We start from the raw sequence: 68,734 nt of genomic DNA, 5'->3' as shown, positions 1-68,734 counted from the left end.
GGAAGACAAACCACTTGCTTAAATATTATAAAATAATTCTCTAATTATAAGAAGTTATTTCATTAAGTTTTTAGATTATTAAAAGTTATAAAATGATCATCCAAATTTGTCATTTTTCGTTAAAAGATTGACGAACGTTTGAGTTGAACGTCAATATGTAGACTGTGATAAGATAAAATTATATTTTGATAATGTCTATTGGTATTGACGTTGGTTTCAAGTACTGGTTGAACGATATAATGTTTCAAGCATTGACTCGACGATATACTATAGACAAAGAGTTGATCCACAAAAAACAATTCAAACGATTCTCAGATGATATTTTTTCATATCACAACCAACATGTTAACGTATAACTCAGACGACCGCTAATTTTTAATAGAAAAGGATGAGTTGGAACATATGAATAGTCGACCGATAATTTTATAACTTTTAATATTCGGGAGACTCAACAAAGTAACATCTTATAATTGAGTGATAATTTTATAAATTTTAATAATTAAGGGACTCAACTAAATAACACCCTATGATTGAGGAACCATTCTTACCTTAAGTTAAATAAATAAAAAAACATTATTAGACTTTATCTTACAAAAGAAATATATATCAACATTTTTTTTATATATAATGATGAATTAAATTCATAAAAATATATAACCAGCAAAAATTAATTTAAGTGATAAGTAATTTAACATCATTTATATCACATTTATTTTTGGTTCTACAAGGAAAGGGGAGGATTGAAAATCCTACACCCTTAGGTGACGTTTGGTTCGCTGGAATGTTTTTGAATGAATTAGAATCTATGAAGGAATTGAAATCTGAATCTGAAACCTGTTTGGTTCGCAGGAAATTGAATTGGAATCCAATTCCATATTATGTTTGGTTCGTAGACATGTCAGATGAATTTGATTTCAGTAATGTAAAATGACATAATTGCCCTTTTTTTGCTTAATTTTAGTTTGTTTTATAACTTACATGTAGCAATATATTATAAAAATTTTAAAAATATTATAGTTTCATTTTATTGATTGATTATTCATTTTAATAAATTATAAAAATCATACTAATAAACATCATAATTTAAAATCATCCCAATTAGGGATGGCTATGGGTCGAGTTGGGTTGGGTTTTTGGTCTACCCGAACCGATAACAAGGGAACCTCCACCCGACCCGACCAAAATAAAGTTTCACCCGACCCGACCCGAATATATGAATTAGAAACCCGACCCGAAATAATAAAATTTTTATTTTTTATTCAATAAAAACATTGACTTAATTGAAAAAATATATATACAGAGGGGTATTATTGTAATTATTCCTAAATATATAACGTAAAATTATATATTTTTTTCGGGTCGACTCGAGTATTTTTCACCCTAAACCCAAACTCGACCCAAATATCACACTTAAAAAAACTCAACCCGACTCGAATATCACACTTAAAAAAACCCGACCCGATTCGACCCGAATATCAAACTTAAAACACCTGACCGGACCCCAATTTTTTTAAAAAAAATCTGACCTGATCCCAATTTTTTTTTAAAAAAAATCCGACCCGAATACTAAAAGATTGATGAGGGTAGTATGGTCAAATTTCACATTCCCTCCTCCAAAGGATTTCATTTCCATCATGTTATCGATGAAATTTACTTTCTCTCGCTTGATGGAATTGGATTCCAATCTCCCTTTTGAAAACTTGAACCAAACATGAGAAAGTGGTGGAATTGAATTCCAATTCCCACTAATTCTAAGGGATTCCAATGAACCAAACGCCACATTAGGGTACTAAGTCCTCTCCTATCAGCCTCTAATAGTTGGTTAACCTCATCCGATGGAGCCTGAAGAATCGTTAGCGTTTCCGCTTGAGTGACAGCCAAGTTGACCAGACGATCGACGCACTTGTTCCCCTCCCGCCACATATGCCTAACTTCTCGAATCCAACCTCCCTTCAGGAGTTCCTTGCAGTCGCTTAGTAAGATTTCGTCTGACGTTTCCTCTGTAGAATCAGCATTCAACAATTCCACAACCCATTTGTCATCTAACTCCATGATTAGGGATGTAAAATTGGGTAATCATTCAGGTTTCAGTTGGATCCTGTCAGGTAGGGTAAAATCGGATACAGGTCAAGTAAGGTAAATTTGACACCAGATCCAGACCGGGTTCAGGTCAGGTCATTTTCAGTTCGGATCGATGTAAGTTCAAGTCAAAACAGTTCAGGTCCAAAGCAGATAAAGACTAGGTTAATTCAGGTTCGAGTAGACTTCAGTCGGATCTCGTTCAAATCGGGTCACGTCATTGACATTTAAAATTCAGGTCGGATGTTTACCAGATACGGATTGAGTTCATGTCGGGTCGTTTTTATTTTTGGATTAATTATTTTGTCATCTTTCGTGATTGTTGAATTACAAGTTGTAATTATATATGATTTCGAGTAAATTAAGAGAAAAATAAATATCCATAGATCAATTTTTACAAATAAAATTTTAAAATATAAATTAAACAACACACATATGTAAGGGACTAAATCGAAATAAATTTAAAATGTGAGGTTTAAATTAATATAAAAAAGGACTAAATTAAACACATTTAAAAAGTTATGGGCCAATTACAAAAATATAAATAACAACTAACAATGGGCCAAATGAAGATGCAAATATAAATTTAAGGACTAAATTGAATACATATAAAAGTGAAAGACTTAAAATTGAAATAAATTAAAAAATAAAAAAAAGATTAAATCGAAATAAATGCAAAATGTGAAGAAATAATGAAAAATATAGTAAATTACATTCATTTAAAAAATTGAAAAAATATAATATATATATATATAAACTATATTTATATTATAAACTATATAATTATTATAAGTTATATATATAAATTATGTTTATATAAATTATATATGTATAAACTATAAAAAGTATATATTTTATAAATTATAAATTATATTAATATAGTATATATATTATTCAAACCGAGTGGCGGAAGAAAACTATTTAAAATAAAGATTTTTTTGTGTGAAATTTATTGATTTTATTTAGGAATTTAGAGGGAAATTGAAAATTTTAGAGAGAATAGAAAAATTTGGAGAATAGAAAATTTTGGAGGGAAATTGAGAATTGAGATTTTATTTAGAAAAATATTTTTGGGTTAATTAGGCTCTTGCTCCTCCAACAATCATTGTTTTTCCACTTGTATTTGATTTTTGATTTCTTTCATTTTATTCATGGTTTAATTGTAAATATCTTTTTGAATTTTCAATTTGATGCAATTTAATCTTGTATACATTCTAATTACTTTTAATTTTCTATGTATATATATATGTATGTATGTATACTATATATGTATAAACTATATAAAATATATAGTTTATAAATTATAAATTATATTAATATAGTATATATATATGTATGTATAACTAATATAAGTAATCTATAAATTATAAATATATATTATAGAAACACTATGCATAAACTATATAAAGTAATAAAGTATATAGTTTATAAAAAACCTTAAACCCTAACCCATGAACCCTAAATCCTAACCCATAAACTATATATGTAACTTATAGTACATGCACGTATAAACCATGTATAGTATATATATATATATATATATATATAAACTATATAAAGTAAATTACTTATATAGTTTATAGAAATATTATGCATAAACTATATAAAAGTAATAAAGTATATAATTTTATAGAAACCCTAAACTTTAAATCATAAACTATAAACACTAAACCCTAAACCTTAAACCATAATATAAATATACTAGCACTAATGCATATATATTTGTAATAAAATAGTGGGCTTACGTATTGAGCCTATGTAAACTAATGTAAATGGACTAACACTAATGTAAATGGACTTATTTTTTGGTTTTATTATTACTGTTGAAACATTTTAAGATTTCGATATAACAAATTAAGTTAAATGAATTTTAAGATTTTCCAAATGATTTTCTAAGTATATTCGATATAACTATTCGAATATCAAAACATTACTCCAAATATTTCAAAAATCATTTTTGATCCTTACTTAAGTGTAAAATTAAGTTTTAATCATAAAACAATTTCAAAATATTTTACAAAGTATTTCGAACCAATTCAAAGCCAAAAATTCCAGAATACTCAGAGGGAACCGATTCCCCCCCATAGGAGGAACCGATTCCCCCCTGAATGGTTTGGCTCCGAGATTTCCAGAATGCTCGGAGGGAACCGATTCCCCCCAAGGGGGTACCGATTCCCCCTTGTTCAACGGTCGAAATATTTGAATTTTACACTTAGGGAACTGATTCCCTATGAGAGGGAACCGATTCCCCCCACTGTCCAAGCTGTTTTATTAAATGTTTTCACACTAAAACGGCTATAATATCTTCTCTAATTATCCCCAACGTTCAGAAGTGATCCAAGGTGTATTTAAGCAAGCTTAGAAGCCATTGATCAAACATAAGAAACATCAAGCAACTAGAATCAAGAGAGAATCAAAGAGAAAGCATCAAACCTCAAGTTTGAGCATTTCAAGCCCATTTTCATTCAATATTCATTTTTGCTTTCAAGAACACTTTTTGTGCTCAGTTGTATTCATCTTTGAGTGTTCTTTTCTTTGTTCTAGAATTGTGCAAACATCTTACCTTGTGAGGTTTTCTTGTAAGTTTGCAAATTTGTAATCTTCTCTTTGAGAAAAGAGTGTTCTCAAGAGTTGGGGTATACTCTTGAGGGAATTGTAAGGTTATCTCTTTGGCCTCAAAAGAAAGAACAAATTAGTGAATTTGTTGGAAAATCCTTAGTGTGGATAGCTAAGGTAGTGGACGTAGACTTTGTTTGAGAAAGTCGAACCACTGTAAATCGCTGTGCAATTACTTTCAATTTTCTGCAAAAGCTTCCACAAAATTTTTATTGCCAATTCACCCCCCTCTTGGCCAATTTCGTCATTCGATTAACTCAACAATTGGCATCAGAGCCTAACTCATTTGAAGGTTTAATCGCCTCTTGAGTCGATCCGGGAAGAGTTACATCGATTACAAAGTCATCAATGGCCTCCACTTCAAACTTCGACTCCGGTCTTGATTCGATGCCCGTCAACAAGCCTCCTTTCTTCAATGGAGCTAACTATGCCTATTGGAAGAATAGAATGATGTACTTCATTCAAGCAAGTGACATGGGAGCATGGAATGCTGTAGAAGAAGGATACATCAAACCTCTCACTCATCCAAGGTTGTGGAGTGAAGGAGAGACAAGAATGTTCCAGCTCAACTCCAAAGCCATCCATATTATTTTTTGTGCTCTTGGACCAGATGAATACGGAAGAGTTTCATCGTGTACAACCGCCAAAGAAATATGGGACAAACTTCAAGTCACACATGAAGGTACAGATGAGGTAAAGAAATCAAAAATTAGTATTCTAACGCATAGCTATGAAAATTTCAGGATGAAACCAAATGAAGACATCAAAGCTATGACGGATAGATTTTCAACGATTGTCAATGGTCTCAAATCATATGGAGAGATCATCTCAAATGAAAAGCTTGTGAGGAAGTTAGTCTACTCCCTCCCAAAATCATGGCAATCAAAGAAGACGGCAATCATCGAGTCTAAGGACCTATCGTCCTTAACTCTTGAAGAACTTATCGGTTCACTCCTCACTCATGAGATGATGCTTGAAGATGAGGTGGACCTTGATAAAGTTGAAGAGACACCAAAGGAGAAGGAGAAGAAGAAAAACATTGGAGTTGCTCTCAAATCCACAAAAGATGAGAGTGATTCTAATGATGATGATGACGAGGAAATGGCATTGTTTGCCAAACGGTTCAGAAAAATGATGAGACCTTACCAAGGAAGAAAATTCAAACGAAACGAAGGCCTCAAAAATGAACCAAAAGAGAAGGACCCAATCATTTGCTATGAATGCAAAAAGCCGGGGCATGTCAAATATGATTGCCCACAATTGAAGAAAAAGGGTCAATCAAAGAATAAGCACAAGGCTCATGTGGCTACATGGAGCGATGAAGAAGGTTCCGATGAAGAGGAACAAGAAGTAGCAAACTTGTGCTTGATGGCATTCGGGGAAGATTCTAAGGTAACCTCTAACTCATCTGATTTTGATGATTTATCTTATGATGAGCTATTAGAGGAATATAATGGGTTGGCTTCGGATTATGAGAAATTATTTTTAAAATATAAAAATGATGTTTCAAAATTGAAAAATGAAAATAAACTCATATCCAAAACCAACAATGATCTTGAAAGTAAAATTAAAGATTTGCAAATCAAACTAGAAGAGTTTGAAAAGAAAAATTTAGATTTGCAAAATTTACTTTCAAAGGTCAATGATGATCATCAAAAGAAAATTGATGATCTTAAAATCTCTTTTGAAAAAGTTGGAACAAAACGTTTTGAAAAAGGAGAAAATTCAAAATCCAACTTTGTTAGAAAAGATTTTAGAAACTACAATCATAGAAATCCTCAACGAACCTTAAATGGTAAAATATTTAGAAGTATATGGGTTCCTAAAGGACTCATTATTACTAAAGATAAAGATGTCCTACAAAAATGGATACCTAAGGGAACTAGGATTTTGGAAACTAATGAATATGGACCCAAAAGAATTTGGGTACCAAAAATCAAAAATTAATCTATGTTTGTAGGGAAAGGAGCATTGCTACAAGGCACGGGAAACAAATTCAAACTCATGGTACCTTGATAGTGGATGCTCAAGACATATGACCGGAGACAAAAGCCGGTTCATTGAGCTTAACGCCAAAAATGGAGGAGAAGTGACTTTTGGAGACAATTCAAAAGGTCACATTGAAGGTATTGGTACAATAGGTAATACCTCTTCCATACAAATTAAAAATGTTTTATATGTGAATGGATTAAAGCATAATCTATTGAGTATTAGTCAATTATGCGATAAAGGATTCAATGTCTTATTTGAAATTAATGGTTGTAAAGTCATTGACATTGCATCTAATCGGATTATGCTTATTGGTCATAGAATAGGAAACATTTACATGGTGCATTTAGATTCTATTGATATGACTAATTTATGCCTAGTTGCTAAGGATGAGCATGATAGTTGGTTATGGCATAGGAGACTAGGTCATGCTAGTATGAGTGTTCTGCAACGGCTAATTCAATGTGATTTAGTTCGAGGGTTGCCTAAGCTTAAATTTGATAATGATAAAATCTGTGATGCTTGTGCTAAAGGAAAACAAAAACGAGTTTCTTTTAAATCTATTAATGATGTATCAACTAGTAGAGTATTACAATTAATCCATTTAGATCTTTTTGGGCCAACTAGAACTACTAGCTTGGGAGGAAAACAATATGCATTTGTCTTGGTAGATGACTATTCTAGATACACTTGGGTTCTATTCTTAAGTACTAAAGATGAAGCATTAGAAAATTTCATCACATTTTCAAAAATAATCCAAAATGAAAAAGGATACTCTATCACTAGTGTTAGAAGTGATCATGGAACTGAATTTGAAAATCTTGGATTTATTGAGTTTTGTAATTCTAATGGTATTAGCCACAATTTTTCAGCACCTAGAACCCCTCAACAAAATGGAGTTGTTGAGAGGAAAAATCGAACTTTAGAAGAAATGGCTAGAACCATGCTTTGTGAAAATAATTTGCCAAAATATTTTTGGGCGGAAGCCACAAATACCGCTTGTTATGTTATAAATCGAGTAATGATTAGGCCAATTTTAAAGAAAACTCCATATGAAATTCTCAAAAATAAAAAGCCTAACATTAGCTATTTTCATCCTTTTGGATGTAAATGTTTTGTTTTAAACAACGGTAAAGAAAATCTTGGTAAATTTGATGCTAAAAGTGATGAAGGAATTTTTCTGGGTTATTCCTTAAACTCTAAAGCTTATCGTGTATTTAATAAAAGAACTTTAGTTGTAGAAGAGTCTATACATGTTGTTTTCGATGATAATCCCCTTCCGAGGAAGGATTCTTTTGTTAATGATGATGTAGGTATTGTACAAGCAAATGACGTTAGATATGACGTTGGAGAATCATCATCAAAGGAAGAAACAAAAGATGAGGAAACTCATGATCCCCTCGAGAATCCAACCATTGAAGAAAGGGAAGTATCTTTTCCAAGAGAGTACAACTATGTCAAAGATGGTGAAATTATAGGTGATCCATCAAAAGGGGTAACTACTCGATCTTCTCTTAGAAATATCTGTAATTATGTTGCATTTATTTCATGCATAGAGCCTAAGAACATCAAAGAAGCATTAAAAGATGAACATTGGATTATGGCTATGCAAGAAGAATTAAATCAATTTGAGAGAAGTAAAGTATGGACATTAGTTGAAAGGCCTAGTGATAAATCTACTGTAGGTACTAGATGGGTTTTTAGAAATAAACTTGATGAAAGTGGTAATATAGTGAGGAACAAGGCTAGACTTGTTGCTCAAGGCTATACTCAAGAAGAAGGCATAGACTATGATGAAACATACGCTCCCGTAGCTAGGATGGAAGCAATTAGAATGTTATTAGCATTTGCATGTTTCAATGAATTTAAATTATATCAAATGGATGTTAAAAGTGCATTTTTAAATGGTTTTATAAAAGAAGAAGTGTACGTGGAACAACCTCCAGGTTTTGAAGATTCAAATTTTCCGGATCATGTTTTAAAATTGACAAAAGCTCTTTATGGTTTAAAACAAGCTCCTAGAGCTTGGTATGAAAGATTGTCAAATTTTTTAATTGAAAAAGGTTTTTTAAAAGGAAAGGTTGACACTACATTGTTTTTAAAGAGAAAAGGTAAAGATTTATTAGTAGTTCAAATTTATGTTGATGATATAATATTTGGTTCTACTAATGATGTTCTTTGTCAAGAATTTTCTAAGCTAATGCAAAGTGAGTTTGAGATGAGCATGATGGGGGAGCTCTCATTTTTCTTGGGACTCCAAATCAAGCAAAGAAAAGATGGCATCTTCATTAATCAAGCTAAGTACGTCAAAGATATGCTCAAGAAGTTTGGACTGGAAAATGGGAAACCTCATAACACTCCAATGAGCTCTTCAACAAAGCTTGACTTGGATGAAGGAGGTAAATGTGTAGATGTTAAATTATATAGGTCAATGATTGGCTCTTTGCTTTATCTAACTGCAAGTAGACCGGACATTATGTTTAGTGTTTGCTTATGTGCTAGATTTCAATCATGTCCTAAGGAATCACATTTACTAGCTGTTAAGAGAATCTTTAGATACCTTAAGGACACTCCTAGTTTAGGACTTTGGTATCCTAGAGACTCTAGCTTTAGCTTGCATGCTTTTTCTGATGCGGATTATGGAGGATGCAAATTAGATAGGAAAAGCACCTCCGGTACTTGTCAATTCCTTGGAAATATGTTGATTTCTTGGTTTTCAAAGAAACAAAATTGTGTTGCATTATCTACCACTGAAGCAGAATACATTTCAGCCGGTAGTTGCTGTGCACAAGTTTTATGGATGAAACAACAACTTTTTGATTATGGAATTGAAGTAGGTACCATTCCTATCAAGTGTGACAATACTAGTGCTATTTGTCTCACTAAAAATCCCATCCAACACTCTAGAACTAAGCACATTGAAATAAGACATCACTTCATTAGAGACCATGTCACTAAGGAAGATGTAGTTCTAGAATTTGTTGATACTTTGCACCAATTAGCGGATATCTTTACAAAACCCTTAGACAAGGAAAGATTTTGGACACTTAGGAGAGAATTAGGTTTGACCAACCTATCTTCACTTAGTGTTTAAAATAATTGTAGCACTTTTAATAAATCTTGAAAAATGCTTATAATAATAATTTTTGATTGCATTCTTGCTATTAGTTAGGGGGAGTTTGTGATTCTTAATGAAAATTAATTTTATGTTCAAAAACAATTAAAGACTAATTTAATTATTTGAACATAATTAATGTTTGATATATGAGTTGCCAATACCACTAGAAAAGATTAATTTAGCATTTTGTGCTTAAAAAAAATCGGATTTTAGCATTTTGGTGCAGAGGGAATCGATCCCCCCATGAGGGAACCGATTCCCCCTTTGAAGGGGAACCGATTCCCCCCACAGGGGAATCGATACCCCCCTGGGGTTCTGCTAAAATCGGGCAGAATCACCCCCAAACTCTCAAAAACCCTCTTCCTCTCTCTCTCCGCCGTTCTCACCCTCTAAACCCCTCAAATCTCCATTTTTGCTTCAAATCAACGATATTAATCGGAATTTGCTTCATAAATCATCTTCCAAACCTGTTGGAATCATTAAAATCGTGCAAACAACATCTAAATCCCCTCAATCTTCATATTTCAAGGTAAATTTTTCTAAACTCTTTATTTCATTATTTTTGAACATAGGATTAGTTTCAATTAGTTCTAGGTTGAAATAGTGATCGGGCATTGATTATTTAGTGATTAGAAACTAGATGTTACAACTAATTTCATCAAAAACACAAGAATTTTTCAAATTTTTAAAAAAAAATTTCGAAATAAAAAAAAAAAATTGTTATTATTGTGTTTTGATCAAATTATATTGTTGTTATGAAAAACTATACATATATTGTTTCTCAAAACCATATTTTTCAAAAGCTTTTCAAAAACTTTGCCCATTAGGATTAATTTAGAGAATCTTGAAATATTGAGGACTCATTTGAGTTTTGGGATTAATTGAATTGCATACACTTGTTTTAAAATTGCAGGTTATTATATCTATTCCGATTTCCTTCACCATGTCAAATCCTAAACGTCCTAGGTCTTCATCTAGTCGTTCCAGTCGTCAACCAAATCCACCTCCAAATCCTCATTCTATTCCAATTTCTAATCCCAATCCCACTGATCCTAACTTGACTATCCAAAATTCGTGTTTCAATCATCCTGGGTCTAGAAATCACCGATATTGGTATTATCAGTATTTCGATTCTTACAAAATCCGGGAAGAACGTATTCCTTCTCGTCAAGCTATGTTAGCTATCAATTTTAAATATCTTCCCATTTTACAAGAATGGAAATTTGATAAACTATTTGATCTTGAACCCATCGTTTACCATCAACTTGTTCGTATATTCTACTCTAATGCCGTATGCGTTAAAAACCAAGCTGAAACCGAAACCATAGGAATTCGTTCCTACCTTCTAGGACAATTCTTATATATTGACCCGGCATATATAGCCAATACTTTTGGATTAGATAATGATGGTATTTCGAATGAAAAACAAATCTTAGGTTCTCGTTATAAAAGAAGAGATAGTGCGAGTGTCTTAGACCTACATGAGCGTTTTCTTCATCTAATGATTTCTTGGTGGTTTCGACCATCCGGAGGTCGTTATTCTACTCTTAGAGCTTTGGATCTTTGGTGGTTACATTGTTTCGAAAACCGTATTAAAATTAACCTACCTCAGATTATTTTTGCTGAAATTGTTGAAACCGTAAATCTTGTTCCTAACAAGAAACACTGTTCATCTCTAGTTTACGGTTGCTTTTTGAGTAATCTGTTTTCCAAAGCTGGGCTTAGACTCGGTCTAGATGCCGTTTTTCCTCTTAAGAAACAAATAAATCTTCTTTCCTTAACGAGAGCGGGATGGGTAAAGGACAAAGAAACCGGTGAATGGGTTCGTTCTTCTACTCCGGGAGCTAGTTCTTCACAAGCTCCACCCGAGGCTGACGAAGATCCCGAGTTTGAACAATTAATGAGAGATATTGATGAAGCTGAAGAAGAACCTGAACAACCCGAAGAGCAGCCCGAGGAGCAAGCTCAACAAACGCATCAAATGCCTCCATATTTTCAATCCTTTATGGAGACATTCGATTTCCGATACGCTACCATGGACTCGCGCTTTTCCTCTATAGAGTCTCATTTATCCACAATGGGAGCTCAACAATTAGAGATTCTTCGGGAGATGCGTGCAAACAATGAATCAACCAACGCTCGTATCAATGAACTCACACACGAGATGGCCGCTATGCGAGCCCGTTTTCCTCCTACCGATCCGGATGCTTGATTTTATGTTTAGCTTTAAAACTTTGAACAAAATGAATATTGTTTCAACATTTTGATTTGTTTGATTTTGTGGATTTTGGATATATGAATGGTGTGAACTTATATGTTTGGTGTGTTTTATACATTTATGCATTATTTACATTATCATTAGCAATATGACCAATTTTGCCATATCACATTATTTATGAATATTGATTTATGAAACTAATGGCTAACCTCTCTTTTGATTGTGATCTTAGCAGCTTAAGCTTATAATTAATAAATCAATTGGCTAAATGATTTTCAAAACCTTGTTTTACAATGTCTTTTTGATTTAACAAAAAGGGGGAGAAGAATAAGTGTTTAATGTTTTACATGGTAAATTGAAGAAGTGTTAAAGTAAGGGGGAGTAATTTCAAAACTTGATTTCAAAAATCTTAAAATGTTTTGTTATATCAAAAAGGGGGAGATTGTTGAAACATTTTAAGATTTCGATATAACAAATTAAGTTAAATGAATTTTAAGATTTTCCAAATGATTTTCTAAGTATATTCGATATAACTATTCGAATATCAAAACATTACTCCAAATATTTCAAAAATCATTTTTGATCCTTACTTAAGTGTAAAATTAAGTTTTAATCATAAAACAATTTCAAAATATTTTACAAAGTATTTCGAACCAATTCAAAGCCAAAAATTCCAGAATACTCAGAGGGAACCGATTCCCCCCCATAGGAGGAACCGATTCCCCCCTGAATGGTTTGGCTCCGAGATTTCCAGAATGCTCGGAGGGAACCGATTCCCCCCAAGGGGGTACCGATTCCCCCTTGTTCAACGGTCGAAATATTTGAATTTTACACTTAGGGAACCGATTCCCTATGAGAGGGAACCGATTCCCCCCACTGTCCAAGCTGTTTTATTAAATGTTTTCACACTAAAACGGCTATAATATCTTCTCTAATTATCCCCAACGTTCAGAAGTGATCCAAGGTGTATTTAAGCAAGCTTAGAAGCCATTGATCAAACATAAGAAACATCAAGCAACTAGAATCAAGAGAGAATCAAAGAGAAAGCATCAAACCTCAAGTTTGAGCATTTCAAGCCCATTTTCATTCAATATTCATTTTTGCTTTCAAGAACACTTTTTGTGCTCAGTTGTATTCATCTTTGAGTGTTCTTTTCTTTGTTCTAGAATTGTGCAAACATCTTACCTTGTGAGGTTTTCTTGTAAGTTTGCAAATTTGTAATCTTCTCTTTGAGAAAAGAGTGTTCTCAAGAGTTGGGGTATACTCTTGAGGGAATTGTAAGGTTATCTCTTTGGCCTCAAAAGAAAGAACAAATTAGTGAATTTGTTGGAAAATCCTTAGTGTGGATAGCTAAGGTAGTGGACGTAGACTTTGTTTGAGAAAGTCGAACCACTGTAAATCGCTGTGCAATTACTTTCAATTTTCTGCAAAAGCTTCCACAAAATTTTTATTGCCAATTCACCCCCCTCTTGGCCAATTTCGTCATTCGATTAACTCAACAATTACTTATTCATAACAACAAAATAAATGGGCTATTAATGTGAATTAACCTAACATGAAACTAAAATACTAATTATGCAAATGAAATTAATATGACATGTACTACTATTTATGAACCATATAATATGTAATGTGACATACTAATTATTTAACACCTAATTAATCATGTTTTATATAATTTACATTTAAATAATTTTATTAAATAATTGTATATAATATGTATGTATAAACCTAGTATATATAAACTACATATATATATAGTTTATATAAAAAAATTACTTATATAGTTTATAGAAATACTATGCATAAACTATATAAAGTAATAAAGTATATAGTTTTATAGAAACCCTAAACCTTAAAATCATAAACCTTAAACCCTAAACTTTAAACCATAAACACTAAACACTAAATATTAAACCCTAATATAAATGGACTAGCACTAATGCATATATATTTATAATAAAAGAGTGAGCTTTTGTATTGGGTCTATGTAAACTAATGTAAATGGACTAGCACTATTGCAAATTGACTTATTTTTTAGTTTTATTATTACTTATTCATAACAACAAAATAAATGGGTTATTAATGTGAATTAACCTAACATGCAACTAAAATGCTAATTATGCAAATGAAATTAATATGACATGTACTACTATTTATAACCATATAATATGCAATGTGGCATACTAATTATTTAACACCTAATTAATCATGATTTATATAATTTACATTTTAATAATTTTATTAAATAATTTTATATAATATGTATGTATAAACCATGTATAGTATAGTATATATATATATAAACTATATAAAGTAAATTACTTATATAGTTTATAGAAACAGTATGCATAAACTATATAAAGTAATAAAGTATATAGTTTATAGAAACCCTAAACCCTAAACTTTAAACCATAAACATTAAACAATAAACCATAAATCCTATTGTAAATGGACTAGCACTAATGCATATATATTTGTAATAAAAGAGTGAATTTATGTATCGGGCCTATGTAAACTAATGTATTGCCAAAATTATTTATATTAATAATGTAAAACATTAATATATATTACATAATAAATAATTTCATTATTAATATTATTTTTTCTTTATATAAATTAAACTATATAATTTATATAAATTAAACTATATTAATTTTCCTTTTCATTATTAATCATGTTTTATCTAATTTACATTTAAATTATTTTATTATTTTATTAAATAATTTTATAATATAGGTCTATTTATTAATTTAATTATCATAATAAATATTTTATTATAACATTTAAAAAAGTAATCATATTAATTTTTTAATTACATCAAAAACTAAAAAAATCATAATTTTATTAAAATCTTATAATTTCGTCCATGGTAATATATAAGTCAGGTAAATATCATATCATGTTATTAACAAGTTGGATCATTTACATGTCAGATTAAAAACATGTCATGTTGAAAACAAGTCGGGTAATACCAGTTATTTACCATGTCAATCTCGGGTTCGGGTATCATATTTTCGGTTCAATTCAGGTCCAGGCCGTTCTCAGGTCGGATGCAGGTCGGGTTCAGATCCACAATTTTCAGGTCCAACTCGGGTTCAGGTCAACACCAGTTCCGACTCAAGTCGATTTCAGATCGTCACAGCGCAGGTCAAAAACAGTTTTAACTCAAGTCGATTTCAGTCTGTTTTACGAGCCATATCAATTTTTTACACCCCTATCCATGATAAGGTTTGTTATATTCATCGATTTGGCCAGCAGGAGACCTTATCTCACACCCCATAGTTCCGCAGCGCTACTATTTGTCCTTCCCGCTTTTAACATGAAACCTCCTAATTTATTTAATTTCTAGTAATCTGCTTTTATAATACATTTTCCTTTGCTTTTATGGTAAATTTTTTGGTCATTTGACCATTTTTTCATTTAACTTTTCTAAAGTTGAATTTGACGTTATTTCAACATATCAAAATATTATTTTTTTTTGTTATCATATTGATCTTCTCCGCTTTAAACCATTTGATTGGACTTGTATACGTAACTTGCGTTCATAGATAATATTCTCACAACACTTAATTCTGATTTATTATTGTCAGTGATTTTTAATAGTTTAATATTTTATTATGGTTTGTTCACCGAAACAATCAGATTTATTAATATGTATCTTTTATTTGAGTTTTTTTGTGTGGATATGTTTTAATCTTTTTCTTGTATGATATTTTGTATAATATCAAATGAATATTTTATTATATCAATGGTTATAAAATAATATTTTTAATTATGTGTTTAATTTACAAATTTTATTATAGTTTTAAATATTTTCTCTTTTTAATAAAATTGTAGCTATTTTTGCATAAAAGAATTAAAATAATAAACAAGCCCAATTTTTAGCCTCTATAGTCCACTCCCCGTTAAGATTTTAAATGATTTTACACCACTAGATGAAATGTCATCACAAAATCACAATCTGTTAAACAAAATATATATCAATCACAAAAACAATGCTATGTAGCCTATAATTTTGGAGAAATTGCCTCTACACCTGTCTTATAATATAGGCATCTATGCATGAACAAGAGCTTCACAAAAGGGATGCCATGCTGTTTTTCCAGCCGTAGATTCTTCGCCTTGTGCGGGGAGGAGTAAAGCTGAGCCCGAACATTTCCTTCAGGGCCTTTCCTTGCTCTACGAACCTAATCAGTTTCGCAACAATGGTGGCACTGTCTTTTACATGGCTCATATCCTTGTTATTGCTCCACAACTGATTCACCAGCTGGAGCCTTCTCTGCTTCGAGTTCAACTCGATGCCCCATTTCTGATACAGTTTCTCTCTTTCGTCTTCCGTAAATCTTTTTCGCAACAGCTTGCTCAAGGTTTGTCTCTCGCGGCGAAGACTTCTCACACTGTGTAGACATATGAATAGATTGGCAAAAGTTTATTTTAAGTATAAAATTGATGCAATGGATAACATATAACTTGCAAGGAAAGTAACACAACAAATAAAAAATTTCTAGATTTTCATTAGTGGTTTATGGATATGCAACACACAGTATCCAACATCCGATATTGAAAACGAAGACTACTCTATGTCAGAGTTTCGAAACTGAGATATATTATTATATATGTTATGTATAATACTGTAGTAATAATGTGATATAAGTTCCGGTTTTGACTTTTGACTAGGAAAAGTTGCAAGAGAGAAAGAACCTTGAAGCCAGTGTGAGAATGCGACCATCTTCAATGGCTTGATTTCCTCCAGAAAATGTTTCCTTGAGAAAGGTAAGTCTCCTAAGCTCTACCTCCATGTAAATGGAATCAGTTGGATCACCTTTAAAGAGCAGGAAGAAGTATGTTCTGTGAACCAACGAAACATTGCAAGCTTGCCAAAGTTCAAGTATTGCTCTCTGCGGCCTCTCAAATTCCAGAGGCCAATGCAGAGGAGTGCTTGATGCTGAATGCATAGGATCCAATCCGACATCTTTCATACTCCTTCCGGACTCATCCGCTTCTAGTCCCGTGCTCTGAACCTATGACGAATGTACCAAACATTTTCAAAGAAAACAAATGACACGTTGCTCAAGTGCAAATTTTAAAGTTTTTCCAGACAAGGGAGGGAAAATGGTAGGCAACTCTCACCTGACCATTAGCAAGTTGCTTCTTCAATCCTGCAACAAAAGTATGAATGCTAGTAATATCTTCATCTGCAGAAGTCTTGATGGAAGCACACCCAAGAGAAGATTGGGAATTATTCCGAGAGAGCACTTCATTATTGGCACCAAAATCTAGAAAATGGAACTTCTTTTGGTAACCTTGTGGTCTTCCAGGATAGTTTTTCTCCAACCCAGTTAGTGGGGTGCTTTCGAAATGTTCTCTGTTGGCATAAGGAGAAGATGTACCACCCATGACATCTGCTCTACAGCTCCAGCTCCTACTCAATTTCAGGCTTCTAGAACTTGACAAATCTGCGAGTTGAGCATCTGGGGATGATTTATCAGAGCTGACAAAAGAATCAATTGTCTTCTGTACATGATGGAGTCTCTGCTCCATTGTATCAGATGTAAAACCATTTTGGTTATGATTTGCTTCTCTATCTCCATTCATTGGAGTAGGCATTGTTTCATGGTCGGTCCCATCTCCATCTCCATGAAGTGTCAATGCCGATATTCCTTCACTTTCGACATTTGGTAAGGCTCGAGATTGAGAATTATAATCCCTCCCTGATTCTTCAGGCTCAATACACTGAACCTCTTTACAATATTCCTCGGGATCATCAGCAGTTTCACGAGGAGTCTCGTCAAGACTTTGACTAGTATCAGACATGGAATGATCTTGATGATTGTTCAGAGGCTGATGATAGGGCTCCTCAATATTACTCCCACTCTCTGTGTCATAACCATTGTTTGAATTAAAATTTTGAACATGCACATCCGACCGATTAGAATCAGCCAAACATGATAACTCTGATGCTGAATGGTCATCTTCCCATGCATCCCCTGCTTGTTGATTGGGATGGTAATCAAGCCTTGCCTGATCAGCAAAATGAAAGAAGGGTTAGAGGACGAAGATGGAACTATTAACAAGAGATTAAGCAATTAAAAGAAATACTATAGCAATTAGAACCATATTGAGTGAATAGCATAACATGTAATGATACAGAATAAAGGCAATAACACATACCCATTGTCCTGAATTTTGATAATTTCCAATCTCCCTTAGCAAATCATCCACCCGAGATTGAGCAAGATCACGTTGCTTAATCAATTCTCTAATATCCTTCTCCATCTGGCATAGTGCAAAGTCGACAATCGATGTCAGGAAGTGACGAAACTAAGGAGACAACAGTGCAGGAAGCATTTCAGCAATAAATATGTGATATGTAACAGTAACTCATTTTGATTCAGGTACACATGGTAGCAAGTCCAAGTATATCTGCAAATGAGTTTCAAAAGCAAAGCATAACCTTTTGAATCTGAAGGTCTTTCTTTCTCAGTAAAGCTGCATAGTCATTGTTTGATGGAGTAGAAGCAGGACTCTTGAGTTCACTTTCTAACCTGGCCAACTCTCTTTGCAAATGCTTAACTAAGGCCTTATCAGACATGACCACATTGACCTGTGCTTTTGTATTAACTTCTTTTGCACAACAAGCAAACAGAAGTGTGTTTCTGGTTTGTTCAACATGGCTTCGAGCAGGACTCAAGGTACATATGATGGCAGCCCTGGCATTACCACCCAAAGAAGGCTGCAGTATACGTGTCAGCTTAGAATCTCTGTAATTGATATGTCCTTGCCTGCCTTTACTGCATCCACCATACAACCACAATCATGTAGGTGAGAAAATTTTACAAGAAATTGCCTTCTGCAAAAATTATCAAAATTATGTATTTCAGAACAATTGTTGTAACTATTACAGAAAATAAAATGAGATAACCAACTGAATTGAAAGAACTAACATTAAAAAATATAGTAATATCGTAAAAAATGATTTAAATATTAGTGCCATTGAGAAAGACTCATCTCTGATCCTCAATAAACCATCATGAAACTATGATCAAATTCTCTGTTTCAATTTAAAATTGAAAAAGTAACAGCCAAAAGGAAAAATGAATACAATAAAGCTCAAAGTAAAAAAAATAACCACTTCAACAATAACCAGCTACACCCAACAACGAATTTACATATAGAAAATAGTCTGTTGCAGATGGTTGAATTTTAAAAACTAAGAGCACTAAAAAATTATGATGATCCGGCCAACCTTAGCTTGCGAACAACAGTTGACAGAGTCAGTAAACTACGATTTATATGGCAACCCTCTTTCAGTCTTTCCCCAGTGGATAATGACTGAGATGCTCGCTCACTTCCAGCCAGATCAACAAAACTCTGCATTCAGAAAACATCTTTGCATGACTTAACAATTTCAGGAGAGATACTTATTCAGTGAATTGCAAAAGTGAAAGTAAATTCCATGAGCCATACCACACTAGCTGCAAGGGTTGTTGAATTTTCTTTTCCTAGGAACTCACGGGCAGAGCTTTCAACTGTCTACAAAAGTTAGAACTTATATTACAGTATGCTAAAAAGGGAAGGGAAAAAACTCAACATCACTACACAAGATATTTTCAATTAAATGTTCAAGCAAAGAAAGAAAACATACCAATCTTATAATTTGATGAGATCTGGAGCTTCTCTCATTCAATGAGGTCTCTCCTATCTTTCTTTGAGCTGAAACAATGCAATACATTAAAAAAATTAACGATAATACATGAAGGTGCATGGGTGCAACATCATCCTGCAAACATGGGACTATTTCAAATGCTTTACCTTCACAAATGGCTAGGAGTTCTTTCAAATGGTTCCAGTCCCTCAGCACTTCCTCCGTGACCTTTTCCACAGTGGTTCCTCTCTGATGAAAATAACTTGTTAAATCGGACATAACTCAATAAACTGATAGTAATATAGAAGTTGGTATTCACCTCAGGATCATCACGCAACCTAAGTTGAGTGTTTTCTGAATTTAGGAGATCCCTAATTGCTTCATTGTATATCTCAATTGCTGAGAACTTCAAAACAAATACTCTCTCCTCATGCTACAAGGACGATATCCATATTATGCAAGTAAAAACTTTAAAATAAAGGTATGGGAAAAGTGCAGTAAACATGGTGGAACTAAGATGAGTTAAACTTTCATTACTCTGTTTATATAATCAAATATATCTGCAACACTATACTCGGTTATTCCAGTCATGGTGTATGTCTTCCCACTGCTAGTTTGCCCATATGCAAAAATACTAGCTATGGAACAAAAGGAAGAAAATGTGTTAGAAAAAAAAAACCCCTTTCCCCCCCCTCAACAAGTAGTTTATAAAAGAGAGAAACACCAAGATGCCAAATTGCCAATAACCCTACTTACAATTAATACCACTAACAACTGAAAGAGAAACCTCCTTGGCTCCTTCCTCATATACTTGCTTTGTCAATGCGTCACCCCGAAATACTCGATCTGTCCCCAACATAAGAAGGTAGAAAAAAGGGACAGCAACATAAGTCTCATGTCAGAAACTTTATTGATCAAAACTGCTTCTAAATCACCAGCACATGACAGAATGTATCCATACAAAAAGAAATCAAGATCTCGATCATTTAGATGGCCTCGCCAATTAGCCAGGCATTTTAAAGGATAAATTTGGTTTTTATTTAACCATATCACAACAAAAAAAGGGTCCCAACTTCAGAAAATATGAGTTAGAAACTGGGAGTTGGTTATAGTTTGAGGCAACCATAGATCGTTTGATCAAAACCAACATGAGAACAGCAAGAATTTGCTTACCAAATGTATAGGCAGACGGAAACGTGGACCCTTCACGGAGGGTGTTCCGATATAGGATAGTACAGTCATTGATACACTCCCAATCAGCAACTTCATTTGCTATAATTTCCTTGTCATTCAAAGGCCTCAGCCTCACCACAACTAGAATCCTCTCTTCACGAGCACCTGCCATTTGTGCCTTCTGCTCTTTCTCCAACTTCTTTAACTCTTCCCCACCAATTGCTCCCATTTTTTGTACTCCACTTTTCTAGTTACTCACCCTACTAAACGTTAAATCGAAAAAAGACACATGAATTTGCAGATTCAAAAAAAAAAAGAGGAAAAAAATCAAACTCAAGAGATCAAATACACATCTCGCTCTTGCTTTCCTAAAAAATGCAAGACAGTTTTCAAGTTAACAGCAAGTTGTTGGGGTTGCCAAATGTAATATTAAGCTCAGGCTCATCTGTTCACAACCATAGACTATCTGCTAAAAGAAACTAATCGTGGTTGTAAATCCAACTAAATATAGAAAACGATCTACGAGTGCAAAGGCTAATTACTGATTATATCAGCAAGAATGAGCTAATCATAAGCTTTATCCAACCTACATGAAAATGATTTGATTTTAGATATGATATTTTATTTTTAAGGTTAAACATCAATTACATCAAACTTCTTTTAAAAAATGAAAAACAAAAACAAATGTCAATGAAGCTGGTAGTTAAGATGAAAAGCTCCATTGCTTACACCAAAAAAAAAATTTATTTTTAACTCTTGACGGAGCAGAAACCTTTCCCCAGTGGGCACCAACTATGCTTAAATGCCAAGCAAAGAAAATCTTCAACTTTATACTCAAACAAATAAAAAAATCTTTTCATTCACTTTCTCATTTCTACTCCTTTTCCTCTTTTACCTCAAAACGAAAATGGCGGTTCAGTTAAAAGAACTAATGAGTATCAAGTTTAGTACCAAAACAACGTCGCTTTCCCTCCATTATGCTATGATCTGAATCTTTAATTGTACTTCCACCTCAAAACTCGAGCTCTGCAAAATCCAAACCGAATAAAATCTAATAATAGTTCAAAAACAACAATTTGATTCCCAAAAAAACGATAAAATATGTGCATTTAACGTAAGAATCCAAAATCTATGGATTTTTAAACGTTGGCAGTAATCAGTATCAAGCAGTAACAAATTTTCCAAGGGTTAATTTCTGAATTCAGATATCAAAATGACAATAAAAATAAAAACAAAATCTCACATAAAAAAAATCCACTTGTCAATACTTAATGAACTAAATTTAAACTATTTGAACTTAAATTAAAATTTAAAGAAATAAATTATTTTTTTAAAATAAATCATCGGAGAGGAAGGGCACAGACTTGACTTGGAAGAGCGAAAAACTGAAGCGTAATACAATTTGCTATGATTTTACGCGTTGAATAAAGTTGAAAATGAAGGATAAAAAAAGAGAATGTAAATTTAATTCGAGGGTTAAAATGGGAAAAAGAAGGATCCAACCGGGGATCTGTGCTACTTGATGGAACAGTCAAAACCGGAGATTATACGTGAAGAATCACCGTGGAAAGCCGAACCGGGAAAGGGAGCGTCGCGCGTTGTGGAAAATAGCAATTACAGTATTGTCCTTTCTTTTTATATGGGTTGGTCTCGCGCCACGTGGTCTTTATGTTGTTTGTCAGTTAATGTTAACCTCCTCCATCGCATCGCGCCGTTCAATCCGTATTTTACCACCGCCACATTGTTAAAATATGGTCTATATATGGTTTCAGTCCCTCAAATATACTGATTTTAGAATGTAACTCTCTATTTTAATTTGGTGTAATTTGATCTTCTATTTTTGTAATATTATTATCATGTCTAAATTGATAACACCATTAGTCATTAATACTAAAGCGATGACATGAAAGTAGCTTAAGCATTTAGTTGATATATAAATTATATAAACACAATTAAATTTTTATATAGTATTAATTGTATGATCTATTAATGTTTAATGAAAAACGGTGATTGTAACATTTTTATATAGTTCATTTTCTTTAAAAAGTCGTTGGCTGACGATAATAATATGAAACAAAATTTGGACAAAACTTCTCATAAAAAAATAACTGAAAGAAACTTAAGAAAAAGAGGGGAAGAGACATCATCAGAAAGAAGAAATGAAACCTTCTAATATACGTTATGCTCTTAAATCACGTGGTGACTTTAAATTGGGGAGGATGAAGTCTATCGGTAGATGTTATTAAGGTCATCATGGACCCATTCTATTTGGTCATAAGTTATTTGGATGTGGGGTGACTGAATTGATCGTACTATCTTATTTATCGATTGTTGAGTTAATGAATAATGATCAAGAGCATAACTTTTCGTACTAGGTGTTCAATAATAATATTTTTCAAGAGATGGAGTATTGAGGGTATACCATAATTGATTAAATATAAACAAATTTCTTGTTATCATTTTTTTAATAAAAATACTTTATGTATCATTAATTTGAATCGACTCATGACATTACAAAAATAAAGATATTGAATTATTTAAATTTAAATCAAGGAATAAAATCCTAATGTTAAAACATTGTAGGAAGAAGAAAAGCATGATTAGGTCGCGGTTTATCAATTTTTTTTTTGTTTTATTGTTTTCATTAAAATAGCCAAAATCTTACCAACAAGTTTAAGAATAGTTAGAAAGATGGAAACATACAAGTATTTGTGAAACCTAGAAATGCAAAGACAAACCATGCTTCAATAAAAGTAATAGGGTCCACAAACTATGTTACAATGAAGTAAATGCAAATGAATAGAAATTCCTGTAATTAGATTTTCAGTTTTAATTACAAAGAAAGCTAGTAACTCCCACAGACAAAAATGACTTAAGTGATAGATTGGACCCTCAACTAATATAATCTATCATTAAGGAGGAGAATTAGGGATTAATGTTGTAAAACAAGTGATTAAAAGAAAATTATTAAGTTTCTTAACTTCCGAAAGAGAAAAGATAATAGGAGTGGCTGGAAGGTTTGTCATTGTTAGTTTTATTTTTTAATTAATAATAATAAAAATAACAAAATTTATTGAATACAGATGAGATATAATAAAGTTATTAAAATAATACAAAATATATAAGTCGCGTCATTCAAACATTTCTCTTAAACTAATCTAATTGTACAAATTAATCATTAAAATATAAAGTGAAACTACACACAAAAATTAAAAATTCAACTAAATAATTAAAAATAATAATAGAGATAAATAAATATAATTATCGATAATAAAAGATAATCACCATCAATATTAATATAAAAATACATACATCATAATATTACATTAGCAAACTGACTTTATCACAATCTAATTATGATATTTATAGTCGATAATTGTCAATACTTATCAATATAAAAAATAATTAAAAATCTGAAATATGGATAACTAAATAAGTGACAACAGTAAAAATAACCGTAAATCAAACCCTAAAAAATACAAAGAACAACATATTACAATAATAAAAAAATATTATATCCTTATAAATAAAAGTTATTAAAATAAAATAACAACGAAACTAATTTAAAGTTATTTGTATTAATTTGACACGGAATTAATACTCAAACAATCAGATATGGACGTATTATTCTATATTAATAGGACAAACCTAAATTTTATGAGTGAATAAATTTATAAAATTTCAGTAGATAAAAATAATTTTTTAATAAAAATATATAATAAAACTAAAATATATGATAATAAAAATATAATCTTAAATTTTTTAAAAAATACCAGTTCACCCCTCGATCCATCCTACAAACAATCATCAATCGGTAAAACGCTGCAACATGAAATGCATGAATAAACAATGAGAGGAAGTGTAAAGATTCCTGGATTTCCATAGCGTTGATCACGGATCATCGCTTTTCTTTTTTCCTTTTCGGAATATGAGAAGACGGATGGATCCAACTTCCAAGTTTACTTATTAGCGATTACAAAAAGTGAAACAACTCAGCTCAACCGCACCGCTTTGTCGGTTAGATTCACTGCAACAATAATTACAAAAGGTCCACCTCAAGCATACGAAAGTATAATTAATAAAATATAATTTAAGATGATGATATTCTAAAATGCAGTAATTTCTTAATAATTTAATTTTTAATAATTTCATTTTTAATAATTTCATTTTTTAATCTATCTACTTTGGCAAGATATACAAAATGTTATTTAAATAATAAATATATTGTTAATTAATGATAAATTTTACAATTCTGTTTATAGCTTTTAAAATATTATTTGTAAAACAATAAATGAATTTTCAAACGGATAGAATTATGGTTGAAGAAGGAAGAGAAAGCAAATTTTAATAAATAAATAAAAACATCACAATAAAGAAATGGAAAATAAAGTTAAAAGAGAGAATACATTGTGGGTGGTTGATTTATGACAACATAAATAATTATAAGGTTGCACGCTACCAATTATTTAATGGGTCCTGTCGGTACATTAGTCAAGTGCTTATTTATAGTTTACAAACTTTTTTTTTTATTTTTGTTACAAAGTTTTTATATTACTTTATTCGTAAAATATTTTACACTTGGAGATCCTATCAAAAGTCAATATATGTAGATCATATATTTTTTTAGTTTCCATAATTAAGCTTTCTTATTAATAAAATTAGTGATTTTTATCAGATCTTTTAAGTTACTTTTACTAAATAATTGAGTAAAACTGCATTTATAAATTCGATATAAAATTTAAAATTATTTTTTTCAGAATATAGATAAACCTATGCATGGCAAGATAATTTTATATATTAATTATAATATTATAAATGAAATAATCCTTAAACTTAATGACTTTGATGATTTTTTTTTATATTTAAACTACTAATGTGTAAAGTTTTGTGACCAGTAATGTTAGTTTACCAAAAAGAAAAATAAAAGGTCTAAAATTAAAGTAATGTAAAGTGGACCAACAAACAATAGGTATAATGAGATGAAATATTAGATCATAAGTAAAATCATAATTTTGAATCTTACTATTTACGAATGGAGTAAACTAAGTTGGAATAGTCACCCTCATAATGAGCCTCTATCAAATTCGATTTAGATCAATAAGATATTAATAATCAATTAAAAAAAGCAATGCAAAGTGGAAAATATAATTCTTTTCACGTTTATTAAGAAATCAACACATTGCTTGAACACCAAGGCATCGCTTGGAAAAAAGTTATTGTCATATTTATAAGCTTTGAAAGCAATTGCTATGCGATAATTAAGTGTGATAAATTTAGTTCGAATCGAATTAATTTGAATTTATAATTTTGTATTTATTAAATAATATTTAGATTTTAGTCAATTTTAAATTAAATAAAAATAATATGGATTTACTTATTTTTTGTTTTAAATTAAATATGTAACTGAATTTGAATAGATTTAATGCAAATGTTTCTTCAGCCATCATCCCATACTTTTTTCTCTCAACCTTGAAAATATAAAGCAAAGATGTTTTTTTCTTTCTATTTTACATGATTTAAAATGATATTTTTATTAAATAAAAATATTATATTTAAAAATAAATATCAAATTTTGAATTTACATAAAGTGTGACAACATCATTTACAATGATTTATTTTTTTTAAAAAATTACAATGATTTAAAAAAATAATTATATATTTGATTGGGCCAACTAAAAAAATCAATTATGAGGATCAAAGGGAAAATATATTACAATATAATTATATCATAAAAGCTTAATATTAATGATGAAATGATGTATTTTTCTTTGGAAAAAAAGGGGTATTAATTAGAAATAGTAGTTAGATATTATTTTCAAAAGGAGATATCATAATCATTAACAAAAATCATATAATAAATTACTTGCTAAACAAATTTTAATTGATTTAGTATGATTGACTATTCATACTTTCATGTTTTAAGTTTTAAACCGGACATCTTTTATTTTATTTTTGTCTATTCTTTCTTATTAACTACATTAGTAAAAAAATTATTTGTTATCTTTCTAATTATTTACCCTTCTAATTCTTCCTCTTTTATTTTTCTTTTTATTCTACCAAGTAAAATTTAATTATTTGGAGAGTATCTTTAATAATAACAATTTTGAGTCATCTCGTGTTAACATATCACCCACCGGCCATTATATATAAGAATTGAAAATTTCAAAATTGACCATATACTAACAAAGATATATAAATACAATCTTTTTCTTATATATATAATAGAAAATGGTTGTTTGAGATTGAAATCAAAAATCTAATACTATTTTAAATTAAAATAATTTATTTCTTAATAAACCACAAGCTTATTTATTTCACAGAATATTTTTAAGTATAATTATAAATATGTGTATATTATATACGTATATGTATATAGTATGACTGCATGCCAATAGTATAGCAGAACGTAAGAAAATGATGTAGCCCAATTGTTCTACATAATTGCTGATGCAAATGCATGAACTTTTAATGGTCTGCTTTCCCCAAAAGGCCCAATACTCGACAAACAAAGAGATCCTTTTACAAATACAAATTCAGTTACATTAGAGTCACGATGGACGAGCGGCCGTCGGAAGCATCGTTACACCATTTAGAAATTTTATTTTATTTTATAATTTATACATTTTTATATTTTTTATTTATGATCTAATTTAGTATTCTTTAAAATTTTTAATTTATAAATTTTCTACAATAAATTCTTAAATTCATTGCTAACCTAAAACCTTACCTTCATCGATGATTAGAACAATAATGCATCAAATAATAAAATATTGGATTAAATATAAAAGTTGTTTTTTTAGAATTATACAATGATATTTATACTACTTTTTAGTTAAATAAAATTCAAGTATTACTTTACACTAAATTGTTCGTCTTTATTATATTTTATTTTTTAAATCATGTGTTCTAGATCTACTACGAACATTATCATCTATTTCCTTAAGCCATCTTCTTCACATTCCTCTAAATAAGAGTATAATTAAATTTAAAATTTATAAAACAATATACTTTATAAACAATATTATTTAAACCCATAATATTTAAGAAAAAAATACAACCTTCCACTATTGGGACCTCTAAGTGGATTATCCTCTTCATAAGTTTACAAGTATAGTTATAAATTAATTTAATATTGTAAGAAGTATAATACTTAATATATGTTCGTGTAATCATTATTAGAATTTACCTTATAAACTATCCATATTTAGAATTAAAATAAATTTAGAAAATACACATAATATAAATTAAAATAAAATAAAACTTGAACAGATAATTTATATATTATATTAACATATGGTGAACCTCGAACAATAAAATCTCAAATACTAATTGATTAAGAGTTGGCGGATAAGTTGATACTAAAATATTTCAAAATTCATAAATTTATATATGTTCAAATGAGTAAATTTTTTGAATTTGATTAGTTATTCCATAGTTTTTTAAGTTTTAAAATTTTAAAATGAAGAGATAAAATAAAAATTAGAGCAAATAAAAAATTATGCAAAGGGTACGGCCGTACAAGGGGTATGTAAAGTAGTTTTATCCAAGAGAAAAGCAATGGCCTGAATTAAAACATGTAGAGTAGGGTGGTATATAAGATTAGTGGACCAAAATTGTTCAAGCGGAGCTTTAATTGTTGTCTCTCTCTCTCCCCCCTGCCTTTCGAATCTGGTGGTCATATTAAATTTGTTAGAAATGTTTAGACGAACGATTTAGCTATAGATCAAATTAAATTAATTATTATTTTTGTTCTCGTTCTGATTTTTTTAAGATTTTGTCTGGATACGGGTCACACACCTAACTTAAACCACAAATTGAAACATAAATTTCTTATATACACAAATCCTCGAACTTAAAATATACTTAAATGCTATCAAGCTGCTAACCACTTAAACCAACATCGTTGGTAAATTAATTATTTTTTATTTGATAGTTAATTCAATTTCATTTTTATAATTATTAATCGAATCAAACTGAATTTAGTTAATTCGGTCTATTTTTGAATTAATTAAATTTTGTTGTGATTTTTTTAAATTAATTTGAGTTTAGTAGATGTATTTTTTTTAATTTGGATTGAAATTTTATTGAGTTATGCTGTAGTTAAAAAAGTTGGATCTTGATCATTAATGTGTTTGAGCTTAATTATCATATATAATATTTAATATTTTTGTTAATTCGATTAATTATTCAATTTCGAATCAAATTAACTGAAACTTTACTAATTTAATAATCATTAATTGATTTAATATCTAACTGCCGATCGATTAACCGAACTAAATTTTGATTCGATTTGTTAATTCAATTAAAATTAAACAACGAACACCATAATTTATGATTAAATTAATATAATATTCTTTTATTTTTGAAATATACAATTACTTTTTATGTGTTATAAATCAATTTGTACAAACCTTAAAACCCAAATCTATTTATAAATTTAAAAACTCATTTGTTTGCAAAAACTCAATACCCTATTTTACTTCAGATTTTAAATTATAAACCACAACTAAATTATATAGTGACGGCAATGGAATTTTTTTCTCTTCAGATTAAGGTCGGGACAAACAAAATTCTAACTCACTTTATTCAATTGCCATCACAGTATGCAATATATAATCTATTTATTTCATAATAGAAATATGAGAAATAAAGTATCACTATTTTCAAATTTTCCAATATTGCAAAACAAATTTATTTGAAACATTGGAAACGATTTGTTTTAACATACCTTTTAATAATTTCCAACCAAACATATATATCATTTAATGCTTTATAATGTAAAATTTTATAAAAGAGCCAGCAAATTATACAATTACACATAATTAAAAAATTAAATAGACTTAATTTTAAAATTTATAGATTATTATCTGATTTACAAATAATATATAAATAATACAATAATAATACATCAAAACTAAATAGTTTTCTAAAAGAAAAAAGAAAAAACCTATAATTTTTGGTAAAGAGAAAAAGAAAGAAAAATTCCAACAAGATAATCCAAAACAGAAACGGATCATCTGATGGGTAATCTAATGGCTGTCTGCCCGCTAAACCTAGAAAATCGCTAACTTCGTAATAAAGCTGATTGCTCTACCAGGCGAGTGGAACCCACCTACCAGGAGTACTCTGGCTCATGCTCTTGACGATCTTCGTGTCTTCTACACCCCTATGAAGCGCGTCGATGATTGTTAATTATTTTAAAATCCACCACCTCCAAATATGGACCAGATCAATAGATAATGGCGACAACAGCTCAGCACTCCCAGATTTACTGCTTCTCATAAATCAAACCACTTTGTACTCGCTTTAATATTTCGAAACGTGTCCCCCCAGAGCTTTCTTTTGGCATGAATCGACCCCATAATCTATATCCCGATATTCTTCGAGTTGGAAAACGAGAAATAAATATCAAATTCTTTAAAAAGTCCCTCTACAGTGCATTGTTATTAATTTAGACTGTTCATTATAATTTGAACTATTTCCGATCCTTAAATTTTTGAAGTGTTATATTTTTATATTCTAGACCAACTTTTTATCCGTTAATTTCATCAAATAATTTAGAATGATTTTTTTTTGTAAATTTATAATAATTTAATATATATTGTTATGTTTTCTTTAATAATTTAATAAGTTTTCAAACATCTAGATAAAAAAAATAACATATTAAATATATGATATATAATTCAATTACCTCATATAATCATTAGTTTTTTTTTAAAATTATAGTATTAAATATATATTTAGCATATTTTGATACTCAATATATAACTAATAACCAGCTGGTTAACATTTTTAATGGAAATTAGGTCGGGTGGAGGTCGTACTCGTCTCTATAATATCTGAACTAAATTAGTCTATCAATAAATCAAATATCAATATGATTTACCAAAAAACACTCAATATATAATTTATATAATTCAGATAGTAACATCTGAATCTGAATTTAATACTTAAATAAAATTAGCAAAAAAATTACTCTTAGGAAATAAAACATACATTAAACTAAAAATATTAAATTATAATACAAGGACTAAATCTGTCAAAAGTGCATAGTAGAGAGACCTTTGGTAGGATTTGACCAAAATAAAGCTAGAGAGCGTGTACGTGGGATTTACATACTTGCAGCGAGTAAACGATTTTCTTTCTCGCAGTTTCTCGGAGACTTTGAAACAAAAAGAGTTGAATTCATCTCTGCTTCAGCTATTTTTCGTAACAGAATTTGTTTTCCCTTTCAATTTGATCCTTTCTCGTTTATCCCACTTCCTTGCTTTCTCTTTTGTTGGATTTTGAAGGAATAATCCTATGCTGAATCGTTGGATTTCTCTTCGGAAACTCTGATCAGTTGGATTACTCTCCGTTGAAGGATGCCGCCGTCGTCAAGAAAGGAGCACTAATCGGAAAGCAAACAGAAAAACTAGAATGCGAACGATTTGCGACGTCTGCGAGAGCGCAGCCGCGATCATTTTCTGCGCCGCCGACGAGGCTGCTCTCTGCCGTTCCTGCGACGAAAAGGTCTCTTATGTCATTTTTCATTCCCGTTTAATACCACTAATTGATCTTATGCGTGTTTACACACGACTACGTGTACGTACTCTTTATGTGCTTACATTTTGATTGACATGGAACTTGAACCCAAACTCCTTATAATCCAAAATTAGCTTTAGGTTTTTGTAATTGTTTTTTAATTCATTTTATTTTGTTAAATTAAATGAATAAGATACTTTTTTTGGAGTTTTTAGGTTCACATGTGTAACAAACTTGCAAGCAGACATGTCAGAGTTGGGTTAGCCGACCCCAGCATTGTCCCACGCTGTGATATATGTGAAAATGCACCTGGTATTATATATCATTTTTTAATACTATAATTGTTGTAAAAACTCTTTTTTTTTCTTTATCTTTTTTAAAATTTGATTTTTGTATGCAGCTTTCTTTTACTGTGAAGTAGATGGTAGTTCCCTTTGCTTGCAATGTGATATGATTGTACATGTTGGAGGTAAAAGGACCCATGGGAGATATCTCTTGTTGAGGCAGAGAGTTGAGGTTTGTCATTCTTTAGTAGTATATGATTTTATGTTTTATTTATATATATATATATGTATATATATACACATGTAGAATGTATGCTAAAATTCCTTCTTATTATTGTAGTTTCCAGGGGATAAGCCTGGTAGTTTGGAGGAACTGGGGTTGCCATCACTCAATCCGAATGATGTAAGGAAGAATCAGAATCAACAGCCTAAGGTTGTAGCAAGAGAGAACCCGCAAAATCATCAATTCTCTCCTGTTCCATTGCTTTATGGTAATGCTGGGGGTGATGGAAAGGTAGGGAATGAATTGTTTGATCTGAATGCCAAGCCCCAACGGATGCATGGGCAAGCTTCGACCAATCAGGTAGTGTTGCTTAGCTTTGTTCTTAAACTTGAAAGCTAGACCGTGGGGTAATATGTTCTTTGAGATTAATGAAGTGACTGCTTTGTATTCAAGGAGCAAGCCATGGATGTTTCAAGTGGCAATAATCATGACTCTACAAGTGTGGTCCCTGGTGGATCCTTCAAAAGGGAGCCTGAAAAATGACCGAGGTATAACTAATATCCCCTACTTATACTGTTTGTGTATAAGCATTGTGACCATTCGGTTCCAAGAATTTTCTTCGTTTATATGCATTTTTGGATATACTTTATTATAGATGCTTGTTGCATATTTGAATGCCTGTGATATCAAATTAATAATTGCCGAAGCAGGTTCGCTTCCTTTCACGTAACATTACTTGTCTGTTTTTTCAAAGGAGATCTTTACCTGCTGAGCAGTTCCTGACTCACATACTCGTATGAGAAACAGAAGATTGACAATTTATTGTGTAGGCTTTTTAATGTCTTTGGGGTTAGTTCTCCTAACGTTTTGGTCGAGGGAAATGGTATCAGGTGCAAGTAACACTTCAATCTTAATGCATTTGATAAAAAAGCTAAATATTTTTTTATCCCAAAAGACGGTAACATGTCGGCTTCCACTTGCCTGCCTGTTTTGTTTGTTGTCCCTCTTATTTTTTGTCAAGAGTGAAACAAAACTAATCTAGCCGGTCATAGAGTCCTATAAAAATTATTCTGCAATTATTTATCACTCACAAATGGACAAAATTTTTCTGAAGAAGCAATAATGCATTGTTGCTGAAGCTGATAGTTCCTTGTCTCCGATGAACTTCCCATGGCTACAGCATTTTTTTCTTACAAACTTACTGGTTGGGATGTTGGTTCATGTTTACATCTCAAGTTTTGTTCTATCTTGTCTGAGATTTTCATAATAAGTTACACTACCGTGTTTATTAGCTTCTATAACCTAGACTTCAGTTTTATTTCAATAAAGATAAACAAGCAACCAGAAAATAGTCATTTAACACAGTAGTAATTTGTTGCTAGTTCTATGGTTTCTCCTACGTTCCTCTGGAAATATACTCACACACATACAAACCCTTCTTTATACTCCATTGATGATTGATTCTTCAAGATCAGGTTTCTTATCTAATAATTCTGTCCGTAATTTGTGACTGCAGATATAGATGGATCAGTTCTCTGTCATCTATGTCTTTACCAAGTGAAGGGCATGCATTTGTTTAGATTTGTCTTCCTTCCCCATGGATTAGTCTCTTTCTATTCAATTTCTTACACAAATGAGAACTTTTGATGGTAACTTTTATCCATGTACCAAAATCAACATTCTTGCCTAACAGGAGTTGTTAAGTTGTGACATTTATGAATTTGTTCCAATGGCCAACAATACATCTTTTGTGTATGTCCATTCATTTAAATATCTTTTCACATTATTGCTGGTGATTAGAAAGATAAGCTGTCATCAAATTTAAGTGAAAACTAGAAGAATAATGGAGGGGAATATTCCACTACTTGTGTCTCTGGAAAATCTCTTTTTTGGTTCGGGTTTTGGGTCTGAAAGCAGAACAAGCAGTGGGAGACTGTAATATAAGGAACTAAACAGATATGTATACTTTAGCGGTTCTAACCTTTCTGAACGGCATATTCTATTTTTTTTTTCCACACTCAATAGCAGCTAAAAGGATGGTGACTGTAGTTTATTACCAATTGAATTTATCTTATTATTTCTTTTAAATTTTTCTAAGGTGGTGTATTACATGGTAACTGGTGCAAGTAGATTTGTACATAGATCAAGTTGGATTAGATGGATCATTTAGGGAGGTGTAAGCCTATTTAAATTTGTATGCACAACGTCCTCCTAAAGTTAAACAATTTCGCGGAAAATCGATCTTAGAAGAAAATTGGATTCTCTCATATGGATCTCGATTTGTCATCTAAACGGATCTAATATTTTTGCCCCCGTTTGTTTTTCCAAGCCAACATTTCCGAGCACGGTTTTAAACAACATCAAGCAGGATTGAGATTCACGAAAATGCAGGTTCAAACATATTTTAGTAATTTTGGATGATGCATTTACAAGTAAAACTTATCGGCTAGAAGTTTATTAAGGGACTAACAGTACATTACTATCCAGAACAAAAACTAATCTCCGGGGCCTATAAGACATTAAACACTGAAAAGAAAAAAAGGGGAAGAGAGGCCATATCATGATATCACCATTATCTCAGCTGAAGCTTTATTTGCAGCAGTTTAGTAGACGTAGTCCTTAACGAACATTCCTTTATTGGCTTCTTCTGATTCTCCCTCGCCGGTGTATTTGCCGAGCTGAGCAAGCGAGTTGGCCTTGGCACGGAGGAGTTCATCCTGAGCTGCCTAAACGTTCTCAGGTCTGCCTCCCCCATCTCTTCAAAGAGGTGTTCTGGAGAGCCCTGGCATACGAGAACGAGACGTGCCATGCGTTTGGAGATTGGTTCATTGCGTTCAAGTTTAGGGTAGCTTCAACCTCAAATTGTCCACCAGATAAGAACTGCTCAACAAAATGGTCTGTCGAATCGGTTAGTGTCGGTTTTTGCTACTTTGTTACAATGTTTTTGTATAAAAAAATGTACCATGAACAACTGGGGGGATTCTCCTGTGGAGGAGCTTGAGTGTGTAATCAGCTACTTGCTGTGGGGTGGCCTTGTCTTTGCATCCAGCACCAGGGGTGACCATGCTGGGCTTGAGGAGGATACCCTCAAACATGACATTGTTCTCAGTAAGGTAGAAGAAAACCTCAGCCAAAACCCTCTGTGCTACTTCGAAAGTCCTATCGATTGGTCACCATCTAGCAAGATTTCCGGCTCCACAATCGGGACCAGTCCACTGTCCTGGAACACAATGGGAACAAAAAACAATTTCAGTAACAAGTAGCATATACAAATGGTAGCATATCAGCCTGAGTTTGTTCACTTGGGAAATGGCGGCATAGCGAGCAAGACCCCAAGCTGCTTCCTGAACTGCCAAGGCAGATGGACCATTCTGAATACTCACAATGATACGCCTATCCGATCAACAAAAACTAATATTGTCAAATGAGAATCCCTTACTTCAACTCTACATCATATGATTGAGAAGTTTATTGGACACAAGATTACCATTTGGCGAAGCGAGCACCCTGCTGGTAGTAGGCAGCTGTGCAAGATGAAAGACCGTCGAGCCCTTGTACCACGATTCGTTGTTAGAACCAGGTAGGGGAACCAAACCCTATTATTTTATTCACCAATTGAGGCAAATCGCTTCCCACATGTAGCATTTGATTCATCCATGGCCAAAATACCACGGCCTGAAGATGCAGTTGTTTTCTACATCCCAAAAGACAAACACACCATAGATTGCTTAAAACTTACTAACAGACAATTTGTATTCGAGCATGCATGACTTGTGATTCCTTTTAGACTAAGCTTAATATTATGCAATTTGTAACAAACTCGACTATCGTCTAGTACATAATGAGGTCTTAACAAGCTCATCAGCATATGAACTAGCACAAATGGTGAGGACGGCCGATGTAGGGTGGCACCGGACGACACAAACCGAAGGCTGGCGGAGGTTTTGGCCCTTAATCCACTCGGACTTGTCGATGATAGGTAATGAAATAGAAGCCATTTTCTTTTTCTTTTCTTTGGCTCTGTGAGGCTAACCAATGAAGGTAGTGAAGTTGAAGATGTTACAAGGGGCTGTGATCTTATCTCTTCGACGTTGACCTTCCTTTACCACACATGCAAGTCTCAGTCACAGGATTTTGTTAGTTGTGTTGTCTATATCATACCACAATATGTCACATTTGAGGTTGTACAGTGTTGACCAATGTCTTCATGCCACGTGGATGATAATTTTGTACACGCAGCAGGGTTGGCATTCGTGGTGGATATGGATTGTTTTATACTCACCTTGTAAAACAGTGTAGACAAAAATGCTTCATGTTTATCATGTTGTTTCACAGACTCCTTTTGAAATTAAGCAACTAAACACGGGGTTCTTATTTTTGTTCAGAATGGATATGGTTTGAGTTATTGATGGAACTGTGAGTTTGGAACCCGTATCGGACGGTGGACAGAATGCCAAGTCATGTGGTCCATGAGATTATGGTGCCAAAGCATATATGGTTAAAATTCATCAAAACTGCTTGTGTGTGGAAGTTATAGCAAAGTGCAATCGTGTTACAAGGGATCTGGGTATTCATTCTAGAACAAGGGAAATGCTTTTGATAGAAATAATAATAAACAATGTTTTTTATTCCGTTCCCGGGACTGGAATCCGGGTCTCTCGGGTGAGAGCCGAGTATCCTAACCACCTAGACTACAACGGATTCTGTTGGCTGTATCTTAATTTGTTTATTTGATAGTCATATTATTTCAAAATCTGCGTCCAAAGTTTTGAAACCATTCTTGAAAGACTTAACTATTATCATTCCAATTTTATCCTTTCGATAATGTGTAGTTAATTCAATTGGCTAAAGATACTAATATATCTTTGAAAGCCTTAGAAATCGAATCTGTTAAAAAAATTTATGACCTTAAAAAAATTATTAATTGTTTTAGGAGATAGATTCAATTCATAAGACTTTAAAAAATATATTATTTTTTAAATGTCACAAATTCAATTCTCAAGACTTTTAAAAATTAATAGAATTTACAAAAAAAAATTAACACAATAATCGTAATGAAATGATATTAGTAATTTGAAAGTTGATAATGAATGTTTTAAAATTTACAACTAATTATCAATAGAATTATAATGAAGAGATTAATGTAACATATTTAAAATTTTAAAAATTAATTAAATTAGAAATCTTAATTTGGAAACATCTTGTGTAATTATGTCAATTTAAATGTGATACTTTTATTCTCGTTCTCTATGCATCACTTCCGCTTGTGATAGTTGAGTGCCTATCACCACCTTCTCTTTCATCACCATCAATACTAGGAATGGGCATGGGTCGGGTTGTTGAAACCCTACCCAAATCGAAAATTTTACATCATTTATCCTACTTGATCTGACTCAAAAAATATATATTCTCCACCTGACCCGATCCCGACCCTATTTTTGAGATAAAATCCAAATCCGACTTGACCTGAAATAATAAAAATATTATTGTTATTCAATAAAAATAGTGATTTAATTGAAAAAAATAATATATAGAGGGGTATTTTTATAATTTTCCTAAATATATAAGGTAAAATTATATTTTTCCGGGTCGAGTCGGGTCGGGTATTTTTCACCCTAAATTCGAAACTGATTCGACCCAAACATCACCTATAAAAAATCCGATCCGACCCGTTCCAAACTCAATTTTAAAAAAAAACTGACCCGATCAGATTGAGTTCAGGTTGTAAGCCGTCGGGTTGGGTCTCATACATCCCTAATAACCACTAAAGTCATTGCAAGCGTCATAAAAAACGACACCATCACCACCATTTTGGGCGGATGCATGAGGTTTATATGAGATTCAATTGTACACACATTATTTAGAAAAATTATTTAAAATATTATCATTTTATATAGGGGTGATTATTGAGTGAGTCGATCACAAGTTTAATATGTGCTCGACTTGTATTTATTAAAAAAAATGTTGTTTGACTCAATTTGTTGCTCATTAAGCTCAATAAAATTTTGTTCAACTCGTGCTCATTAAATTGTTACTTGTTTCTATACTCGTTATTTGTTAAACTCACCAAAATTTAACCTTATTTTTTTAACTACGTTAAAATCTAATAAATTAATAATTTAATACATTTCTTGTCGTTTAATATAAAATTAATAAATTATTAGTAATAATTAATTAGTAATTTATTATATTCCTTATTTTCTATTAGCAAATTTCAAACCCCGACTTTATTTTTGAGATAAAATCTAAATCCGACTTGACTCGAAATAATAAAAATATTATTTTTATTCAATAAAAATATTATTTTTATTCAATAAAAATAATGATTTAATTGAAAAAATAATATATAGATTGGTATTTTTATAATTTTCCTAAATATATAAGGTAAAATTATATTTTTCCGGGTCGAGTCGGGTCGGGTATTTTTCACCATAAATTCGAATATGGTTCGACCCGAACATCACCTTTAAAAAACATGACCCATTCCAAACCCAATTTTAAAAAAAAACTGGCCCGATCAGATCGAGTTCGGGTCAGAAGTCGTCGGATTCGGGTCTCATACATCCCTAATCACCACTAAAGTCATTGCAAGCGTCATCAAAAGCGACACCATCACCACCATTATGGGCGGATGCATGAGGTTTATACGAGATTCAATTGTATACACATTATTTAGAAAAATTATTTAAAATATTATCATTTTATATAGGGCTGATTATTGAGTGAGTCGATCACAAGTTTAATATGTGCTAGACTTGTATTTATTAAAAAATGTTGTTTGACTCAATTTGTTGCTCATTGAGCTCAATAAAATTTTGTTCGAATCGTGCTCATTAAATTGTTACTTGTTTCTATACTCGTTGCTTGTTAAACTCACCAAAATTTAACCTTATTTTTTTTAACTACGTTAAAATCTAATAAATTAATAATTTAGTACATTTCTTGTCGTTTAATATAAAATTAATAAAGTATTAGTAATTATTAATTAGTAATTTATCATTTTCCTTATTATCTATTAGTAAATTAGTAATTATTAATTAATTTTTTAATAAAATATTTTTTTAAGGCAACTATTAAAAATATACAAAAAAAAATTAAAGATTTTTTTATGAACGTATCAAGTCGAGTTGGATCTTACTTAATTTAATTTGTTAAGATCTCGAGTCGAGTTCAAGTCAAATTAACATGAGTTGAGCATTAATTGAATTTTGACCGAATTAAATTCGATCAACTCGCAAGCTGTTTAACTCATTTAGTAATCCCAATCTTATATCAATGGTCACATATAAATACATATTGATATTGGTTGAGATAGATTGAATCATAGGGAAACAAAGATAATTTAGGGACTTTAGCACAAAGCATGACTAAAGCAAGATTCAGTGTGGCAGGTCATGGGTCCATAATCAATTGTCTAAAGTCTAAACTAACAATAAGGAAAAGGTGAGATAATAATTAGGAAGGCAAGAATCTGGCGTAGACTACACATCTACTGTGCGGTTCATGCCGGCGTAGATGACCGTGAAAGCATTTAAACAGGGTAGGTCAAAGGTGGCTTTTGAGGCAGCCTTTCACTTATCCCTTTCATCTTTTTATATGTTCTTCTACTACCATATATTAATTAGGCCGTCAAAGATTTTTCTTATAAATAAATTCGCAGTTTAATCATGGGGAAAAGGCATATAAATATTAAACGTTGAACTAATTATAACATTCTTATACTAAAAAGAATATAGAGTTAGTTGTACTATTCATCCTCAAATTATAACTTTTATTTTAAACTAGTTTTAAAAATTTTAAATATTTCGATTTCATCTCTAAATTATGTTTCTCATTTTAAATTGTTTCTCGGTCTTCTAAATTATAACTTTAAGTGTTGATTTGTTTTGAACTTCATATTTTATCAATTATAACACTGAACTTTGATCTTCAATTAAGTTAATCCATTCTTAAACTACTCAATTTTGTTGAACATAATAATTTGAGGATGTGTGATACCGTTAATTCAAAATGAAGTTATAGATAGTAGCTAATAGCGTATAATAACTAAAATCATAAAGCACACACCTCAGTTACAATTTCTTTCTAGAAAAAGGTACAATTATCAGTTCTTTTGATTTAAAAAATCATGAACTAAGGGGTCTCTACCCTCTTTTGCTTCACTCGAGATGAGTCTTCTTCATCAAAATTCCCAAAGAGAAAGGGAGAAAAGAACATTAACTATGTACAAAAGGTGGCTTGGGTTTCACGTTAGCTAAGATTGGGATTAGCCGCAAAAAAGGCTAATACGCCAACAAATGGTGCATTAATGTAAGTAGTCGGCTCCGACTTCTTAAAATCAGCTCTGTCATCCCCATACACATCATCTTCACCCGGCCCTCCAACAATGGCACCAACAAAAACATTTGGGTTAGGGTTAGTTGAATTGAAATAATCGGAACCTTCCTTGCAAGCTATGAACTCGGGATGATCTTTCAACGACGGTAACGACGAGCCACGATGATGAATCCGTTGCGGAAACTGATTGCCATACCCAACCATGTATGATAGTCCCATTGGATTATCACCTAAAATGTAATCGACTTGCTTCTTGGCTATGGTCCGAAGAGATAATGGCGAGACAATGAGGTTTCCACAATTAACCGTTTGCGAAGTACGTTCGAGGTAATTGGCGTAAACAAGGAGGAGGAACGAAATGGTCGTTGTGTGTTGTAAGTTGCTGCCTCCGGGCTTATAGATGAGGCCACCCGGGGTGTAGTCGATATGGGATGAAGATGAATCGGGGATTAATGAACACATGAAGCTATCGGCCGAGGCTTTGTATGATTGTAGATTGTACATATTTCCTTCTATGACTTCCTGAAAAACAAAGAGACACCAATGTCAACGTCCCAAAGAAAATGCTTCATGTGAGCATTAAGGTAGATAATATTAAACACATTGAGTGATATCAGATATCTAAATTCAAAAAATTACAAATCCAAGATGTATGTATATTATCAATAAGTTAAGAAAAAATATGAATAAATACTACAATTTAAAACGAGGCTTGACCTTGGAGACAAGGACGTTTAGACCAGCATGCTTGTTGTCCCATCCAAATTCATTAATGTTGTCATCGGCACCAAGGGTTTTGCCATTTTTTTCGATGTAATTAAGGAAAGAGTTGTCTTGCGAGGCTCTCCTTAACCATGCTGCTCCCCAAAGCAATTCATCCTGTTTAAAGAGAAGAGCCCCAGTCAGGTTAATTTCAAGGGGTCTTTTTTAATCATTTTAATTATGATTTAGTCTTTTGCTAATCATAATTAGAGCTTAAATTCTGATCGATTTCTATTTCAACTTTTTTTACATACTTGATAGCCGCTGAAATCGCAGTAAAATGGGCAGACACCGTCTCGGATATGAGCATTGTCACTGTAAGCACCTCTAAAGTTGTCAGCAAATTGAAAAATCCGATCAGAACTCCGTAACAACGTCTCGGCATACCATGGGTCCACTGATCTGAACGCCATTGACGAAGCTGCCAGAGCGGCCGCCGTCTCTGCCGCCACTTCGGAAGCCGGACTCGGTGCATCCACGGCGTAAACAGTCCTCGCAGTGTCCATATCTTCGGGTCTTTCCCAACAGTTATGGTCCATATATGGATCCCCAACCTAAGTTACGAACACAGAGAAAATGATTATTTCACTTTGGTTGTTTTTCTCTTCTACAAAATCATATTTCTAGCAATATAAGATTTCAAGAGACAGTGGCGATTCTCAAATGCGCCACCCTAGAATGAAAAAAAAAGTAAGATTTTCCGGGAAAGTTTTGTTTTGTAAACGACAACCAACCACTAGTCACGTTTATTGCTGCTAATGGCAGAGCATTGAACGGTACAAATGAAAGTAAAAAAAACGGAGTTTATTAAATACCTGAACGAAAATCCGGTTAGGCTGCGAGATAGTTTTAAGCAAATAATCAGTAGCCCAACGGATCGCCACAAGTGCATTTCTCAGTTCATTGGGCGGCATTAATTCCCCGAACTCAATCACGCTCCAAGCTAACATCGTGGTCGTGAAAGCCATGGGAAAACCGAACTTGACGTTATCGCCGGCGTCGTAATATCCGCCGGTTAAGTCCGTGTCGTATATCGAACGGCCATCGCTCAACCCTGAATCGGCCCTCCATTGCATACGTTGGTCTCTTGGTAAAACGCCCGAACGCTGCCCCTCGAAAAACAGAATCGATTTCGATAATGCGTCGGAGTAATCGTGGTGGGTAGAATGAACCAAAGGTAAAAAAATAATGGGAATGAAGAGTAGAAAATGGAGTTTCATGGCGTTTTGAGATTTTTGGATTTGGAGTCTGGGATTTGCCTCTTGATGGCGATATATATATATATATATATATATATATATATATATATATATATATATATACACTGAGGAGTCACGAGGGAGAGTTGAAGGCTTTGCTTATAATGTGAGTAGCGCCGACAGTGATTTGGGTGTATTTGTCAGTGAACTTCACATGCATCGCAAAACGTGAACGCACAATTTGATGGTAAACCGAATGAGGACAAAACAGAAATGGATGAGGCCATGGCGTCGGGTTTGGCCTTTGCTCTTTAGATTATATGAGAACGAAAAGGGAAGAAGAGTGGGACAGGGATTGCTATTTGCTTTGTATCAATCCAAAGTCGAATGTTTAATGGCTCTTGAAAATTGAGCAGTTTAAGGAAGGCGTGGTTTGTTGGCTCCACCACCACCGGCTTGCAGTTATCAACAGTTTTTTCAAAGATTTTCTCGGCAAAAATGTTTGAATGATGTCGTGGGAATAAAAATTCCCAAATAATACTATGCGAATTATTTGTTAAAGTAAAATGATTATTACAATATCACCTAAAATATGTATGAATTAAAGTGTATTTTATCCGTGCACCCAACATAACTATATATGTCTCGTGAAAGTGTATTCTCCGATAAAATTAAAGATATATTGTGATCTCCACGTCTTGTTGAAGATATATTGTACTTTCGACATCTTTCAAGTTGATATATAACATTCACTCCATTTAAATAAATAATTTTTTCAACAATCTGTCTTAAATAATTTATTTTCCCACCATATTATCTAAAAAAAATTTACCCATTTTCTCTCTTGGATTATTTTAAGAAAAAATATTAAATTTCAATTATTTTAAATAATTTTTTAAAATCATTCATTGAGAGTAAAAAGGACGAGAGAATCTATCACAAATCGTCTGTTAAATGATATGTTGAATTACCATTGACGGAGTTTCACCCTCTTAAGAATGAAGACACCTATTCAATAATAGATAATAATAATAATCCTCAAATGAAAATGATGGAAGCCAAACACGATCACACGTGAAGGAAGGCAAAAATGCCAGAATAAGTCAGTATGGCAGTATGGGAAATTTCCCCCCACAATAATGTGGTTTCTAACATTAATCTTTCATCTAATGTATTTTTTACAGTACACGTCTAAAGATTCTAAGATATTTTGACGGCTAAAATTTTATTCCATGAAATTACTTGGCGTCTTTAGTTAAATTATTCCTCTTATTACTGTGCATTATTTGGCGATTTTCTCGAAAAATCACATTTTCCTTAAATATTTACGTGTCAGACACCCTTTGAGATAATATTCTCAATCTAACATCTTTTGCAGAAAGGCACGGTATATGACGTTGATATGACGCCACATGTGGTAAGGCGTGGCCCACGTTGGGACAGAATAAATACTGAAGGCGCGACCCAACCAACCCAACTGATTGTTCACACCCTCCATCCCACCCTATAAATACCCCCTCTCAACTATTTTCACCACACCAAATCCTCTCAAATTCTCTCAAATCCTCTCAAAAACTAAACATCGTTCAAATTTTATTTATAATATGTATTTTATTATATTTAATATTTTGTTAGTATTTTATTTAATTATTGTATTATTTATTTTTTTTAGTATTTTTTTTAATTATTTTATTTTTTTGCAATTATAAAATGGAAGACGGTCTGCTTCGTTTGGATGAAAATCTGTATAAGTTAACAGAAACAATGATGTTGGAAATCTGTACTGAAGCGACGACATTCTTCTAGTACTTCCAACATAAATCTTCCTTGAAATCTTCATTATCATCTCCTCAAGACTTATGTTTCTCTTGAATGATATTTTAATATAATGATTTGATACGAAAACAACGCCGGTTTCATCTTCCCGAATTTCTCCATCATAATAAACAATAGTTGAAATTCTCGTCATTCTTAGAGTTTGAAAGGGATACAGTATTATATCTGCAAAAAAAACCTGAAACAATTAAATAAATAATATATGAATTAAAGGGTGTTAGATCGGGAATATTATCTCAAAGGGTGTCTGACACGTAAATATTTAAGAAAAATGTGATTTTTTGGGAAAATCGCCAAAAAAGCACAGTAATAGAAAGAATTTAACTAAAGACGCCGAATAATCTGATAGAATAAAATTTTAACCTGAAGACGCCGAGATATCTTTGAGTCTTTATGCGTGTACTGTAGAAAATACCTTAAATGAGGAAATAATGTTGGAACCATATTTATTGTGGGAAGATTTTTTTCCCATGCTGCCTTATTTTGGCATTTTTGCATGTGAAGGATGAAAAATTAAATGATATAAAAACAAAAAAAATATTTTTATTGATAATTTGATAGGCATGATGGAAATTTTGAAGAAAAATATAATTTTATTTTCCTTCGTTATTTGATACATTTGAAAATTAAGAGATAATTTTTTAGTATTTTTTTATCTTAATTTCAATTTATTTTTTATTAATATGAGAAAAAATAGTTTTTTGAAGAAAAACTTTTTTTTATTGACGAACGGGAGAGAAAAATTATCCTCTTATCTTATAGACAAATAGTAACTATAATGATAATTAATCAAAACTAAATTAAAATTTTATATATACTTATTTTATTGCTTGTTTAGTAGGAGTATAACAAAGGTATCACTAACACGGTACCACGCTAAGTAAAAAATCTTATATGCCATAAAATGCATGTTCAAAACATATACACGAAGTCTTTAATTTCACATGCACCTATTTATCTGTTCCCAAAAAAAAAATCCAAAATGTATCCATTACAGAATAATAGGATAAATTATATATTTAGTATCTCAATTATTATTTTTATTCTGTTGAAGTCATTTAATTTTTTTTTGTTTTAAAATCATATCTAAAGTTTAATTTCAGTTCCATTTTGATCTCCCGCCATTAAAAAATTATATGTGATACTGAGGTGTTACCATAAAATAATATCCCATTATCATTAAAAAAATTAAAAATATTGTATCAACAGTTTTATTAATTTTTTAACGGTATGTAATCAAAATGAAACCAGTACTAAACGTTAGTTATGATTTTGAAATAAAATTTGTTGGATGCCCAAAATATAACAAAAATAATAATTAGGTACTAAATGTGTAATTTACTCTAAATGATGATGCTAATAATAATAATAATAATGTTGAAAGGTCTGCAATCCTTGGACAAATATCATGTCCTCCGTCTCTACCTTCATTTATTTATTTTTCCATTGACTTGCATCTAAATTGAAGACAAACAATTGAAGACCAAAAGCAACCAAACATATATTGTGGGAATATTTCGGTGGTGTGGGCAAGGATTAACTGAGAGTGCAGAGGCAACAATTAGATTTTGAATATTATATGAAAGAACTGTTGAAGTTTTTGTACAAGCAAATGGGTATCCAAGAATGTAGGTCACACATTTCATGGGTGAGGACAAAGAGCTACAATGTATTCTTATCCTCAAACCAAAGACAATGACGGATTTAAAACTATTTTTGAGGATATATACATATATATTAATAATATAAAATTTTTAATTGATATAGATACAAATTAAAATTTATGGTGAACAATTTTATTAAAATAATTAATTAATCGAAAAAAATTAGATTTAAAAAAAAAAGATGCATACTCATCTTGAATAAGCTATAGATCCGCCGGTGCTGCTTTTTTATATTTCTATACCCATATTTCCTTTTCCTTTATTTGTAACTTGCAGGGGATAATCACATCTAAATGTAAGTGTTGAACAACATGAGGTGGAATTTAAACAGTTGTTTGTTATCGGAATAGTAGTAATTAGTAGGTTATTTTTTGAGTTCAAACCTAGTTTTTTAAATTTTGTATAATATATATATATATCATATATAAAAAAAATATGGAAAAATATATGTATATCATATCTAGTTATAAAAAATTATTTAAATTAGAATCAATTAATATTATAAAATTATACATATTTATAATTAAATTTAAACAGAAGTTTAAACAACTCAAATCAACTTTCATAAACTCGATTTGGATAAAAAAAATCAAATGAAATTTGGTAGTACAGTAAACGAACCGAACGCACATGAACGGAGGTATGTTCATGTCGTTCATTTAATAAATAAACGAACACAAACATAAATGAACAAAATGTTTTTTGTTCATATTCGTTTATTAAGGAATATAACTTGTTCATGTTCGTTCATTTAATAAATAAATGAACATAAACGAACACGAACATAAAAGAACACAAACATAAACGAACATAAACGTTGGAGACCCTACCTAGGGGTGTAAACGAGCCGAGTCGAGCTCGAGTATTGTTGAGCTCAACTCGAACTCGAAAACTTTCAAAGTCAGCTTGACTCGACTCGAAAACTCGTGAGCTTGAAATTATTAAGCTCGACTCGAACTCGAAATATAATATTGAAACTCGACTCGAACTCGAAAAGGCTCGAACTCAAAAAAAAAATTAAGAGCTCGATTATTGGGTTATTGAGTTCAAAGTAAGCTGACTTGAGTTGCTGGTTGATCACTATTTACTTGCAAATTCAAATACTCCATTATATATGAAAGAAAAGAAGATTATTTGAGTAGAAGAAACGATGCTTAATACTTAACATCCCTTCCAGAATACATCACCTTTAGACTTGGTTTCCAAAGCAACCGGTTTCTGGGACTCCTCTTTGCTCATCGGATAACCAGCTGGTGGCGTAGTCACATAGGGTTCCGGCGCAGTGGATGTTGACGGTGCTGGGTATGCAGCTTATGGATCGTTCAAAAAGAACTAAACCATGTTAATATTGTTGGGTTTTCCAAATAAAACTGGGTTAATTATGGAGTTGGTCATCAGAATATCAGATTAATTAATATTTTTAAGATACTTACAAATTGGTCACCAAAATTGATTTAAGAAGATTGGGTTAAACATAAATGAATGAACATAAACGAACATAATCGAACGTTCACGAACGTAAAGGAACGAACATGAACGAACATAACTGAACGTTCACGAACGTAAATGAACGAACGAGACATATGTTCTTGTTCATTCATTTAATTAAACGAACACTAAATCTTGTTCATGTTCGTTCATTTAATAAATAAACGAACATAAACGAACTTCCTGTCTACGGTTCACGAACGGTTCGTTGAACGTTCAGTCCATTTACAGGCCTAAAATTTGATTTATAAAATAAAACTCACCAAGTTAACTAACTCAAAAAATTTTAACTCGATTTAATTGATCGAATACTCATCTCCGGCCCAACTCAAGTGTGGGTCAAGAGGTTGAATATATATATATGTTAAACTCATCGGCCCAATCCTCCAACGAAATGCTAACTTCCCTATATTCCGATCGTCACTTTACTATTTCATCTTCGAAAACCACGATTTCTAGCTACTGCTCTCTTATTTCTCCAAATCCCACTTTCTCTCCATTAACGAATTTCCCTTTCATATTTATTTTTCATCTTCATTTACGAAGAGCGGTTAAGTTGCTCCCGGTAACAGTTTTATTAGAAAATGGAGTTTCATGGCGTTTTGAGATCACCAGAAAATGGAGTTTCAACAAATTTTATATTTTTATTATGTTTTGCAGTCCCAAATTTTCATACTCTGGCTTCCATTATTTTCTTTTAATCATCTCTTCGATACTGGCCAATGAACTGATATTTGTCTAGAATGGATGGATGGCCGTGAATTGGATTTTATGTGCCCGTTCATGAGTTTGTATATGGAAAGATGGCTATTTGAAAGAGATGGCTGGACTTTCCATGAGGAATTTGGTTGAGGTGGGGGTCATCAAGTACTTGGTGCCGACTGCTGAATTGAGTGGTTTGTATTCAATATACGATGTGGATTGCTTGTTGATTGTAATGTGTCTTTTACTCTTGGGATTTGGTGTTTGTATTTTGGAGGGAATGGTGAGAGGTCTGATATGGCTCATGGATGATGATGGCTGTGTGGTTGTGCTGTGGACAGGGTGGAGCAGTAGCAGTTTGTGTGTTGGTAGAGGTGGTTTTCTTGCTGATCTGTGGAAGTAGGTGTTGATAAACGTAAGTTTGAACATGAGTTCAGACAGCAGGAGCAGGAGTCCCATGGATCGTAAGATCCGATCTGGTCGCATTTCTTACCATACAGGAGGGAGTCTCGGCGGGGTTTCAGGTTTTCTATTTTTCAAGCATTTAGTTAATTTTCTTGCCTCAGCTAGTTTTTTGGTCCGAGGAAGAATGTGTTTTTGTATAGTTCTCAAAAAAAAGTACACGGGTGGTTGGCTGAAAACATTTTGAGTCTTGATAATTTGCCCATGTCACGCCAAAACAGAACCTATAAAATGGTTATCATTTTCTGCTTCAGCAAAAATGATGATTAAGAGGATTTAAGTGGGGTATTGTTTATTTTATCCATGTGGTTGTTATCATATATTGTGTACAACCTTTTATGTCAGTAGTCTTTCAGCATGTATGGGTTGGGGCTAGGTTTATGTGGATGAAAGGATTTAACTACTTTTGTTGTTTTATTACTTTCCGTTGGGATGTGCTGGAAAGTTCATTACTAACCTGGCTTCTGTATGGGTTTATCTCATAATTATTTTCCTTTTGTTTTCTAGGTATATACATGTGTTCTTTTTGTTCGACATAATTTCCTTAAAGAATATTGATCTGACAATTGTTGGAATGTTTGATTCCACTTTTCTTTCTTTCCAATCAAAACAATCTATGCAAGAACTGCAAACGACCAGGTCATTATGCTAGAGAATGCCCTAATGTGGCAATTTGTCACAATTGTAATCTCCCTGGGTAAAGAACCTTCTCTCCTTGCTGTTAAACCTTGAATCTGATATATCCTTTTAGTTGATTTTAGTTTGTTTTTCTGTTGTCTGACTTTTTATTTGGCTTTTTTTATTTTCAAGGTGTCTAAAAAAGCTGTAAGCTTTTGTTTTGGTTTTCGAATGTATCCTTGAATCAACTAAACTAGATCTAATTATGAAATTTAAATATGCTATGTTGATTCTTTTTCGTTTCTCATTTTATGAGTAACCTTGTAGTGTCTTTATGATGGAGTTGTTGGGCCAAGCCATGCTGCTTTCTTGCAGTTGTGGAGCTGTTCTAACCTTGCAGGAACTGTATGAACAGGCACATTGCTTCGGAATGCACAACCAAGTCTTTATGCTGGAACTGCCGCGAACCTGGCCACACAGCAAACCACTGTCCAAATGAGGGAATCTGCCACACATGTGGGAAGTCTGGGCACCGTGCCAGAGATTGCACTGCTCCCCCAATGCCACCTGGGGATGTGAGGTTATGCAACAATTGCTATAAGCCTGGTCATATCGCCGTGGACTGTACAAATGACAAGGCATGTAATAACTGTAGGAGGCCAGGTCACTTGGCACACGATTGCGCAAACAATCCCATCTGCAACTTGTGCAATGTAGCTGGACATATGGCTAGGAATTGCCCAAAAGCCAACATGATAGGAGATCGAGGCATTGGCAGTGGTCGTGGTGGTGGTTATCTAGACCATCGAGACATTATGTGCCATAACTGCCATCGGCTTGGCCATATGAGCCGGGATTGCATGGGGGCTTTGATGATCTGCAACAACTGCGGTGGAAGAGGACACATGGTGTATGAGTGTCCGTAGGGGAGGTATTTGGACCGCTACCCTCGGAGATACTGATGATCCATGCCACTTTGTCGGTTGCAATTTATATTAGAATTGTGGTTTAATTTGTGATTGAAGGTTTGGAACTTGATGGACATTCCAAATTTGGATTTTGCCGGAGTTTGTTGAGCTTTCATTATGACCCACTATTGTGCATCATAAAAACCTTTATGAATGGCTAAACTTTGTGATTGGTTTCCTGTCCAACTCTTTTTCATACATGCAATTGGAGCTTGGGGTAAACATAAAATTGTAAAATTAGTTAGTATCCGACGTGTTAATAACTCTGATTACAGGTCGTTACATAAATAATTTTAATTTAAACCTGCTTGACATATATATAAAATATAATCCAGTGTTGAGAGCTCATACAATGTCAAGGTGCCTTCGTTCTTATAGTGTTTAAAATGCCTCCGTTGAAATTCTTCCATTGCTAAGTTAGTGTTGAGATGACCATACTCTTCCAACGTTGAGATGTTTCTGTCTGAAATGTTTTCGTTCTTGTAACGTTGAGATATCTCTTCTTGTGAATTAAAAAGTTCCTTAGCTAACTCAATGTGAGTTTTCTCCAAAACATTGAGATGTATTCACTCAAAATCATTCTCCAAGTGTAATTCTTCAAAGCATTGAGATGTATTTGTCAACTAAAGCGTTCGTCTCTGCTTGTATACTGTAGAGTTCCTCCACAATTAATGTTGAGATATCTCTGCTCAAACTAAAATATAACAACGTTGACAACTGTTAGGCTTTTCTAGACTTTAAGTCATACTCTAAAGTGCTGAGATACCTCCACTAATTACAAAATTTAGATGTCTCCTCTAGTAAAGCATAAAATTCTTCCATTATTAACTAAGTATTGAGATGTATGTGCTTAAGCTAAGACATAACAAGACTTATACGGTCTAGTAAAGATGTTCACCTCTTAGTTTTAACTGAATTAATCGACTGAATCAAATTAGGTCGATTAAACGATCAATCTTCAAAATTAGTTAGTTGAAGAAAAATTATTTTTTTAATATTTTGTTAGTGATTAATTCGGATTTGGAATCGATTAATTAATCAAAAATATTAAATATATATTTTATTTCCCAATCAAATAGTATCAAAAAAAACAAATGAGAATCGGGGGGGGGGGGGGGGGGGGGTTGGTGGTGGATGAGAAACAAGAATGTGTTCAAGACTTGAGGCAGAAGAAAAGCAGGATGGGGAGCCTCGAAATTCGTTGGGTTGGGCCGAAGCAAAAATTAAATAATTGTAATAAATACATTTTAACAATTTAACATCCATTTCTCTCCTATTTGTCAGACTAACCAGCCATGTCCCGCTAGCCGCGTCTTTCGCAGTCTCCCCGAAAGAATTTATTTTCAATCATGGCGACTCTATAAAATTCTGTCTTTCCCTTCTTCCTTCGGCCTCGTACCCAATTCGATTTCCCCCCATCCTTTCTTGGGTCTCTTTTCCACCAGTTTTTCTTTTCTTTTAGATTCAGAGCAAAAATGAGCGCGTATAAGCGCGTGGTTCAATTAGGGTTTAATGCGTATTCGAGTTCCCTTGTTAATAGGATCGGGCACCGGCCGATTTCTCAACTCGTTAAGTCCAATGGAAAGCGTGCATTTCTCGTCGATACATTGGCTCTGGTACTTCTTTTTTAAAACTCCATTTCATTTTTAATTTCCTGTTTGGTTGTCGAGAAAACCTAGGAATATGAAGGAGGTGTGAGCATGTTTGTTAATCTTTTTCAATCAGGAAAGTCAATTCGTGTTTTCCCCCCTTCTTACTGATTTTAGATATTATACTTAATTCGATTGGATTTGTTTTCTCGCTAAACAAATCGGTGTTTATTCCATTTCTTTTCCCAAAAAAAATGGATGCGAAACTCTTCGATTTGGTCCCTGTGTTAAATTTAAGTTACTTTTACAATATAATAGGTTCGAAGTTTGGAAGCGCAAGGAGTGCCCTCGAAACAAGCGGAGGCTATAACGGCAGCAATCACTGAAGTACTAAACGACAGCTTGGAGAATGTATCCCATTCGTTTGTTTCGAAGTCAGAAATGCAAAAAGTAAGTGTGATATTTTTGTTACATTGTTTTGAATGTTTCCTTGAACATGTATGTTCATTGCGATTATGTGGGGTACTAAATTTTTCTTCATTCTACCTTTTGTAGTCTGAGATGCTTCAAGAAGCCAATTTGTCGAAGTTTAAATCGGAAGTAAAAAGTTCCCAGGTACTACTACTCTATATGTTTAATTAAAAAACTAAGTGGCAAAGGAGAAAGAGGAATTTTTTGTTATGTGCTAATTTTGTAATTTGGATATTACCATTTGACAGAATTGAACACCAATCAATCTCTTATTGACTCTTAATTTTTCTGATTCTTATGAAATTTTATTGGTGGAATCTCGTAGCTTGTTCGATTTGAACTAATGATATTACGGCACTGGAGTCTTTCGTTCCTTTTCCAGCATTCTTGTGCATTAACCCAATGTTTCTGTTTGTGAGGCTGGTCAAGCTTAGGGTAATTGATATTCTATGTGCTATTTTAGTGCCCCTTTGTCCTATTACTTTCTCCTTTCCCTCCTTTTTGTGACAATTGCTCGGGTGTAGGTAAGTAGGGGTGTGCATTTGGTCGTTTCGGTTTTTGTATACCAGGAACGGAATAATCTGATTAAATCATTAAAACCAAATAAACCAAACCGACTTTATTGTCAAAACTGAAATAACAGGACAAATTATCCCCCAAACTGAACCGAAATAACTGTCTAGAATCTAGACTCTAGACTGATCAAACCAAATTGATAATTTTCTTTTTTACATTTTTAATATTTATTTATAAAATAAAAAAATATCGTTGTAATTTTAAACATTTATATGTAATTAATTAAATAATTTGATTGAGGCATTTCATATTTGGGTATTTAATTTCATATTTAGTTTAAATTAATCAAACATATACATGTAATTTATTACTTGAAAAAACTTAATCGGTTTATTTGGTTTGGATTTTTAAAACCGACACCAAAGTGAATTAGTTGTCGAAATCGAATAAGTAAATTGGTTAAATCAGTTTGGTTTACTTGGTTAATTCAGTTTAACTGATTTTTGTTCACCCCTTTAGGCAAGGAAGGAGGTGAAGATGAAAGTGGAAATGACAACTCTTGTATCAAAAGTTAGGTGTAGGTGAACCCTATGTGGTGGGTTTAGAATTAGATGAATATTTTGAAGTTCAGGTAAATATGGTTTAACAAAAGAAAACCAATGCTTTTGAACTAAACTATGCTTAGATATGTATAACACGTTAAGTTGTTGGTTTAAAAGTTATTCTAGGATGGAGAGTGTATGTAGAATGGAGAGAGTCTCTTGGTAGTTTTTCAATCAAAAGTCTAATTTCGAAACAGCAATTGTGTTATTGGCATTAAGTTCTGTAATTGCTAGTTTTGTTTTCACTTTTTCTCATGCGTCTTTTTCAGCATAAATGATTCTGAATGTTCTCTTTAGTTCCAAGTCATGTATTCTTAATTATATCATCACAGTGTTCATTGCAAATACTTATAGGCGTGTGTAGTCTTTATGTGGTTCTTAATGGTTTTTCCCTTTTAATGCAGGAGCATCATTTCTCTATGTTGCAACGTGAAACTGAGAAACTTAGAGGTGACATAGAAAAGATGCGAAGTGAACTAAGGTATATTTTCTGGATTAAAATGGAACTGTTTCTTACTTTCCTGAAAATTTTGATGGCTTGATTTTATTGAACTAAACTCTCAAACAGGTATGAAATTGACAAGGTTACTGCAGGGCAGCGTCTGGATCTAAATCTTGAAAGAGGGTAGGTAGACTTCATTTTCGGTTGGTTCTTTTTATGTGGACCGTTGCTTGCTTACTCTCTTAACTCTTAACTGATTCTAGGCGCATACGTGATGAGCTGGCCAATCAGAATGCAGAAACGACCAACCTGACAAACAAGCTAGATAGGGTGAGTATGCTTGTTTATTTCATTTGATAATCTGTGTAGAGATGCTTTCACATACAGCATAAACCTGATATTTCAAATCATCTACAGGAAATTCATGCATTAAGAGCCCAGTTAGAAGCTGCAAAATATGATGTGATCAAGTATTGCATAGGTACCCTCGTCTCCATATCTGCGGTTGGGTTAGCTGTAGTCCGCATCTTGATGTAGCCTCAAACCTGCTTCAAGTAATGCCAACTTTCCCTACATAAATCCCTAATTTCATTATTATTTTTTTCTTTTCTTCTGGCGACTACATTTCTTTGGGAGTAAAAAGGGGTGGATATTACTTTAGATTGTCATATAATTGGCAAGGAATGACAAATCCGAGTTGATCGGAACAATTATTTGTGCTTCTTTTAGGATTAAGCACGGCTTATTCTGTGAACTCTTGATGTGTTTTATGATATGTCATTTTTAGGGAGGCGAAGTTAAGGATATATTATCAAAGATTATTGCTAGTCTAGGCAATGGTGCAAACGTATGTATTCTTCAAAGTTGGCTTTTCTTTTATATGGAACAAATGATTTGCCATTTGTGCATTAGTTGATATAATCATATAAACGGAGAAAGAAATGATTTTGAACATTTTAAATGTAAAAGTATCATTCATTCATTATTCATGACTTTTACAGACTATGGCTTGTTCTTTTTTTATCTAAAAGCGTTTACATTTTATTGAATAATTTTTTTTTTATGTCTACCATAAAATTTTATGTGTCCACTCCATATAAATCCTGCAATCTGGATTTTCTTTAAATAATTATTTATTTTATTGATTATGACTATCATAAAATTTTGTGTTTCCACTTTATACAAAAATTTCATGTTACATTGCAATAAATATAAACCATTTTATGAAACCAGAGATTTAACGAAATTTGGATTTTTCCAATGGCGTCAAAGGTTGGTATTGCCTGTTACACCACGTTGGCCTGCCAAGTGTACCATTTTGTTATCAACAAAGTGGTCTAGTAAATGATGTTAGGACTTAGCACACACATGGTCTTTGCCTAGTTTTCACTACTGCGTCAGACTCACATATTCCAACCACTTCGACAGTATTATACCCCCTGCTTCTCAAAATTCAAACCCATATTATATGTTTAAAGCTTTGGTACCTCCAAAATTATAACGCCGGCTGAATCCTTTTGAACGTCTCAAAAACCTATTCTTTAATTATAGAAATTCAAAATTCAAATTTGAATAGAATTGACATAACTTAAAATAAATATAATCTAAAATAACTTAAACTTATAATAAATAGAATAAAAAATAAACTCTACACCAAAACAATCTAAATCTTAAATAGTTTTGAACTGAAATAGATTAAAAAAATATATAAAAAATAAATATAAAAAAGTCTAAAACTAGAAGTATAAATAAACCTAAGAAAATCTAAACCCAATAACAATTAAACAGGGTTGAACCCTGGTCACGTGAACCTATCCTGGTATACCTAACTTCAAAAACTCTGAACCATCCGGGTTAACTCAGATGAATCCATGACTGCTGTTGCTTTCTTTTTCCTCATCTCCAAAACTTTCCGATGACTGCTGGAGTGGATGTCACCGGAAAAAGTGGGACTACAAGCCGGTCTATATTCAGGAAGAAGACGACCGGACTTGTAACGAACCCCACAAGCGTTGCATAAGGTTTTGGACCCAAGCGGACCGGTTCTCCACTGTGGAGTCTTTTGAACTTGGCAATGACTACACCTCCGTTGAAAAGGGTTCCCGCTTGACAATCCACTAACTCGAACACCCACCGCCTCTTTCTTCTGCTTTTTGGTCGGCGGTTCCGTAAAATCATTAACCAACCCCGAACAGATACTCGAAGACGTTGTCATCGAAGACGACGACTCGGAAATAGGCAGTGACCCAACCGACCATGTCGGGACGGCCGGTTTTGCCCTTTTGCTCCTCGCTTTTGATGGAACTGACTTTGAAAAACACGGCGCTTTCACAAAAATGGGGCCAGGTTCCGCTTCAAACCGAGTATTTTCACGGTTCTCGGTTTGCTGATTAAATACCATGCATGGCAAAGGAAGCTCCGGCAACGAATCGTCCACAAAGTGAGACACCCATTCGAGCCCAGCTATTTCATCATCCTAAAAGGAAAAAAATAAATTAAAAATAAAATAAAATAAAATTTGAATTTATTTAAAGAAACGGAACTTACCGGAACGGAAAGTTCGCTGGTAAAGACGGAATCGAGGGAAAAACTGCTGGAATTTGAATTACTATCATCGTCTGCTACCCGTTCTTGATATGAAACAGAAACGGATTCTTTTTCTTCAACGGAATCTTCTTCGAATTCTCCGTTATTGAAATCAAGGAAACAGTCAACGGAGAAATCTTCGTTGGGAACGGCGGCGCCGTTCATAACATTCATGACCAAAAAATCATCGAAAACATGTTGCTGGGTCTTTTGCAATGTGAGTTCTCCTCTTACACTCGATTTCAATGCTCTCAGTTCCATGCAGTATTCCATTATTCCTATGCCCAAGAAAACAAATCGAATTCAACATCAAATTTTGAAGTTAAAATTATGAAAGAACACAAAAGAGTTATTATATTATTATGTATATACAAAATTATGATTTACCTGGTAAAGATGAAGGATGAAAATGAAGAAGGAATGTAAGAGAGAAGACTAAGTGGTGGAAAGGTGAGGAAATGGCCTAGGCTTGTTCGTGGGCGAAACTAATGCTAGAGTTAATGGTTTATCTCTTTTATGTCTCTCTACCGAATTTTCCTTTTACGTGTATATATGTTTTTAAGCCCTCTACTTTGATGAAATTCAAGAGTTAACCTGTCTACTTTAATTTCATATAATTTCATTTTTATTTTTACAATATTATTAGTAGGTTAAAGTTGACATTATTCTTCTGATTGAATTTTAATTCGATTAATGTGATCGATGTTACAACTAGGGTTGAACGTATGATTTCATCTTAGAAGTGTGAACTTAAGATTTTATAATAAAAAATTAGGGGGTGAAATTACAAAATTTAATGAGATACGAAATTATGTTATCAATTGAAAATATATCTAAACTATATAAAATTTTGAAATTTCCAGAAGGTGTGATCGCACTTCATCACTCTCACGGTCCATCTTCGGTTACAACATACAAGAGAATATGATTTTTTTAATTAACCTTGTATCCATTAACCATGAATGACGTAAATAATGACTGCCTCGTACACAAGATGATAAATCAGAATCAAAGTCTAATGTTCTAGACATAGTCGAAGCATAGTGAGCGAGAACATTTATTGCACCATTTGCAGAACGACGAATATATTGAACCTGGATGTGGATATGGATGTGCATGTCCATTATTTCTTGAGCTTCAACAAATATAAAATGCAACACAAATAAATTACGACCATTATCCTCGAGTTGACGAACAACATTCATCGAGTCACTCTCAATAATAATACAAGCAGCAACAAAGTTAAGAGAATATGATTCTAGATATTTTATATGTGTATTATCCTCCCATGTATACTACTTGAAGAGGCCTAAATAGTTTAGATATTGTATCAGTTGTTGCTCTTAAGGTGAAGAAAGTGAAGTTTTGTTACTATTACTTAATCACACAGTTAGCAACATATAAAAACTCAATAAATCGTATTTAATTAATTTAGTTTAAATCCAAAACAAATGCGTAAGGATGTTTTTTAAAAGTTAATTAATTAATAATAAACTATGTCAAATTAAAATAGGTAAATTAACTCTCTAATTTCAGCATATTCGGACTGAAACCAGAATAAACCATTTTCCATTTATGGTCAATTAGTTAATTCACTGTTGATGATTGGTCTGTGAGCGAAGATAGTGACAGGCGGCCACTGGCGCTAATATAAGTTCAAAGCACTAAAACGTAATGAACTACCCACGAAACCGCTGTCATTTTGATTTTTCTCGTTTTTTTTTTCTTCCTCATTCCAAAATTGGCACTCCATTTTTAGGTTATTTACAATATTAGGACTTCATTGCTTTGCCCCGTTAATATCGAGCCTTTTTTGCAAATTGCCGCTCTTTCTTTTTCTAATATTGGAAGGTTTTATAAGCAACCGCCAAACGTCGAGCTTTTATCGGGCTTTAAGATTCATATCGGACGGCTCATATTTTGAATGGAATCACATATTGACAAATGGTTTTTGATACTGTGGGAAATTTGCGTGTTAATTGTTCATGCATTTCCCAACACTATAATTGTTGTCCGAAATAATTATAATATAAAATATATTTTTAAAATTTAATTATTAATAATATATTCTCTGTAAATAAAATTTTTTAAACTCAAAATAAATATATTATTATATTTATTTGATAAATTAATTTAAATTTTATATTTTTAGTTTAGCTTAAAGATTCTAAATAAAATTTAAATGATAAACTATAAGTAGTTAATTTATATATTAAAATATTAATTAATCAGACAAAAATAACAGAAAATTAAAAGGCGGCAGGCCGTCAATGAAAGAAACACCTTGTGTAATTTTGTTCACTGGAAAACATGACACTTGGCACGCCGTTTTGGAATACTTTATTAGGCCTAAACGACAATCCACTTCTCACGTGCATGACAAAAACGCGACCTAAGCTCATCTCGTCGAATCCTCGTAATAAACTCGACGTTGAAATTCAAAATTCAAGGTTTAATACTCAAATCGTTATCATTATTTATATGTTAATAGAACTGAGAGTTTATCCATAACTTTCGTTCAAATTTTAAATTAATTAATATTTTTAAGAAATAAATTTTAAAAATAAATGTAATTATGAAGTAACATTTAATTTATAATTAATTCAAAGGGTTTAGATGGTAGTTTACCTAATTTTGAACCACCCTTTTCCTAATTTTATTATGTGATTTGCAGATAAAAAGTTGTTTTAAATCAGTGTCTAATATAATATCTCAATTCTACTTAATTTGCCGTACCTAAATTGGCGTTTATTTATATAATCATCTTTAATATATGTTCATTTTCGGGATATTTATTTTCTAATTTTTCATATTGACTCATTTATTTTATAAATCTGAAGTGAATATAAAATAATATATATTCAAAAACTCTTAATCATATGACAATAAAAGCTTATGATTCTACATACGCGATGCTCGAACCAAAAACCTCAATGAATAACTACAAGTCCCTTAGCTTAGTATCACTTTGTTCATGCAAATCTTTTTGATAAATTTGGAATGAATCTTAAGGTAATATATGTTAAAAGACTCTCAACCGTTTAATAATAAACCCTTATAAATTTATTTTGTCACACATTGTTAATTAAACCCTTAAACATTACCATTTTATTTAAATAAACCCTTATAAATTTCATTACCTAAATAAGTCTTTTATCTTTTGTTTTATATCCAATTAAGCTTTATATTTTACGTGAAAAAGTCATTTTAGTTAGCCTTATTTAAGCATAAATTAAAAAGCTAAGGCTTATTGGTATACAAGTTAAACGATTAAGGATTTGTTTAAGTGTACAAAAATTAAGTATTCACGAGTTAAATCAGATCAAATTTTGGTTAGACTCGCTCATGTATGGTATCAATGCCATGCATTGATTCCTAAGTCCAGTTTAACTCCAAATACGACGACGGACGGAGCTATTTATTAAGTGGGAGGAACAATGACTTTCCTATTTTTGTATAGAATAGTATTTTATATCTTTATTAATTTAAATATTAGTTAGATTAAAATCTTTATTCCTTTTTTATATTTAAATATTTATTTATTATATACTTGTATATCTCAGTATTTAATCATAATTTCGTCCCAAATATAAATCTCAAGTCTTTCTCAAGCTATTTATAAATGACTAACCTAAACTCATTTAAACCCGCATATTTTATTATCTTTAAATTTATTAGATTTAATAATTACATATACACTTCTTATGCTGTCACTTTTCTGTATAATGCATTTAACATAAACAACCTAATAAATATTTTAATAAATATTTATATTATAATATAATACATTTAACTTCTAAATAATATAAAAAAACGTATCATAACTTGAAAATGAGTTGGATCAGATTCAAACTTTAAATGTTGAATTTCAACATCAATTATGATTATGATTTTATTATATGTTTTATTTATTCAATAAATTTAATTGTTATTATTAATTAAAATATAAAAACAAAATTGTTAATCACTCGTTTATTATGAAACGTTAGGTTAGGCCAACTACCAAGCTATAATACATAACAACATTACCATATATGTAATATGTTACAAGAAATGAATGTCGAGATGGAAATGTTACAACGTCCATACATTTTTTTAAATACAATATTATGATGGTTATTGTCGCAACCGTCTTTCGGTTGGGCCCCGAACTTGGGCTTCGACTTAGGAAAATGTGGATTGGAGTCGCCACCGATCATTTATTTAAAAATAAATGGGTTGATCGGATACCCTATTTCTTACCTGATCTGCGTCTTACCAAAGATGTATCGAATTCGGGAGTCGGTTACAGTCAAGGAAGGGTTAGCACCCTTGAACTGCCCTTTCGGTACTACGTAGTTTCCAGTTGTCTTTAATTAAGAAAATTGTAAGTTAAAGTAAAATGTAAAATAACGATCCGAATTATTTACCTCTGATGAATTAAAGATATACCCTTAATATGTCAATATGTCACGAAAAGCATTAGAGGAAAAAGGCGATGAAATAAATACAAATAAGAAAGGAAAACAAAAGTAAATAGAAATACATAAAATGATAATAAAAGTGCAAGATAAATAAACGAAATAAGGGGAAGAACAAAAAGGTAAGTAAATAGATGAAATTAGTATGCATGTACATAAAATGTTAAGTATATATATATTAATAAAAAAGAAACCGGAAAATGCAAAATGAGAAAACCAATAAATAAATAAAAATAACCTAAAAATATAAAATATAAAATAAAATATATAATATATAATCTATAATAGTAATAATAAAAATATATATAAGTAATGAAGACAAAAATGAATAACAATACGGTAAAAAAAATAGCATAATATAATAGTAGTAAACAAAAATATAGAAGACGAATAGAAATGTTTAATTAAATATATACGTAAAAGAAATAATGAAAATAAAAATACATATATATATATACACATACCATGATAATAAAACTTAATATATTAAATAAAAAGTAAAATAAAAATTAAAACATAAACTGAATTTTAAAAAGGGTTAAATTGAAAAGCAAAACAAATCAAATGGCCAAATTAAAGATTTTAAAAAGCTACAGGGGATTACATGGGGATTATCCCATTTTGGCTTAGACACACACATGCTTTATGGGTCATATAATGCCCAACGTGTGGCCCTAATAAAAAGAATCATCTTTTTATTTTAACCTTAAAAAAAAACCCTTCCTGTTTTGAGAATTCTCTGGTTATTTGAACAAGCACTGGGTTCTTCACGTTCAAGTTTTAAAAAAAAAAAATTCGATAGCTCCCTCTCCCCTCTAAAAATCATTTTATTTCTCAAGATACATAGCCTCAGAGAGGGATTTCGAAGGAAGAAACCCCCTTCCCCGGATCCTCGACCGTTCGGTTTTGGTTTAGTTCGAGCCAAATATCACGCAAAATCAACATGCAAGGGAAGCAAACGAACGAACAAGGTAAAAATAAAACACTACCTTTTTATTTCTCTCGGAATGTTTAAAGCAAAGTGCTCTGAAATTGTGTAACCCTTAGTATTTTGCAATATTCCTTCTGCGTATTTTGTGTACCACTCGTATCTCCTCTCTTTTTTTTTTGAGTGTTCTATTTACATCTTTATTTATAGTGAAAATACCAGCCTATTTAGTGTTCTAATTCGAGTAAAATACTAATGTGGGTTGTTGATGATGGTTGTGATTCTTGCGCCGGAGGACTTGGACTGTTGGGGACGTGATGGAGGCGTGCGAGAGGAGGACTGCTGCGCTGGTGGAGAGAGGCGGCTGAAACCCTAATTTGCCATAGGGTTTCTTGATTTGGGCTGCTGTTGGGTCACGTGGGACTTGGGTTTGGTCCACTGTTGAGCCCTGAAAAGAAAAAAAATGTAAATAAACATATAATATAATTTATAATATAAATATATATATTATATAATATAAGGACGAAATTTAGTGTATTCAGTTATTTTATGGTTTTTAGCTTCTCGATGTTAACATTTATAATTGCAATAATTATTATGCGATTGAATGATTGTATTTCGAATTTTTTAAATATTTATATATTTAGAAATTATGAATTAATTATATTGTACGTCCTTAATTTATTATTATTGTTTTAAATCAATTTTTTTATATTTTAAATATTTTAATTTCATATCTAAATAATTATGTATGTTATAATTTTTAAAGAACGGAGACCACATGATTTTAAAAGGGTATTGTTTTTTTGACTTCATAAGAGTATTTTGATTTCAAACGCATAATCTAATATTGAACTCAGTTTTTCATATATGATTTTAAATGTAAATATTTGAAATTATATTTTTCAAAGAGAAATTTAAAAAAAATCATTTTTAAAAGGATAATTTTATAGAAATTCAATTATACCTATTTTAAAATGATTGATATGACTAATCTAAAAAACATACACATTTTTTCAAGAACATTTTTTTAATAACAACAGTCTCAACACTTATATGTACAAATTTTAGTTTATATTTAATATGTAAAAATCAGAATTAATTTCAATAATATTTTTCCCTTTTGAAATTCTTTTGGTTTTTTTCTTATGAAAAGCTTCTTCTTTTCTTCTTTCTTCTTTTGTCTTCTTCCTTCAATAATTTGGGTGCTTAGCTACTTTATCATCACCCATATAATAACTACAAAGGCCACATCATTCGTGTCATTGAGAACGTACTCATCAACGCACTTGCTCAAACGGCCCTTATCCACAAGCTCAAAAAGGAACCACCATCAACTTTTTTGCTTGGTGTGTTGCTATCTTAAGGATTTATATCTGATGCATTTGTAGATCGTAATGTACAATTTTATATATTGTCAGTCAATTAAATAATAATAATATATTATTAAAAGTAAAATTACTTTAATTGTTATTATTTTTTCTTTAATACTTCTTACAAATTACATTTTCATTGTTATTTTTTCACCTATTAAATCTTGAAGTTTCTGATTTTTTTTTTTTAATTTTTAGAGTTCTATATCCTTCGGTCAGTTACATACTCTTAACATGATCACTGATAGATTTACATGATCTACCAGTAAAATATACTATTTAACAACAAGATCTATTTAATTTGTCAACCTATAAATAGCTATTATCACCTTAAGTATAATACAAATCATCATGCAAGGTTGAAGAAGGGAATCTCTTTCTCAATCTATCTCGACTATTTATCATCTTCTTCAAAAAAAAAAAAAATTGACACTAGACAATTGCATACAATTCTTCACTCAAATTAAAAGAAAACCGATAAAATCACTACAACCTTATTTCCTCCGCCATCAATTATCTAATTACTCAACGGTGTATTAAATAAAAACTCATAAATTTATTTATTCAATAATACAGATTTAGTCATGTTTCTGAGTACGAGTAATTGTTAATGACGATTCTAACAATCAAAGGAATTCTTACAACATGAATACCATCTTCCCAGTATAGGTTTCCGAACGAGTATCTTCCTTGAACTTTTAGTTGGGAACAAAAGGTTACCTTAAACTTCAGCTTCTTTATTGTTGAATTGAACGACAAAATCCATGGCTTGACACTCACGTCAGTTCCTGCAGGAGATTGAACGCGAGCGACGTAAACGGAGTTCACCGGACCAACGTTTGTAACGGTTCTCGAGATGGTTAAACATTGCTTAAGCTCGGGTATTGTTATAGAAGGCAAATTTAGATTTAGGAGGAACTTAGCTGATTCATGACATGGAGTGTTAACTTTAGTCATTAACTTGAGGGAACTGCTGTCATAGCCCATTGCACAAAGGAAGCTAACATAATCAGAGGTTTCGATGTCATAAACGAGCCCCGGGTCAAGAGCTTTATTTGGATCTACATGGCCACCTCCATAATCAAATGGATCAGCTTGCTTGTGGGGTGCTCCCTCAGCCACTGTATTTTGGCCATATTCATCCTTCATAGAAGCTTCTCAAGCCAAAGAAAATGTTTCATCAACAAGTTGTATGAGCAAACGAGAACTCGTAAGTTTCGGTTTCTTACCGGTCGTTACTAGTGCAGACTTAATTGCTGCAGGGCTCCACTTTGGATGAACTCCCTTGAGAAGTGCAACAATGCCAGATATATGGGGACAAGCCATGGAAGTTCCCGAATCAAGTTTGAAGTTAAGCTGTGACGGTTTAGTTCGAGGTGAATTGAGTAGATTGGAGGAAGCAGCAGGTGACCAGGAGGCTAATATATCAACTCCTGGAGCAGCAATGTCTGGCTGAACAATGCATTGGCATATGTTAATACAAAAGGTCATGTAACTATGTTCTTACAAAAAGACAGCTAATACCTTCAACACTGATGGTGAAAGGGAACTCGGTCCTCGTGACGAAAAATATGCTATTTCTGGGGTTAGCTGTTGTCCGATAACCGTTTTTGAGAAACTGAACTTGACTACTGGATTTCTGTTACATAAAAGAGTTCATTAATGATATCAGTGACCTTCAGATGGAAACTCAAGACCTAGTGTTCAACTCGTATCTGATGCGAAAGACCTGCTTGCTGCCATGTAAGTCAGCAGAGATGTGCCAGCTGCAAAGTCCACTTGGACGCAGGGAAAACTCCATTGACAAGAGATACCCTTAGTGGGAACCTGTGCAAATATGACTCCCACACCCTTAACCTTGAGTACAGATTTTGAAGCAATGGCAGCTAACCTCTGTGACTGAGATTGGAAACAAAGAACTACTTTTCCTCTGTTAAAGTAGCATTCAGAGTTTCCAAATCACAACTTCTGCAAAAGTATACAGTACTATAGAATTATTCATTCGTACCTCGTATCTAGATCACAAATGTGAACAAGAACCTCAGTACAAATCTTACCCGGCACTGGTTCCATCAGAATCAGAGGCTGCAATATCTGCTCCATATACAATAGGATGAAACTTGTTCACATCCCTTCCCGTATAGAAAGACTGACCCTGAAAGAAAAAAAGGGAAAGTCACTGCTAAGTAAACAAACAGTACATTTGTGTTTCTTTGACTTGCAATTTATAAACTAACATGTACTAGTAGATGGTAGTTCCATTACAAGCAAAACGTGAGAGTAAAACATTGTTCAATCTTTTTGATCATTGAGAAGAAGATTATGAATTAGCATTAGAGTTTGGTTGTTCCCCAGCGTTATCACTGCCGGGAAATCTCGATCAATGGTGCTTGCAGCAACAGTTATAACCCAAGGAGCAGTATTAATGATACATTCTGGATAAGGACCAGAGTTGCCTGCAGAGCACACAACGGATATTCCTCTTGCTACAGCATGGAAGGAACCAATAGCCACTGCATCATCAACATAAGGGGAAAGTGGAGGTGGTGAGCCCAAAGATGCCGAAATAATATCGACACCGTCAAAGATAGCATCATCAAATGCTGCAAGAAGGTCAGCTGAGCTACAGCCACCGGTAGCCCAACAAACTTTGTAGATAGCTAACCATGAAGAAGGAGCACCTCCTCTGGCAAATCCTTGGGCTAGTCCCCTAAAGTTAGCATTTTCGACTAGAGCACCACATGCAGTAGATGAGGTGTGAGTACCAAGGCCAGAAGCATCTCGAGGAGACAAGAACTCAACCCCATCACTTGGGTCAAGCTTTCCAAATTCAGCTTCATACCCTTTAATGTACCAACGTGCACCGATCATTTTCCTGCTTCAAATACCCCAGTGTTAGATACCTAATACTTTAGCTAACCAGAACCGCCAACACTCCACACGTTCATTCAAACAACAAAATGTTCCCCTTCAACAGAATTATTAGATATTACCATGAAATGTATTTCAAGTTGATCATAAGAGTACTGAAAACGGAATACTAATTGTAAATAGAGTGCAGGTCAAATATGGAATCTAACTGCATTCGTTCTCGAAGTATAAATATATATTAGTGGATTGTTGTAAAATTCAGCTTACCATATGTTACTAGTTTTAAAGAAGTAAATTCTCTTATTTTGAGTCATATTTGACAAAAATCACCCTGTAACCCCTAAATTCAAGAGTGGGTTGATTGAAATGCATTACAATTGTTACAATTATTCTACTAGACGTTGCATGCAACATGATCCACCTAATGTTGACATTGATTTGATAAAGAATGGTAAAAAGGTATGTTAGAAGAAGAAACAGATTGAGCAATGATCAAAGCAACTACACCTATTTCAATGCGAACGGTTAAACGTGTTTCCTTCCTGGCATATCCCTTTCCATCGAGATTGAAACTTTCTCATGCCATTATCTTTGAAGCTTTCAGACTCTGGCCATTTACCTTCTCAGAAAAATGTATGATAAAAAAATGTCAAATGCCAAGAACAACAAAGTTATATATAGCTTGGCCTTTTCTTTTTTACATAACAATGAAGCAGCAAAAGGAAAAAGAATGAGAGAAGTAAAAGGGTATAGAAAGAATTTGTAGGCTGACCAGTATCCATGACACCAATAATAATCACCAAGCCTGAATGGCCTTTTGAAAGAATGCCATCCAAAATCTGAGGCCTAACTTGCAGGAAATCCCAGCTTCTAGTGGTATGCAGATTTAAGATTCTATTCGGAACTACACGAACAACTCCTGGGACATCTGCATCGATGCCATAAAATCAACTAAAAGACTAGTTTTGAGAAATATGCTAAAGGAGAAAAAACAGAGTTTACAGTTCACCAACATTGTTACACCTGCAATAAGCTTGGCTTGAGACTGACTGAGGACCGCAGCAAACCCTGAAAACCCATGTTTGTAGCTATATAAAATGAATTCCTTGGCAGTTTCTTTGCTGTAAAATTGAAACCATACCGTGTTACCATTTTCCAATGAACTTGTGAAAAGGAAAAGCTTTTGTTCTTGTAAGCAAAAGTACAAACACAACCAGCAAAAGTAGCAATAACGATCTAATTAAGCCTAAAGCTCCACCAATGGAATATGTAAGTGTATGCATATTCATAGCAAAATCAATTATTTATTTATTTATTGCAAGTAGTTCCATAAATTAACAACTTATAAAGAAGTTGAAATTGAAACCTTCCAAGAATGTCTGAAAGAATCTGATGATGGGAATCCTCCAGTAGATTTAGTTCATCAGTGTGTCTCTCCCCCATATATACAAATATAAACCTGTGAAAACAAAAAGAACAAAGAAACTATTAGATTAAAGGCAAAAAATGATGACAAACTGAAACAAGAAAAAAGAATGGAGAAAACCCACATTGCTCGAAGCAAGCCCGAGAAGAAACAAAGAACATAACAATGCAAGCAGAAAACCACATGGCCATGAAGAACGAAAAGAAGCCATCAAGAGAGAGAGACCTGGAGGAAAAAATATTGACAATCAAAGACAAACGCAATGAGAGAAGATCAGAGAGTGAGTTATAATTATATGATCAGCTGCCGCTTATACTGATGACCGGGAGATGGCGATAAGTGATTGTAGATATGCAATGCACGTTTTTTTTTAAGGTGTGCACACATGCATTAACACAAAAGTTTCTTAAATAAAATTTTAAGATGAATATAATTAATGAAATAAATAATTAATAAAAAATTCAAATTTTAAGTGTTAACCTTAGTATAAGTGTAGATCGCCACTGCATGCGGGACCGCGGTTGATGCCTTCTGCACTGCACTGCACTGCTACTGCTACTGCTACTGCAATTTACGCTTAAAAAGGCGCATTGGGTGCACGATGGATCTGTCAATTTGTCAGTGTCATTGAAGGACTCTGTTTGTTTTGTTTGTACTGTTCATTATCATCGTTTTTTTTAAGTTGGAAAATTTACAGTGGGAGAAGAAAATTGACTTTTACTTTTAGTAGGGTAAAAAAAAAGGAATACTAGCAAAAGCGCGTTGCCCACAAAACAACAGTAGAAGGTTTAGAAATTCAAGTGGGAAATCATTTAGTTAAACTTCTTCAACCACTATGGTTGAAACTCGGATCGCCCTATCATTCAGTATCAAACCTATCAAATCATGTTGTTATACTTTGATCACATGTTCAACCACAGTGTATATATAAACGATTAATTTTTTAAAATAAATATTACGTTATATTAATTTTAAATTTACAAGAAAAATATCAAATTCTACTTTATCATAAGAAAATATCAAATCCTACTTTATCATTTAAGTCTTTAAATTATTTTTACGTTTAATTCAAAAGATGAGTCAATCACCTACGTGTCCATCTCTATTCAAAGTACACAAGATTTTTCGTAACGATTCATCTAAATTCCATTATTACAATGATTAATCTAGATTATTGGTAATTATAATATAATTATAGTTATAGTTCTATCTACTCCCATTTGCAATAGTGGTGTATGCAATAGATATAGTGTTAGGAATAAATGGACGATTTTATGTTAACGAGTGTACTAATAAAAATTTAGAGACAAAAATATATCATTATTATACAATATATAAAATATATATAAATTTAAAATTTTTAAGAGACGATTATTCTCACCCACTCCTCTTTCTATCCATTCTGAATAGTAATTTACTCATAGTGTGTAAAAAATAAAATAAAAAAAATAGTATAAGGGCTTACTTGAACAATGTAAATTTATCTTATTAACTATATTATCTTATAACCAAATACAAGAGCTAATGAGACGAAGAAATTATAACTGACAAACGCAGAGCTA

At 32.3% G+C, this 68,734-nt stretch overlaps 5 protein-coding genes and 3 pseudogenes across 15 annotated transcripts; 3 read left to right on the top strand and 5 right to left on the bottom strand.

Annotated features, from left to right (window-relative positions):
• Positions 1 to 15,985: 15,985 nt before the first annotated feature.
• On the bottom strand, positions 15,986 to 22,256 carry LOC120134621 (kinesin-like protein KIN-7E). 5 transcript variants are annotated; one of them, XM_039151064.1, is made up of 15 exons: positions 22,206 to 22,255; positions 21,793 to 21,867; positions 20,842 to 21,104; positions 20,425 to 20,514; positions 20,206 to 20,306; positions 19,988 to 20,101; positions 19,836 to 19,917; positions 19,669 to 19,736; positions 19,491 to 19,556; positions 19,270 to 19,394; positions 18,478 to 18,814; positions 18,195 to 18,299; positions 17,154 to 18,044; positions 16,725 to 17,044; positions 15,986 to 16,420 (listed from the first exon to the last, which is right to left on the bottom strand). In XM_039151064.1, the coding sequence occupies exons 3-15, from the start codon at positions 21,068 to 21,070 to the stop codon at positions 16,099 to 16,101; spliced, it is 2,850 nt and encodes a 949-aa protein (XP_039006995.1). In that variant the 5' UTR covers positions 21,071 to 21,104; positions 21,793 to 21,867; positions 22,206 to 22,255; the 3' UTR covers positions 15,986 to 16,098. The 5 variants fall into 5 exon arrangements, with proteins under 5 accessions (XP_039006995.1, XP_039006996.1, XP_039006994.1 ...); XM_039151065.1 differs by having other exon boundaries at positions 20,842 to 21,101; XM_039151062.1 differs by having other exon boundaries at positions 15,988 to 16,420; positions 21,737 to 21,867; positions 22,206 to 22,256.
• Positions 22,257 to 31,064: 8,808 nt separating this feature from the next.
• On the top strand, positions 31,065 to 33,627 carry LOC120134568 (B-box zinc finger protein 19-like). Of its 2 annotated transcripts, none has more exons than XM_039151008.1 (6): positions 31,065 to 31,353; positions 31,581 to 31,677; positions 31,766 to 31,881; positions 32,005 to 32,232; positions 32,326 to 32,420; positions 33,389 to 33,627. In XM_039151008.1, exons 1-5 carry the CDS (start codon positions 31,261 to 31,263, stop codon positions 32,413 to 32,415), a joined length of 624 nt encoding a protein of 207 aa, XP_039006939.1. In that variant the 5' UTR covers positions 31,065 to 31,260; the 3' UTR covers positions 32,416 to 32,420; positions 33,389 to 33,627. The 2 variants fall into 2 exon arrangements, with proteins under 2 accessions (XP_039006939.1, XP_039006938.1); XM_039151007.1 differs by having other exon boundaries at positions 31,070 to 31,353; positions 31,990 to 32,232.
• Positions 33,628 to 34,325: 698 nt separating this feature from the next.
• Positions 34,326 to 35,885, bottom strand: LOC120134569 (annotated as a pseudogene).
• A 4,117-nt stretch (positions 35,886 to 40,002) lies between these two features.
• Positions 40,003 to 42,211, bottom strand: LOC120134668 (endoglucanase 24-like). 4 transcript variants are annotated; one of them, XM_039151110.1, is made up of 5 exons: positions 41,787 to 42,211; positions 41,359 to 41,525; positions 41,226 to 41,286; positions 40,927 to 41,088; positions 40,009 to 40,731 (listed from the first exon to the last, which is right to left on the bottom strand). In XM_039151110.1, the coding sequence occupies exons 1-5, from the start codon at positions 42,189 to 42,191 to the stop codon at positions 40,123 to 40,125; spliced, it is 1,404 nt and encodes a 467-aa protein (XP_039007041.1). In that variant the 5' UTR covers positions 42,192 to 42,211; the 3' UTR covers positions 40,009 to 40,122. The 4 variants fall into 4 exon arrangements, with proteins under 4 accessions (XP_039007043.1, XP_039007042.1, XP_039007041.1 ...); XM_039151112.1 differs by lacking the exon at positions 40,927 to 41,088 and having other exon boundaries at positions 40,003 to 40,731; XM_039151109.1 differs by having other exon boundaries at positions 40,010 to 40,731; positions 41,226 to 41,525; positions 41,787 to 42,191.
• A 5,794-nt stretch (positions 42,212 to 48,005) lies between these two features.
• Positions 48,006 to 49,995, top strand: LOC120134669 (annotated as a pseudogene).
• Positions 49,996 to 51,234: 1,239 nt separating this feature from the next.
• On the top strand, positions 51,235 to 54,270 carry LOC120134166 (protein FMP32, mitochondrial-like). The gene is made up of 7 exons (XM_039150637.1): positions 51,235 to 51,524; positions 51,816 to 51,947; positions 52,053 to 52,112; positions 53,491 to 53,567; positions 53,655 to 53,711; positions 53,792 to 53,858; positions 53,946 to 54,270. Exons 1-7 carry the CDS (start codon positions 51,384 to 51,386, stop codon positions 54,063 to 54,065), a joined length of 654 nt encoding a protein of 217 aa, XP_039006568.1. The 5' UTR covers positions 51,235 to 51,383; the 3' UTR covers positions 54,066 to 54,270.
• A 977-nt stretch (positions 54,271 to 55,247) lies between these two features.
• LOC120133969 (GATA transcription factor 5-like) lies at positions 55,248 to 56,649 on the bottom strand. Of its 3 annotated transcripts, XM_039150453.1 has the most exons (4): positions 56,560 to 56,647; positions 56,076 to 56,406; positions 55,899 to 56,004; positions 55,248 to 55,865 (listed from the first exon to the last, which is right to left on the bottom strand). In XM_039150453.1, the coding sequence occupies exons 2-4, from the start codon at positions 56,385 to 56,387 to the stop codon at positions 55,360 to 55,362; spliced, it is 924 nt and encodes a 307-aa protein (XP_039006384.1). In that variant the 5' UTR covers positions 56,388 to 56,406; positions 56,560 to 56,647; the 3' UTR covers positions 55,248 to 55,359. The 3 variants fall into 3 exon arrangements, with proteins under 3 accessions (XP_039006384.1, XP_039006381.1, XP_039006382.1); XM_039150450.1 differs by having other exon boundaries at positions 55,248 to 56,004; positions 56,560 to 56,649; XM_039150451.1 differs by having other exon boundaries at positions 55,248 to 56,004; positions 56,076 to 56,394; positions 56,517 to 56,629.
• Positions 56,650 to 63,435: 6,786 nt separating this feature from the next.
• On the bottom strand, positions 63,436 to 67,529 carry LOC120134096 (annotated as a pseudogene).
• Positions 67,530 to 68,734: the final 1,205 nt, after the last annotated feature.

Source organism: Hibiscus syriacus, unplaced genomic scaffold (genome assembly GCF_006381635.1).
Source record: "Hibiscus syriacus cultivar Baekdansim isolate YM2019G1 unplaced genomic scaffold, ASM638163v2 tig00110597_pilon, whole genome shotgun sequence".
NCBI lineage: Eukaryota > Viridiplantae > Streptophyta > Magnoliopsida > Malvales > Malvaceae > Hibiscus > Hibiscus syriacus.
This window is presented reverse-complemented; position numbering and strand designations above follow the sequence as displayed.

Coding starts and splice junctions, on each gene's coding strand:
- LOC120133969 (XM_039150450.1), bottom strand. CDS start 56,387: ATGGAATACTGCATGGAACTGAGAGCATTGAAATCGAGTGTAAGAGGA. Junction 56,005..56,075: donor CCAGCGAACTTTCCGTTCCG/GTAAGTTCCGTT, acceptor TTTTCCTTTTAG/GATGATGAAATAGCTGGGCT.
- LOC120134621 (XM_039151062.1), bottom strand. CDS start 21,070: ATGGGAGCAATTGGTGGGGAAGAGTTAAAGAAGTTGGAGAAAGAGCAG. Junction 20,515..20,841: donor TCCGTCTGCCTATACATTTG/GTAAGCAAATTC, acceptor TGTTGGGGACAG/ATCGAGTATTTCGGGGTGAC. Junction 18,300..18,477: donor AAGACCTTCAGATTCAAAAG/GTTATGCTTTGC, acceptor GCACTATGCCAG/ATGGAGAAGGATATTAGAGA.
- LOC120134668 (XM_039151109.1), bottom strand. CDS start 42,191: ATGAAACTCCATTTTCTACTCTTCATTCCCATTATTTTTTTACCTTTG. Junction 41,526..41,786: donor CTAACCGGATTTTCGTTCAG/GTATTTAATAAA, acceptor TTCGTAACTTAG/GTTGGGGATCCATATATGGA. Junction 40,732..40,926: donor TAAACGTCCTTGTCTCCAAG/GTCAAGCCTCGT, acceptor TTTGTTTTTCAG/GAAGTCATAGAAGGAAATAT.
- LOC120134568 (XM_039151007.1), top strand. CDS start 31,261: ATGCGAACGATTTGCGACGTCTGCGAGAGCGCAGCCGCGATCATTTTC. Junction 31,354..31,580: donor GCCGTTCCTGCGACGAAAAG/GTCTCTTATGTC, acceptor TGGAGTTTTTAG/GTTCACATGTGTAACAAACT. Junction 31,678..31,765: donor TATATGTGAAAATGCACCTG/GTATTATATATC, acceptor TTTTGTATGCAG/CTTTCTTTTACTGTGAAGTA.
- LOC120134166 (XM_039150637.1), top strand. CDS start 51,384: ATGAGCGCGTATAAGCGCGTGGTTCAATTAGGGTTTAATGCGTATTCG. Junction 51,948..52,052: donor CGAAGTCAGAAATGCAAAAA/GTAAGTGTGATA, acceptor TACCTTTTGTAG/TCTGAGATGCTTCAAGAAGC. Junction 53,568..53,654: donor AAGATGCGAAGTGAACTAAG/GTATATTTTCTG, acceptor ACTCTCAAACAG/GTATGAAATTGACAAGGTTA.